The sequence below is a fragment of the Hippopotamus amphibius genome, chromosome 3, assembly GCF_030028045.1.
Source record: "Hippopotamus amphibius kiboko isolate mHipAmp2 chromosome 3, mHipAmp2.hap2, whole genome shotgun sequence".
Lineage (NCBI taxonomy): Eukaryota > Metazoa > Chordata > Mammalia > Artiodactyla > Hippopotamidae > Hippopotamus > Hippopotamus amphibius.
This window is the reverse complement of record NC_080188.1, coordinates 124,403,702-124,456,202: the sequence shown is the minus strand read 5'-3', so window position 1 is coordinate 124,456,202 and position 52,501 is coordinate 124,403,702. Positions and strand designations below refer to the sequence as shown.

At 41.8% G+C, this 52,501-nt stretch overlaps 1 protein-coding gene and 1 pseudogene across 1 annotated transcript; one reads left to right on the top strand and one right to left on the bottom strand.

The window, feature by feature from the left end:
- The first annotated feature begins 5,276 nt into the window (after positions 1–5,276).
- LOC130849515 (phospholipase A and acyltransferase 3-like) lies at positions 5,277–35,311 on the top strand. Its single transcript, XM_057728467.1, has 4 exons — positions 5,277–5,328; positions 9,451–9,553; positions 19,195–19,463; positions 35,018–35,311. Exons 1-4 carry the CDS (start codon positions 5,320–5,322, stop codon positions 35,153–35,155), a joined length of 519 nt encoding a protein of 172 aa, XP_057584450.1. The 5' UTR covers positions 5,277–5,319; the 3' UTR covers positions 35,156–35,311.
- LOC130849514 (rRNA-processing protein UTP23 homolog) lies at positions 16,883–17,629 on the bottom strand (annotated as a pseudogene).
- Positions 35,312–52,501: the final 17,190 nt, after the last annotated feature.

The window sequence follows — 52,501 nt, the reverse complement described above, 5'->3', positions numbered from 1 at the left end:
TTTAATCTTATACTTCTATAGAAGAACAATCATAAGCATAAGACATAAGAAATGATAAAATACCCATGCACCAACACCCAGATGAAGAAAAAGGAAAAAACCCATTTCTTAAATAAGCTCCATGACACAAAACGTCTGCACACAGATGTTCACAGCCACATTATTCATGATTGCCCAAAGGTGTCCCAAATGCCACCCACCGATGCGTGGATAAAAATCTTGGGTATAGCCATACAACGGAACATTACTTGGCCATAAAAAAGAAGGAAGTAATAATTCCCGCTACAATGGGGAGGAAACTTACAAGCATGCTGGTGAAAGAAACCAGTCAAGAAATGTAAGGTTCTGTTTATATGTAATGCCCAGAATGGACAAACGTATAGGGATGAAAATTGTACTCATGAATGTTTAAGACTAGGGCCCAGGCAGTGCTGGGAGATGACAGCTAAAGGGTATGGAGCTTCTTTTTGAAGCAGTGAAAGTGTTCGGAAACTGATGGTGGTGATTGTTTCACAACTCAGTGAATATACCAAAACCCACGGAGGTGTAGACTTTAAATGGGTGAACTCTGTGGTATGTGAATTCTATTTTAATAAAGCTGTTATTCAAAAACTTAATCCCATGTTCCTCTCCCTCCTCATACTCTTGTGGCCACTCTCCTGAATTTTGTGCCCATGAATGTCTTGCTTTTTCAAGTTTTTTACACACAAAATGGTATCCCTTGACAATATTTCTTTTAATTTGGTAAAATCAGAATCAAACAGCATACCTTCTGCAGCTTGATGATGTTTGCTCACAACTGGCTTCCGTGTTGATGGCTTGCAGCCGTCGTTCATTGGTGTTCATGGTCTTCCCTCTGTAGAAGGCAGCACAGTTCGCTCTCCTGTCTCGTGTCAGTGACATGGGGCGTGCTCCCAGGGTGTCACCGTTACCGACATAAGTGCCTTGAGCATCCTCACGCAAGCCTCCTGGAGCACCTGGAGGCCCTTCTCCAAGACAGGCTTTCCACCCTACTTGACCAAGACCCACAGAGAGAAATCCACTTTATAAGGCATCAGGATATATATACACACTTGAGGTGTATGTCAACCATAAATTGGCACTTGCTGTGGGCACTTGCCATCTACCTCTACTACAAGGACTAAATCACACGTGCTGCTGCAGCTGCTGACTTGCAACTTCCCCTGAAGGGAATGCAGGGTGGAGACTAGGAATGAGGCACTCTGTGCTTTGGAAAATGGGTGGGACAGGTCTTCAGATAGTTAGATGTTTTCAGGAGCTGATTTTATGAGCCCAACCCTTGCATCTCCTCATATCTAGAAAAGCACTAAATCCCCACATGGAGACCTCTGCTCCTCGTGACTAGCAGAAACCCCCTACAAAAATATGTGTTTGGTTGCAGGTACTTCTCCTTCACCAAGATTGCATATATGCTGATTTTGCCCCCACCTCTTTGGAACAGTGTCTCAGAGCTCTCTGGGATGGAGTCTCCCGGGCTGCAGTCCTCATTGTGCCCCAAATAAACTCAACTCGCAACTCTCCTGTTGTGCGTTTTTTTAAGTTGACGGTTTTGGTGACCATGAATAAGGGACCCCGAGTGGACTTCTCTCCTTCGCCTGAACTCTACCAGGAAGCGGAGCCTTGGTACCAGCGGAGGCCCCTCATGCCCATCCAGTTCCTCGGAGAGTCCAGGCGAATTTGGGCTAGTCTCTCTTGGTTCTCGCATCTTGCATGTTGGTTGATGATCCTGAGTTTTATTTGGTCATGTAGCAGATATCTGCCTCCTCCAGGCTGAAATATATGGGGTGGGGGGGGACTCGCTTGAGTGACATGGGGAATACCCACCCAGGTGAAAGACCTTGAGGGGGACTGAAAGATCCGAGGGTTTGCTGAGTTGTAGGAGACTGAGTGGTCTTGGCTGAGTGGTTAGGTGAGAGACATATGACGCTTTTCCTCAATTCAGCTGCCTTAACTGAATTTGTCAGGATAAAAGTGAAGCTATTACATGAGAGCTTTGTTCTGAGACAAGGAACAAGAATTCCTCCCGGCCAGTACAGCTCTCTCAGGTGGCAGAGATTTACGGGAGCGGCAGAAGCACAGTCCTCATACCACGCAGTGCTCCCATAGGGAAACCCACTCATTAATTAAAACACTTGCTCGCCGGGGGTCGCAATAAGAATTGGCCTTTCAGCTGTCCGAGCACCCGCGGTGGTCTTAGACTACCGAAGGGAGGACCGAGGCACGTAAGAGAGCTAAAGTGACTCTGGGGTGATGCCTACAGAAGTTAAGCTCACAAGCAGCACGCTGGCCCACCACACAATTTCGCTAGTGTTTTTTATCCCAGACAAATTCAACTTTAAAATGGGCAATAGAGCCTCTCACAGAAGCATGGGGTGTCAGAAGGCCAGCCTCTTTCTAACACCCCAGCCAGCTTTATGTACGTAGAAAACCTTATACTTGCAAGTACCTACTTAAGTAGGAAAGTTAGACTAAGGGAGCTCTCAACCTAAAATGACCAAATTGGGGTTCGTTTGATATTCCAAAAAAAATTTTTGCTTGCACAGTTATGAAAAAAAAAAGCCGGCTGTAAGATCAAACAGACGGAATGGAATGCTTACTTTGATTGCTATCTAGAAGCTTCTAAAAGTGGAAATCATAGAGTAACTTCTTTGCAGGACACCAACAATTAATTACTTGAAACTATATCAGACCAACTTTTCAAAACCATTAGAAACAAAACAAAGGAAAACGGGGTATCTGTGAAAATTACGAACCTTCAATTGCGTCAGTTGAGTACACAATGCCAGTCAAAGGTGTAATCCACCCTCGTTTAATTCCCAACCAGTAGAAAAAGCTAGCTTGAAAGAAAAAATTCTCTGCAGAATTCTGACCCTAAGGGAATAAGTCCTACTTGGGAGGACCTGATTTTCCCTCCCTCCACCTTGAGACCAGAGTTCTCAGGAACAAATATCTTATCTAAACCATCTCTAATTCCTGAGATTGAAAAGAAAAAACAAAACAAAACTGGAAGAAGCCCTTTAAAAATTTTTTTATTCCAACTGTTTATAAACTAGTGAGATTTTAATATCGTAATAGCTAATTCATGACTAAGTTTGGAACATGAAGCTTGGAGATCTCTCGTTGTGTCTGTCTGGATAGATGTATGTCTCAGTGTGTGTGTTTATCTTTGGATACTGTTGCTGAGGTTAATTTGTAAATGAGCTCTATTTGATTGGCTTCAGGAAAAATAGGCACTTACAAATCCAACAGTTGTAGGTACAAGAGCTAAATAAATTTCAGGTTCACGTGAACTGGGAAATATTTAGCATCAAATTCATACCTGGTATTAATGTTTGTTTGTTGATCCAAAAACAATCCAAAGCCCACCAATTCTTTTACCACTCCCAGAACCTTCCCTATTTATCTTAAGAGGCTTGTAAGTATTAAAGGGGAAACAAAGTCGTCCTAGGAGGAACTTGCTGGTACCTTGGCGATGCAAATGTCTTATCTGCTCATCTAGGGAACACTTATCACTGCCATCCTTTTAAATGCTAATTTGAAAAAAACAATAGGTAAAGTAATTTAGATCTTGACTTCTCAAGGATAAATAGAAATCCTAAGTGTCTGTTTTGCAAGCAGCAGTAAGAGGGTTTAGCCATCTAGATAGGTGACCTTGGTTTGTCCATCTGTTAGAAGCCCATTTGAATCCAGCCCCTTGTAAGGGATGGCTTTTATGTTGTACCTGACTCAGTGCTGAAATTTTGGAATGGGCACTGAAGCCTCTGTGTTTGTGTGTTCATGTGTATCTATATGTGTGTTGTAGGTGTATGGTATTGCCAAAACGAATTCGTAAAAGAGCTCTACCTAACTGGCTTTAAAAAAAAGTAAGTGCTTCTATAAATATTCAGAAATAGAAAATAATCTGACCAGAATGAATTTCAGGTTCATGTCATCTGGAAAATTCAGTACTAAACTGATATCTGGTATTGAAGGTGGCTTAATCTTGTTGGCTGATTAATATAGACATGTTTCAGAGTCATCAACATTAAGTATAAGTTTTTTTTGTTTTTTTTTTGGCACACGGGCTTAGTTGCTCCGAGGCATGTGGGATCTTCCTGGAGCAGGGATCGAACCCGTGTCCCCTGCATTGGCAGGCGGATTCTCAACCACTGCGCCACCTAGGAAGCCCCAAGTATAAGTTTTATATATATATTTTATTGTGCCTAGGTGTAATGTAAGCTGAATAAAATTGTCATGGCTCGAGTGTGGGCTGGAAAACAATTTCCAGACACAAAGCAGTGTAGGAAAAAGTAGGTTTATTGGAAACAAAGGACAGAGAGAGTGAGAAAGACGCTGGAAAATCAGCGGGATGACTTCCTGGAAGACCAAGGAGAGCTGACTCATTCCCCGGCTGGCAGCCAACTTTTATAAGCCCTAGGCAAAGAAAATTCCTGCTGGGAGAATGGCGTTAATCCATTGGTCCGTGTGCCAAAAGGCAAAGGGTGTCATGACGTGATAGGCCAGGATCCTATATGTTGAACGCCTTCCCTAATATGGGGTCGTGTCGTCAGCTCGCCTAAGTCAAGAAATAGAGCCTGAGTTAGGTTACCAACGTTGCTGGGGTGCAGGGGTTGAGCCAACTCTGGAATTGGGTTGCTAGGCCATAAATTAACTCTGACTTTGGTTTAGGGCTCCACAGACTGCCTATATTTAAAGTGTGCAATTTGATATATTTTTTTTTTAGTAATGTATATATGGCAATCCCAGTCTTCCAATTCTCAGAACCCCTTTTCCTTAAGATCTGCTTCCTGCAAGCAAATGTATCTCATAGGGGCAAGGAGTGCCTGAGCCCCACACGCTCCAAGGCACCCACCTCCTGAAGACTTGCCCTGTGGAGTGCAGCACCTCACCTGCCCTGCCCCATGGCTTCTGGCCCAATATTTCCTGGAGCTGTTACAGCGGCCTAGGAGGTGCACCGGGGGTTGGCACCTCTGTGCCTGTAATGCCCCCCTTCATGGAGCAGGAACAGTTGTCCAGGTTTTTGTTGAAAGAGACTCTGGGTCTCTCAAGCAGGAGCAGATCACAAGGACTCCCTCTTACTCTGACTGCTCCCTGGTGACTTTAAAGCCCCGGTGATTCCATGTTTTGAGGGTGTAGTCACTGACCTTTCCAGATAAAGCAAATCTTTAGTGTCCCTTTAAAAATTATTTAGTGTGTGATAGCTTTTAGTGCCGGAAGGAAAGGGAAAGTGAAACTCTTAACTTTGACATAAAAGCTCCTGGAAGAGCAGCAGAACCCAGACTCAGCCCTGGCCTCGCAATGGCTCCGGTAAGTCCCCTGAAACGTCCATCACTGACCCTGTGGTGGGAGGCAGCTCCCCTCCCAAGAAGGCCTTAGTCTGGCTGCCACCGCCTGTCCTGTGAAGGTTTCATGGAAAAGTGTATTTGTTGTTTAAAAGTCCCTTTTCCTGCAGGACCACCAGGTCTGTGGGCAGAGTGAGCCTCCTCCCTGCATCCGGGGCCGTGAGGGGCAGGGACCTCCGTGGGGAGGTGGTGGGTGCTTTGGGGGTCAAGGGGAAGAAGCTGAGGCGGGGGTTTGGGGGGGACCCTGGACATGAACCGTGAGTGCATCCCACCTCCTCTGCCTCAGCCACTGGGGTTTGGTGCCTTCTCCACCCCCAGGGCATTTGTCCGGCTAGATAAAGTGCACTTGCATTTCAGTATTCTGAGTCTGAAATCTCCCCTCCCAAGTAGCCCACTGTTTCTGAATGAGAGAAGGTTCAGTGGGGGGCAGGCTCCTTAGCTGGTGTGCAGCTGGAAGGGAACAAGCCAGACTCCTGCCATTCCTGGAAATCAACCAGTTTCGGGAAGAGGTGTGTCAGATTTCACAGGAAGTGTGGGGAAGAGTCATCTGGCCTTGCTGTGTCTGCTCTGTGTCTGCATCCAGCCCCATTTCCTTTCCAAGCAGAGACATAGCAGACGTTTAGTCTTTCTACGGCTGCTGTGGTCAGTGCCCTGGCCGTGGTCACAGACATCTGGGGACATTTAGGGATGGAGTGAATAGTCCCTACATGTTCTCCAGATAGAGACCATCTCTGGCCCTGCCCTGGCTGAGGGGGCGCCTTGGGATGAGAGAGCAGAGGAGCTGGGCAGGAGTCCTGGCCTCACGGAGCCTCCAGCCCTCCTGCTTGCACAATTCCTTTGCTCTTGTTCCAAGGCAGGCCCCTCACTGGACGCTGGAGATGCGGGGAGGGAGGGACGAGCACACAGGATCCTGCCTGAATGGAGCTCCAAGTGCAGAGGGGGTGCAGACAGGCACAGGGAATCCCAGCATGGCAGGACAGAGGGGGAGGTCCCTGGAGCCTGGGGACCCGGACAGGGCCGCTGACCAGGTGGGGCCTGCAGGCCAGCTTCTCAGAGGCAGGGTGTCTGATGAGGGAGAAGAGAAGGGAGTGTGGGGCAGGGGGTGGGGTCAGAGAAAAGCAGCTGTGCAGAGGAGCAGAGGCAAGAGCGAGCAATGGGTCAGGGAAAGGGCAAGTCATCCAGTCAGCCTGGGGGTGGGCGGGCAGGAGGGTGAAGAGGGGTGAGGCGGGCAGGTCAGGAAGGGCCCCAAGGGCTGCCCTGTGCTCTAAGGTCAGAGGAAGGTCATGGGCAGATGTGCCCTTGGGAGGCAAGTCACAGAGGGTCTTGGGGAGACTGGATGTGCAGTGACAGGGGCAGGAGGCAGGGGGCGGTCAGGAGGCAGAAGGGGTTATGGAGGCAGGGACAGGACTGCCCTGGACCAAGTCAGTGGATGAGAGATGGATGAGACAGTGAATTTCAGGAGAAACTTTCAGGGTCAGCCTTGTTTGTTGGACACTGACATGAGAAAGAGGGGAAGACAAGCTGCATCTCAGTTTCTCTGTAGATATTTTTGTTGCCGTCTGTGTGTGTGTGTGTGTGTGTGTGTGAATACATATATAGTTTGCAAGCGTGTTTCTCTGTGTAGGTCTCCTTTCATTGGTATCTGCCTGCGGCACAGGGAGCTCCGCGGGTCTGTGTACCTACTGCCTGCTTGTTACTTGACAGCATATTACTGGTGTCCCAACTGTCTCCTTTTGTAATTGGAGCCTCCCGGAGGGCTGGGTCTCTGCCTTGCCTTTATGTCCTGGCCTATTCATGGAAACACCCAGTTAAATTCTCCTTTGGGGATCCTTGGAGCTCCCCTAACTCTCAGCAAACAATTAATATATATTTTTTCTTTTATTCTGGAAAACAAATGGGATTCATAAATTGTCCCCATGGTCCGATGTTTTCAAATGGGTTCTCAGTAAGTTCTGGGTGCCTTCTTCTGGGAAGATAAATTATGATTACTGCAATAAAACAGCATGATTTATCTGTAAAATTCCTGTGAAAAGATTTTTTTTCCTGCCATAGGGGATGCTTGTTAGCAGTTTTAATGTTTGTATAAATAGAAATGAACTGCTATAGACCCTACTTCATACCACTGTAGAGTTGTGATTGGCTCTTCCCGTTGTCCATCATTTTTATCCCCGGGGAGGCCATACAAGGGGGAGTCCACACTCCCCTCTAATCTTTGACGGAATGTCTGTCAGGCCCACAGAGTTTGGTGGTGGGATGTGTGGAAACCCCTAGGGGTCTGTCCCCTAAGAGCAATCGGGTGAGCAGGAAAGGACAGAGGGGCTGGAACAACCTCGGGTGGGCTCTGTCTCTAGGTGTTTAAAGAGATTTAAGGTTAGTTTGGACCAGAGAAGCTCATCACCCGTGATTCTGGTCCAGGTTGGAGTGACCCCTACCCGCAGCACTTAGCACAATGTCTGATACTGGGAACTCAATCAGTTGAACCTCTCTGAGTTTTCTAAGGCTCTGGGCTGCTGTGCTCCCCTAACAGGGCGGGCTCTGAAGAGCCTTTCAGCAACCTTCCCACCTTCCCCTGTGCGCACAAGCACAGCCTCACTCCCACACACGCCCATTGTGATATAATGAGAAATGTATTTTTAGTGTTGGTCCCAGGTGCCTGCCACAGAGCTCTAAAACCCGAGGAATTTCCCGAGTGGTAGAGGCAAGAGGAATGTCTTTTGTCATTCAGCATAAGCCCCTTTCAACAGACCAGGTGATGGGAGGGCTGGGGTTTGCATTAATCACCAGTGGCCAATGGTTTAATCAATTGTGTCTACACTGAAGCCTCCATAAAACCCCTAACTAGGGTGTAGGTGAGAGCATGGAGGTGCTGGAGAGAGGTGGTCCCCGGAGGGGCACGGAAGCTCTGCCTCCCTCCCCCCACAGCTCGCCCTCTGCATTTCTGGCTGTTCCTGACTTGTGTGTTTTCTAGTAAACTGGTAATCTAGCAAGTACACTGTTTTCCTGAGTTCAATGAGCTTTTCCAGCACACTGCTAAACCCGAGGAGGGGCTGTGGGAACTCCCAATTTACAGTTCAGAGCACAGGTAAGAACCTGCAACTTGCAATTGCTGTCTGAGGTGTGTGGGGGTCTCAGTCTTCTAGGACTATGCCTGTGGGGTCTGCGCGAACTCTGGGCCGTTCGTGTCAGAATTGAGTTAAATTGTGGGACGCCCAGTCCGTGTGCACCGAGGACTGAATTGCTTATTGTGGGAAACCCACACATCCAGTGTCAGAAGTACTGGTGTGAGCACAGCGCAGAGGAGAGTTTTCCTTCGCTTGTCATACACACACACACACACACACACACACACACACCCCACTCCCCGCACACAGACACACACACCCTCTTATCCTTGGGATGAGCAGCCGGGGGACATTACTGCCAGAGGCTGACACCAATTCTCTGCCAGGCCCTGAGCCAGGTCAGTGAGTGTCTGTGTGACACCCCCCTATTTGACCTCCCCTGGCAGGATCCCCAGATGGAAACTGATCAACTAACCCGTAGCATTTGCCTGATGGTCAGTGTGGTGGTGAGGACACTGGGCCTGGTATCAGGCAGCCTAGCATTGAGTCCTGACCATGTCACTCAAGGGCTGTGTGGCTTTGCGAACATTCTTTTGCATCCCTGAGCCTTGATTTCTTCACTCATAACATGGGGTTTACAGCAGTGCCCACCTCATAAGAGAGTTGTGTGAGTTTATTGAGCTGTGCTTGTAAAACCCTGAGCAGAGTGCTTGGCTCAGAGTAAGAGGTCAAGAAATCATATTCCTAGAAAGAGGAACAATAAGGCAGAAACCCCAGCTAATGAAGAAACCCTTCAGGTGTGCACTTTGCAAGTTGTAATGACAGGTGGGCAGGCCCGTAGACCCTGCAGGTGTGGGACACAGCCTTGTGAAGTGGGACTGGCATTGGACTGGCCGGCAGGACTCAGGAGGATGCCCTGGAGCACTGTGAGCTGGAGGCCACTGAGCTGCCCCCTTCTAGCTGAGCCTGGCCCCTGGTTCCAAGTCCTGGTATCACCTCTAACAGCCCTCTTCTTGGTTTTGCAGCCAGAGCCCCAGCCTGGAGACCTGATCGAGATTTTCCGCCCTTTGTACTGTCACTGGGCCATCTACGTTGGCAATGGATATGTGATCCACCTGGCCCCTCCGAGTAAGGGCACCCAGGGCTCCACTGTGCTGGGTGGGAGCAGAGGGAGATGGGGGAGCTTTGGTTCACAGGGGACCCCTACATTCTTCTTGCACCCACCCCTGCATTTGGTTCCTGAATGCTTGCTGTGGGGCAATAGTTTTCAAACTGTGCACCTCAGAACCCCAGGGCCATGCAGAGAGACTGAGTTGGGCTTCCAAGAAGGCAGTTCTGCTTTTCATTTTTTTATATATTATGACTTTGTATAAAATACCTTTGATCCTTAAGTGCAAATCTCCTGGGAAGAGCACAGGTGTTTGGGCAGCAGACTTGGCTGTGAATCCAGCTTCACTTTCCACCCTTGGTTTCCTCATCTGTAACCTGAGGTTAAGAATCCTTGACTTGGAGAATTGTTGTGAGAATTCCCCACCCCTTTTCTCAAACTTTTTACTTCAACTGAAGTATAACCTAAATACAGTAAAGTGCACAATGTAGTCAAGTGTATAGTCAGTGAATTAAAAAGATGTATCCATCCATGTGACCATGACCCTATCAAGATCTAGAACATTTCCCCTCCCCAAAGAGGCCCCCTCGTGCCTCTTCGCTATCCTCTCTCCCTCCCTAGAGGCAGCCACTCTTCTAGGTTCTCCTGCTGTAGGTTAGTTGTGCCTGTTCTAGAAGGTCAGGGCAGAGGAATCACACAGCCTGTGCTCTTTTGTGTCCGGTTCTTTCACTGGCCCGTGAGGCCGTCCCTGTTCTGAGTTTTCCACTGCTGTGTGTCTTCGGTTATGTGAATACCCCTCAGTCTGTTACCCATTCTTCTGCTGATGGGCATCGATGCTTCCAGCTGTGGGGTGCTCTGTGAGCAGCTGCTCTGGACATTCTTGGGTGTGTCTCTTACTGACTAAGAATGGTAGCGAAACAAGAGAACTCATCTGTGTTTACAGAGAAAGCAGAAGTACCCCGAGTAAATGTCACCGTCCCTACGTGATCACCCAACCCACCACCATCTGTAACCACATAATCTGCCTTTTCTTCTGTTTCAATGCAAATGTGCCCCTGCCCTTATTTAAAAAGCCAGCCCCCTAGGAGTGTGCCCTGGACACCCTCCTCTTACTTTCACAAACACTTTGCTGTCAAATTCCCCTCTTCCTTCTATACTATTCTTATTGGCCTATAAACCACTGGACTATCTCCCACTGATCAAACAAACACCCCTTCTCCCTCACATCCTCCCTGCCTAACTTTGGATAGAGCAGATCTCCTGTTTTCCATGGCCTTTGCTGGTTCCTCATTTCCCATCCTCTCTCCTGTTCCCTCCACCAGGGAGTATTTCTCCCTCCTGGAGCAGCTCTTATCAAGGCTACGTCAATACGATCAATATGGTGGTCGCAGCTTATGGGGCTTCTCTGCAGCATTTAACAGGAGGACCTGTCTCTGCTCTTGCCCTGGCACTGCCTTTCTTCCTTTCCCACTGGGCCCTTCTTTCTTGGTGTCCTGTGGAGGGGGGCTCCTCCTCCTCTCCCATATGCCTAATTCTTACACTTCCCTCATCCGATCCCTTGGCTTCTAATGCTGGCTCTTTGTCATTGTCTCCCTAAGGACATAAAATTAACTTAGGACTAACCCTGCTCAGCTTCAGACATGTGTAACCTGTTGACTGCTTGGCATCTTCACTTGGGTGTCTAATTGGCATATAGAACTTGATACATCCCAGATGGAGGGCTTCAGTGGACAATACCATCCAGTTGCTTAGACTAAAAGTCTAGCATCATCCTTGATCCTTTTTACCCCATGTCTAATCCATTCGGAAATTGGCTTTATCTCCAAAACAGAGGCCCAATCTGATCACTTCCCAGCAACTCCACGGCTGTGTCCTGGGGTACGCTACCATCTTCTCTCACCTGATGCTACTGCAGCTTCTGGTTGTTCTCTCTGCCTCTTGTCCACTTAGACTCAGTCCTTCCTTCATTGGGCATCCAGCAAGATCATTCTAAAGTGTAAATCTGACTGTGTCACTCCTCTGCTTAAAATTTCGACTGGCATTTCCATCACACGAAGAATAAATTTGAAATCTGTGCTGTGGCCTGTGAGCCTGGTGTGGTCTGGCCTCTGCCTGCCTCACTGACCTTCCTGAAGCTTCCTCTTCTCTCCTCCTGGGTCTGTAGACTTCAAACACATTGCCCTCCTTGCAGCCTCAGGCATGCCACGCTCCTTTCTTCCCGAGGTCCTTGCCTTCACTCTACATGCTGCTTGTGGTGCTCTTTCCTGGCTCTCAGCACAGCTGCCTCTTCTTCATCATTCAAGTCTCAACTCATGCCCATTTCTGGGCATGGCCTTCCCAATCCCAAGCTAGATCAGCTTCCCCTGGTCATGCTGTCCTCTGGACTTCACTTAATTTTCTCCATAGCATTGTCAGTACCTGAAAGTGTCTTATTTTTTCTATTTGTTCCTTGTCAATGTGCTTTCAACTAGAGTGTAAACTAGTTGAGGACAGGTGCATTGTGTAGTTCATGTCTGTCTTCAGCACCTTGGACAAGGCTGGGCACCTATTAAGGCCTCAGTATTGTTTGGCTGCACAGAGTGGGTGTAACGGCTGCCCAGGAGGCAGGGAAAGGCATGACAGGGATCTGGGTGGACAAGTGTGACACCCTTCATGGGGTGAGTGATACTCCTGAAAGGGAAAAATGCTTCTATCTGCATCTTCTCCCTTGCAGGTCCCAGGAATCTCCTGAAATATGTGGGGCAAGGGGGACTGACCTCCTGTTGCTGAGAAAAGGGTGGAAAGTAGAGTTGGAAGGAAGCTTAGAGCACCACCCAATAACAATGAGAGTGGACAGTTGCTGGGCACTCAGCCTGTGCCAGGCACTGGTGGAGGTTCCTTATGTAGTCAGTTTCTTTAATTCTGGCAGCTCCCAGTTCAGTACTGTAGGCACAGGTAGAACTTACTGGTCCTATTCTACAAGGAATTGGGGACTCAGAGAAGTTACACAACTTGTCCAAGGTCACATAGCAGGAACGTTGTGGAGGTGGGACTCAAACCCTTACTCTCTCTCTATTTCTTGCCTTGAAACATGATTTTATAATGTCAAGTCTGAGGTTTCCCCAAATTTAGTCATAGACTGTTTGCCGTATCCATGTGCCATTTCTCCACTTGTTTGATATTTTCTTTTTTCTTTCTTTTTTTTAAGAAAAGTTATTTATTTTAGTCATAAATAGGAACTTATTCATGAAGCACTTCATACATGATCATGATATTCTAAAGATATAGATGAAGAAACACTATTTGAAGGTATCACAGGCAGCTCAAAGTCAGGAGCAATTTGACAAATTTTGCTTCAAACGTAAAGTGCAAAAACATTTGGGGAGGGTGCCAAAAAAGAAAAGCTTGATTTTTCAATTCCTAATTGAATTGACCCATTAGACATTTTAAATGTAACTTTTAAAGCCAACCTGAAAGAGTATTATTTTGGAATTTTGCCATTTAAGTTAACATTTACATCTAAAAGAAAATCATCCTCCATACTGGACAAATGGAACTCAAAAAAAGTAAAGGGATTTTTTTTCCCCAGGACCTTGTAAACAATTCAGTTCTCAAGAAAAACTGAGTGAAATGGATTTTTCAAGTAATTCTTTTTTTTTTAAGCTTTTTATTGGAATATAATTGCTTTACACTTTTGTACCACCTTTTGAGGTACACCAAAGAGAATCAGCTGTATTTATACATATATCCCCATATCCCCACCCTCTGGCGACTCCCTTCCACCCTCCCTGTTCTGGCCTTCTAAGGCATCACCCATCATCGAGTTGATCTCCCTTTGTTTTACAGCAACTTCACACTAGCTATCTATTTTACAGTTGGTAGTATAAATATGTCTATGCTACTCTCTCACTTCATCCCAGCTTCCCCTTCACCCCCACCAACCCCGTGTCCTCCAGCACATTCTCTGCATCTGCATCCTTATTCTTGCCCTGTCACTGGATTCATCAGCACCATTTTTTTTTTTTTAAGATTCCATATATATGGGTTAGCATACGGTATTTATTTTTCTCTTTCTGACTTACTTCACTCTGTATGACAGACTCTAGGTGCACTTGAGAAGAAAATGTATTCTGTAGTTTTTGGATGGAATGTCCTATAAATATCAATTAAGTCGAGATGGTCTAATGTGTCATTTCAAGCTTGTGTGTCCTTATTTATTTTCTGTTTGGATGATCTGTCCTTTGATGTAAGAGGGGTGTTAAAGTCTTCTACTATTATTGTGTTACTGTTGATTTCTCCTTTTATGGCTGTTAGCATTTGCCTTATGTATTGAGGTGCTCCTATGGTGGGTGCATAGGTATTTACCATTGTGATATGTTCTTATTGGATGGATCCCTTGATCATTATGTAGTGTCCTTCCTTGTCTCTTGCAATAGTCTTTACTTTAAAGTGTAATTTGTCTGATATGAGTACTGCTACTCCAGCTTTCTTTTGATTTCCATTTGCATGGAATATCTTTTTCCATACCTTTACTTTCAGTCTATATGTGTCCCTTGGTCTGAAGTGGGTTTCTTGTAGGCAGCATATAGAAGGGTCTTTTTTTTGGATCCATGCAGCCAGTCTGTGTCTGTTGGTTGGAGCATTTAATCCACTTACATTTAAGGTGATTTTTGACATGTATGTTCCTATTGCTATTTTCTTAATTGTTTTGGGTTTGTTTTTGTAGGTCTTTTCCTTCTCTTGAAAAGTTCCTTAAGCAATTGTTGTAAGGCTGGCTTGGTGGTGCTGAATTCTCTTAACTTTTGCTTGTCTGTAAAGCTTTTGATTTCTCCGTTAAATCTGAATGAGATTCTTGCTGGGTATTCTTGGCTGTAGGTTTTTCTCTTTCAGGACTTTCAGTATATCCTGCCATTCTGTTCTCGCCTGCAGAGTTTCTGCAGAAAGATCGGCTGTTACCCTTATGGGTTTTCCCTTATATGTTATTTGTTGCTTTTCTCTTGTTGTTTTTAATATTTTTTTTTTGTGTTTAATTTTTGTTAGTTCGATTAATATATGCCTTGGTGTATTTCTCCTTGGGTTTATTCTGTATGGGACTCTCTGCCCTTCTTGGACTTGATTAATTATTTCCTTTCCCATGTTGGGGAAGTTGTCCACTATAACCTCTTCAAATATTTTCTCAGACCCTTTCTTTTGTTTCTTCTTCTGGAATACCTATGATTAGAATGTTGGTGCACTTAATGTTGTCACCAAGGTCTCTGAGACTGTCTTCCATTGTTTTTCTTCTTTTTTCTTTTTCCTGCTCTGTGGCAGTTATTTCCCCCATTCTATCTTCCAACTCATTCGTTTTTCTGCCTCAGTTATTCTGTTGTTTATACCATCTAGAGTATTTTTAACTTTGGTTATTCTGTTGTCCATTACTGTTTGTTTGCTCTTTAGTTCTTCTGAGTCCTTATTAACTGTTTCTTGTATTTTCTGTATTTTGTTATTGAGATTTTGAATCATCTTTACTATCATTACTCTGAATTCTTTTTCAGGCAGTTTTCCTATTTCCTCTTCATTTATTTGGTCTTGTGGGTTTTTTTTCCTGCTCCTTTGCCTGCATGGTGTTTCTTTGTTTTCTCTTTTTGTCTCATTTATAGGATTTGCTGTCTCCTTTCCCTATGCTGCCTTGTAGTAATTCCTCTTGTTTCTGCCCTCTGCCCCCTGTGGTGGGGTTTGTCCAGTGTCTTGAGTACGCTTCCTGGTGGGGGGGATCTGGTGTCTGCTTTCCAGTGTGGCTCTGTGTCTTTTTTTCTCTGATGAGCAGGGCTGTGTCAGGTGGTGTGTTTTAGAGTATCTGTGTGGTTAATATGGCTTCAGGTAGTCTATGTGCTGATGGGTGGGTTTGTGTTCCTGTCTTGTTTGTAGTTTGGTGTGAGGTGTCCAGCCCTGGCAGTTGCAGACAGTTGGACGAAGCTGGGTTTTAGACTGTGATACAGGGCTCTGTGAGAGTTCTCTGCAGTTAATCTTCCCTGTGTCTGAGGGCTCCCTAGTAGTCTAGCATCCTGGATTCAGTGCTCCCTCCCCAGAGCCTCCTACTTGACTTCTGATGGAGTAGTCCGGACTTTAGTGGTTGCTTGTCCTGGCAATAAAGGGATTTAAAGAAGACTATCCAAGTCCCAGACTAATGGCAGCGTGTTGAGTCAAACAAATACTTGGGCATTTTGTATTACTCTGTGACCAGCAGAGCTTCCTTTATTGTTCTTCTGTAAGTTCCAGTGCATGGGGAGAGAGAGGGTACAATAGTGGCTCCTTCCCCTGGAGGTGAGTAAGCAGTGGCTCAACAAGTAATTCTTTATTTTACTAGATTATCAGTGCAACAAATATAAGTTCAGACACACTGGTGAAGCCTCAAAAAATGTACCTCCTACACACTCTATGCTCCACCACAGCAGAAGAGGAAATCAAGAAAGACTAGAATGAAGAATCTAGGCTACAAAAGTGACAAAGTAGATTCTCTGGATAAGGACAGGAAGTACCTGAGTGATAGCTCAGCAACATGCTTGGCAGAAAACCTTTTCACACTGGAGGACAGAGGGCTGGCTCCAGAAATATCGCCATGGGTAAGAACTGACCTGATACTATATCGAAAATTATGAGATCCTTTCCAGAGTTACTGGAGAATATAGCAAGTTCAAGTCAGATGCTAGAAGAACATGAGGCCATTATTAACTTCTGGACTAATAAAAAAATAACATAAGAAATAATTTCAACCATAGCATGCTACTTGGTTCAGTAGTAAGCAAAGTTTATAGTCATCAAAATGAAAATACTGAATTTGGGATGTATGAAGTCTGAAATATTAATATATTGGAAAAATGGTGGAGTAAAATAAGTAAGCAAAATTTCTACTCTTTCTAGTAGGAAACCAATAAATAATGGGCAGATAAAAAGGTAGCAGCATATTCATATTATTTGGAAATATAAAGATAAATTCTACAACCACTACATGAGATGAAAGAGGAAATTTCCTCTGTGAATGCGAAAGAGGGATTACCTTTTTGTCACAGGCGTTTTGGTACTATATGATTTTTTTAAAATTATCTGCATATAATGTTGGAGGGTGGGGGGGGTGGCAGTAAAACAGAACGAGACAACAGTTTTACATTAAAAAACAATTTCCAAATTCTCTGAGAAAACTAAGCATGATCACACCTAAATCCATCCATTCTGTTTTTTTTTCTTTTTTTTTTTTACAAATAATTTTGTATGGCTTGTGGGTCAATATTCATTTACAAAAATAAGTTTAGTCTTTTACCATTAGGACTTCTGGTTTCAAAAAGAAATTTATGTTCTTATTTGAATGTCTTTAAAAGTATCCAAAGGACTCATTATCCTTCTGCATTCTGCTTTTCAGAAAGTACTTTTGAGGTAGATCTGTTTCAGGTTCTTTTCCTTTTTCTTTTCTTTTCAGAGGCAGATGAGTTTGTATCCTGTGTTTTTTTCTTTTTCTTCAAACAGCTAAGAGGATTGGGGCCACTTATTTTCTTGGGCTTTTTTCTTCTTCTCTGTTCAGGGTCTTTTGCTAAACCTTGTTCCTCTTTGAGTTGCTTGATACTTTGTTTCTCATGCACTGAGACAAGCTGACCTGACTCTATGGCTTTCACAAATGCAATTGTTTTTGGAGAAGGTTTATCCAAGACTATAGTGTTCTGAATAATAAACAGGAGAGGAATTCTGGGCTTTTTCTTTACTTTCATAGACAAATTCTGATCCTGTGTTGCTACAAAATAATGGTGAGGATTTCCGTCTTCAACCATAGAAAGCAGACATTCTCATCCACTCACTGCACTCTTGAAATGGGGACAATTTTGAACCTGGCATTTTTGTGTAGTCAGCTTTGCCCCATATAAGTCCTTCCCCAATGTTTCCAAATCTTTTAGCACATGCCTGGTGGTGCACAGCTGAGCCTCCCCCATGAGCTGGCGGGGCAGCTGCTCCCGCAGCTTGATGTGGCCCTCCAGCGCCGCCTGACAGAAGGTGCCATCCAGCAGGATCTTGTACGGTTTGCGGACCCCAAAATTGTTGCGGAAGAAGCCAAGATGCTTCTTGGCGTGTTTCTGCCTTGTGATCTTCATGCCTGGCTTTCCCGGAGCGAGGCCACCGGACCAGGAAGCAGCAGTGAACGCACCCACTACACTACCCGCTACCAGCAAAGTGGGTGATCTTTTCTTCAATAGACTAATTTTAAAAAGTAAAGTAATTCTTTTTAAAGGAACTTTATATTCCTATATTGATGTGTGTTCATGAATCCATCTTAGTTGGTATTTGTGGATTCCCAGTGTTGGTTCAGCAAAGTTAAGAGACATATGAAAGCCATCCAGTGATGGAGCCAGAATCAGAACCCACAGCTTCTGTCAGCCTATGCCCTCACTCACCAGGGTGGCAGCCATGGTGCGACATGTAAGGAAGTCCTCACTCTTAGGTCTTGACAATGAACTTGCTCCAGGCACCTTGCGTGCCTCGCCCCAGTCCCAGCCCTGCTACCCACCTGCCTAGGGGCTGAAGGTGGATGGGTCTCAGGAGCTCCTCTGATCCAGTCCCCATGCCGATCCTTTTCACAAACTCGGGGTTCAAACACAGAAACCATCTTTTATTTACTTTGCTGAATCCATCAAGCATTCCTGCCCTATTAGTAACAAGTCTGAATTCTTCTGATTTCCTAAAATCTCAGGATTCTACTTAGGGCAGAGGGGGTTAGTCCTCTTTGGAAAGCCTAGCAGACAAGGACCTAGGCTATGATCGGGCCAACCTGCCCTGCTTGTTGCTTTCACATGGTGCTACAGTGGAGGATGGGTCCTGCCCAGGGTAACAAGACACTTCACCAACTGGGAAGAGCCCTGGGGGTTCCTGATTGCAGCAGGGCCACAGACGCTCTTTGAGGGAGAGTTAGCCTCCTCTGTGATGTTCCCTGGGGTCTGCCTCTTTAGTCCAAGCCCGCTTTTCAGCCATCATATCCAAAGCTTGCCCATCCCCACATGGTGTAGCCTGGCTGCCTCAGGAGGGATGCTCAAACTCTGTGCGGGCATCAGCTTTCCCTCCCCACCATCTTGATCTTTGTGTTGACCCCAAATCCCTTTCTTCAAGGCAATTTCTTTTCGGGAAATCTGTCCCCTCTTCCAGCCCCTCAGCCTTGGCCAGAGGTGTGCTGGTGTACCCCGTGGACCTCCCTGGTGTCACACCTTTGGGAGGAGCTGTGTGGTTTTGGTCCCTTTCCTCCAAGAAGGATGGGATCCGATTCTGCAAATCCATCTACCTTTTCTGCAGTCATCAGCTTTCAATGTGCCAGGAAAGTGTCGTCTTGGTAGGATCGAAAATTTCACACTCTGTTTCCCCAGGGAGGTGGGTGTGGTCAGGGCCCATATTTGCACAATCAAGAAGGCCACCGAAGTGTCACAGGGTGTACAAGGCCAGCTTCTCCAGGTTAAAAAAAATCACAAAGAATCATGGAACTTTACTCCTCCTCCTTTCAGATAAGGAAACCAGGGCCCAGAGACCACACCTTACTGAAAACCACACACCGCTGACCTTTTCACATCTGTTCATCCCCTTGTGGATGTGGTGGATGCCAGGCTGGGGGCTGCTCTAAGCCCCTGTGGGCTGGCCCAGGCCAATCCCTCTGTTCTTCATCCTGAATCCACAGGTGAATTCGCGGGGGCTGGTTTTGGATGTGTCTGCTCAGTGCTGAGCAACAGGGCCGTCGTGAAGAAGGAGCGGCTGTGCTTCGTGGCCGGGAGAGACCGCTACCGGGTCAACAACAAGCACGATGACAAATACAGGCCGTTGCCTCCCAGCCAAATCGTCCAGTGGGCGGAGGAGCTGGTGGGCCGGGAGGTTCCCTACAGGCTGACCAGCAAGAACTGCGAGCACTTTGTCAGTATGCTGCGCTATGGGATCCCCTGCAGCGACCAGGTGGGTCCTCAGGGTGTCCCCATCCCTGGGAACCACACCATTTCCTCACCTGAGCAGGGCATCAGTGTGGGCTGGGCTGGGGTGGAGACAGGGGCACAAACAAGACAGAATAGCAGGGACAGAACCCTGCCCTCCGGGACGGCACAGTCGGGGTGGGGATGGGGGTGGGGAGACGGGCACCGCAGGCCAGTGCGGTCAGGGGACAATAGCCGAGGGCGTGAGCACAGCCATCACTGTCAGCCTGGTTGTCTGGCCCTCCCTGACCCTGACATGGACCCTTCCCACAGCCCCAGAGGCAGGTTTTATTATCCCACTCTACAGGTAGGGAAACTGAGGCTCAGAGCACTTGAGGATGGCCATTCATTTCATCAAACAAATCTGTGTTGTCTCTTTTCCCGAGAGTGGTCTCCATCTGTGCTGATAGGTGGCAGAGGTGCGATTTGAAGCCCAGGTCTCCCTGACACGGCTTTTCCTGCTTGTAGAAAGCACTGTGCTCAGCCGCACTGTAACCCAAGGGACAGTCCCGGGGGCCCCAGGGGAGGCAGTTTTGCTCATTTACTTACTTGATTTTGGCCATGGGCCTTGTCTTTGTTGAATCTCTTTTTCTCCTGGGAAACTAACTTCCTTCCCATGTTCTCTCACTCCTCCCCTCCCTTTCTGGCCCTTCCCCCACATGCCCTCCTTTTTGGGGGGAACATTGTTCCAAAATGTTCTTAGATGCCTGTGGATGCTAAAGAGTATGCTTTTTTTTTTTTTCCTTTCGGTGAAGGGTGAGCTTAAGACGGGTCAGGTAGTTGGTTTTCATTGCTTTTTTATTTTATGAAATGTGGTCTCTTCTTCCTTGGTCAGTGTGGTGGTCAAGAGCGTGGGCTCTTGGAGTCAGGCAGCACTGGCCTACATCTGGGCTCTATCTTTTTCCAGCTTTATGACCTTGGGGGATGAATTCAAGTTCTCTAAAACTTGGTAAAGTTCAAGTGATACTATTGATCTCGGAGGGTTACTGAGCAAATTAAATAAGACACCATTATGCTTAGTAGAGTGGCATCTCGGAAAATGCACTTAATAAATTGTAACAGTTGAAGGAGTCCTAGTGGTCCTCATCTTCATTCTTTTTCTTGGATCACCCAGCGTCTTGTCCCCTGGCCTGTGTGGGCCACAGTGACTGGCTGGGGAGGCATTCACCAGCACCCCTACAAGGATCATGCCCAGCTTCCTCAATCTGCTCTTAACCAGCCGCATTTACTGCACTGACCTGCTTGTTGGTTAGTTCATCCTGTGCTCTGTGATGCTACAGTAGATGTCTTCCAGTGGGCATTCTCTTATTTTTTTCTTCCATCATGTTATTATTAATCAATTAATATATATGTAAATATACACATGTATATAAATACATGTATATTTGATACATATATATGTACATATATACAACGAATATATATGTACATATATATGAATGTGAAAGGTGATTAATATACAAACTGAGGGGTAGCAAGGACACAGCTAGCTAGGTAAGGACTGGGCAATGCTGCCAATGTTTGGTGAAGAGTCCCAGAATCTCTGGGTCACAGTCTAGTTTCAACTTCCCTGACACTTTGTAACAGCTTCTTCCTGGGAATGCTAGTGGGCAGGTCCATGAGAGGAACATTATGAGTCAGATTACAAATGTGATGTAACCAGAAGGCACCTGGGGGAAGATGGCACTCAGCACATCTATCTAGTGGGGACAATAGCTTTCAGAACCTTTGTCTTGAGTCACATTTAATGCATACTGTCATCCTGGTATCTCTCTTTCCTAGCATCCCTTAGCGATGCCCTTCAGTTCTTTCCTGTATTAATGCTTTTATCCTCTGTAACTCATATCTTTCTCTTTCTTGGAGTACTCTCTTGTTTTGGTGGAATACCACCTCTAATAGATTCTGAGAAAGTGTTGCAGAAATCGGTCCATCGAGAAACCAAGCACCATGCTCGGAGGGTTGGAGAACTCAGGTTTATTAAGTCGGCTGCCCCAGACAAGCTAACGCTCCAAAGTTCTGGGCCCTGAGCTCAGGGTGAGCTTTACTTTTCTAGCGCACATGTTTACAGAGCATGAAAGTTTCCAAACAAAAACTTACAAGAGCAGATGCAGAACATTCCATTTTTTAGCAAAACATCTTAAAGTTACATTGGATTGTTAGGTCATCCTGTTTTTCTGTCTTTCTCAGTGCAGCAAGCATATTTCACAAAAGCAAAACAAGCATGGAATTATTTTTAGCTGAGTGTAAGTTTCTAACTTTCCTCTTCAAAAGGATGCAATTTTTTTTAAGCTCTTTACTGGAATATATTTGCTTTACACTCCTGTACCACCTTTTGAGGTACACCAAAGTGAATCAGCTGTATTTATATGTATGTATCCCCATATACCCACCCTCCTGAGACTGCCTCCCACCCTCCCTGTCCTGGCCCTCTAAGGCATCACCCATCATTGAGTTGATCTCCCTTTGTTATACAGCAACTTCCCACTAGCTATCTATCTTACATTTGGTAGCGTATCTATGTCTATGTTACTCTCTCAGTTCATCCCAGCTTCCCCTTTGCCTCCCCTACCCTAGCCTCGTGTCCTCCAGTCCATTCTCTCCATCTGCATCTCCACTCATGCCCTGTCACTGGGTTCATCAGTAACATTTTTTTTTTTTTAGATTCCATATATATGAGTTAGCATACAGTATTTGTTTTTCTCTTTCTGGCTTACTTCACTCTGTATGACAGACTCTAGGTCTATCCACTTCATTACATATAGCTCCATTTCATTCCTTTTTATAGCTGAGTAATATTCCATTGTATATATATGCCACATCTTCTTTATCCATTCATCTGTTGATGGGCATTTAGGTTGCTTCCATGTCCTGGCTATTGTAAATAGTGCTGCAATGAACACTGTGGTACATGCTTCTTTTTGGAGGATACATTTTAAAAAGACCATTCATGCCTGAAAACATCTTCATTTGATCCTTGTAGTTGATTGATAGTTTGTCTGGGTATGGAATTCTAGGCTGAAAAGAATTTTTTTCAAAAATGTGAAACCATTGCTCCATTGTCATTTAGTTTATGCTATTGTTGTCAGGAAATCTCAACTGGTTCTGATTTTTGATCCTTTGTATGTGACCAATTTTATCATTCTGGAAGCATAGAGAATCTTCTCTTTATCTTCAGTGTTCTGAAATTTCACAGTGATAAACCTTGTGTGGATCTGTTTTCATGAATTGTGCAGGTACTTCATGACTCTTTTCAACCTGGAAATTCTATTCCTTCAGTTCTGGGGAATTTTCCATTTTCTCTTCTGTCATTCTGGAACTCTGATTATTCAGAGGTGTGCCCCTAGACTGTGCCTCTGATTTTCTTATCTTCCTTCCCTTGTTTTCCAATTCTTTATCTTTTTCAATTAAAAAATGAAAAATAAAAAAATAAAAAAATAAAAAAATTAGAAAACAAAGGTAAAGGGGAACGTTGCAAACAACGGAAAGATGAATCTGAGCTCTGTGTGTGTGTGTGTTTGTGTCCTCTCAAGCAATCACCCATCACTGGACAAAGCCAAGCTCTGTTACATCCGTGCAGGCCTGGTTACCTGCATAATAGACTAGCAGCATTTTCTGGTGGTTCTTTACTAAAATGCTTAATTGTCTGTCTTCCTGAAAGTGCCTGCAGTCCTTGCCTCCACGCTGGGATGGTTGCATTATCATCTTCATGGCTTCCCAGTTTTGTAGACAGGGTCCTGATGTTTGAAGTTAGTGGGTACAGTAAGGTTTTGTATCAGGTTCCTGGGCTTACTTGGCATGCCTCTATTCCTTTGTCTTTTGTTCTTTCTGGATAGGGTTTCAAAATTTAATTTTCCGTTTTTCAAGGTAATACATGCACACAATTTGAAAATGCAACTTAGAACAGAAGACAGGATTCCTCGCCACACCCCTCTCTACTCCTCCCAGCCCCCATCCCAAGAGGCAACCACTCTTCTCCCTTTTAGTCATTTATTTTGGCATTGACTTATTTCTGAATTTCTAAACAATATGGGGTTACTACTTATGTTCTAATGCAAAAATTCTGGGTGTGCTCTTTTGATCTCTTATCATGGTAAGTGAAAATTAAACTAATTAATATCCCTCATCTCCCATCGCTCTCACATTATCTGTGTAATTTCAGAGTATACATTTTTATGAAATTAATATTCATCATTTGCTTTATTTCTTTGCAAATTTTACTCACAGCTGAGGGCTGTAGTCTATTATGATAGGTTCTTTCCTTTTTTGAAGGGGTGTATAGCGTTCTTTTTTTCTTGAAGATAATGATTACCTCTTTTCTTTGTTTAGTTTTCCGTATACATAATGAAAATTCTTCTTATACCATCCAGTTAGCTCTCAGTACAGTTTTCCACAGTTGAAATCACATCAAGTAATTTATCAATTCTAGTATATTTTCCTTGGACACATCCATCCTGGAGATGGCGTTCTGCTGTCTACGCTGGTTGGTCCTTGAGTGACTGCATGCTTCACCCTAGGACTTCCCTTTACTGTCATCCTTGGGATTTGCTTTGCCTTTCTCTGGGATTGGATTTCCTGGCTTCATGGTCTCTTGCTTTCTCACTTCTCTGCTCTTTCTCTTATTTAGGTAGACCGCATTCCCCAGAAGTTGCCTTAGGATATACAGCAAAATGGTGACAACAGTCACCTCGATATGCCAGGCTCCAATCTGATTGGTTACTGTGTGAGTTTCCTGTGGCTGCTGTAACAAACCACCACAAATTTAGTGCCTTAAAACAACACTCATTTATTGTCTCATAGTTGTGGAGGTCAGAGGTCAGAAATGGGTCTCCCTGGGCTAAAATCAAGGTGTCAGCAGGGCTGTGTTCTTTTCTGGAGGCTCTCAGGGAGAATCTGTTTTCTAGTCTCTTCCAGCTTCCAGAGGCTGCCTGCATTCCTTGGCTTGTGGCCCCCTTTCATCTTTCAAGTTAGAAGTGGCTGGTTGCATCTTTCTCACATTGTGCTACTCTGACACTGACGTTTCTGCTTCCCTCTTCCATCAGAAACTTTGTGATCACATGGGGCCCACCAGGAAATCCAGGATAATCTTCCTATTCTAAGGTAAACTGATTAGGAACCTTAGTTCCATCTGCAACTGAATTCCCTCTCTCCATGTAGCATAATATACATACAAGTATTAGGAGTTAGGACATATTCTGGAATTAAGACATGGACATCTCTGGGGGCTATTTTTCTGCCTACCAGTTACTGTCTACACCAGGTACAAACTTATGGAGCTGGGATCTCCTCTTGCTGTTATTCTAGAAAATTTCCATCTATTCTCTCCTGCACCAGGGCACTGTCTTCTATATCTCATGTCCTCTTTTTTGGTTTCCTCCCTCCTTTTGTGGAATCTCCTTCAACAGCTTCCTGACAGAGGATGCATGGAAGGTGAATCTTTTGAGACCCTGTATGTCTGAATTATGTTTCAATTTACCCTCCTGCTTGATTTGATAGTCTGTCTGGGTATAGGATTCAGGTTAGAAATTGCTTTCCTCTAGGATGTTGGAGGCATGGGTCTGTGGTTTCCTTGCTTCCAGCATTGCTCATGTGAAATCTGAAGTAATTCTGATTCCTGATCTTTTCTCTGGTCCCTGTTTTTCTCCCCTGCTCTAGAAGGTGTAGCATCTTGTCTTTAGCTGGTGTTCAAAAATCTCACAGCAATGTGCCTGGGCATAGGTCTGCTTTTCTCCCTGAAGATGGGCCTCAGAGCACCATTTCCATCTGAAAATGTACATCTTTTGGTCCTAGTAAATTGTCATGAATTATTTCACTCTTGCTTCCCCTCCTCTGTGTTTCCTCTGTTATCTCTTCTTGGAATGTTTATTGTTCAGATGTTGGACTGCCTGGATGATTCCTTCATTTTTACCTTTGGCATCTTCTTCATCCTCTTTGCTGTTCCTTCTGAGAGATTTCCTCAACTTTATCTACAAGTTTCTATTGAGTTTGTCATTTCCATCATATTTTTATTTTTGAAGAACCTATTTTTTTAAAGCTCTTTATTGGAATATAATTGCTTTACACTGTTGTGCCAATTTTTGAGGTACACCAAAGTGAATCAGCTGTATTTATGCATATAACCCCATATCCCCATGCTCCTGCGACTCCCTCCCACCCTCCCTCTCCTGGCCCTCTAAGCCATCACCCATCATCTAGTTTATCTCCTTATGTTATGCAGAAACTTCCCACTAGCTATCTATTTTACATTTGGTAGTGTATATATGTCAATGCTACTCTCTCACTTCGTCCCAGCTTCCCCTTCCCCCTCCCCCAGCCTCGTGTACTTAAGTCTGTTCTCTACATCTGCATTTCCACTCTTGCCTGTCACTGGGTTCATCAGTATCATTTTGTTTCCTTAGATTCCATATATATGAGTTAGCATATGGTATTTGTTTTTCTCTTTCTGGCTTACTTCACTCTGTATGACAGACTCTAGGTCTATCCACTTCATTACAAATAACTCAATTTCATTCTTTTTTATGGCTGAGTAATATCCATTGTATATATGTGCCACATCTTCTTTATCCATTCATCTGTTGATGGGCATTTAGGTTGCTTCCACGACCTGGCTATTGTAAACAGTGCTGCAGTGAACATTATGGTACATGTTACGTTTTGGTTTATGGTTTTCTCAGGGTATAAGCCCAGTAGTGGGATTACTGGGTCATATAGTAATTTTTAGTTTTTTAAGGAAGCTCCAAACTGTTTCCCATAGTGGCTGTACCAACTTACTTCCCCACCAGCAGTGTAGGAGACTTCCCTTTTCTCCACACCCTCTCCAGCATTTATTGTCTCTAGTTTTTTTGATGATGGTATTCTGACTGGTGTGAGGTGATACCTCATTGTGGCTTTGACTTGCATTCCTCTAATGATTAGTGATGTTGAGCATCTTTTCATGTGTTTGTTACCCATCTGCATGTCTTCTTAGGGCAAATGTCAATTTAGGTCTTCCCCCCTTTTGTGGATTGGGTTATTTGCTTTTTTGGCATTAAGCTGCCTGAGCTGCTTGTACATTTTAGAGATGAATCCTTTGTCCGTTGCTTTGTTGGCAAATATTTTCTCCCATTCTGAGGGTAAGAAGGGGAAAAAGATGGTGGAGGAGCAGGACATGGCAATCACCTTCCTCCACACAAATACATCAAAAACACATCCACTTGGGGAGTGGCTCCTGGAGAACACTTCCGAAATGCTCAGACCTCCAAAAAGGCAAGAGAAATTCCACTTAATCGGGTAGTGCAAAAAAAAAAAAGAAGGGGATAAAAGAGACAAAGAATTCTGAGGAAACTGGCCCCTCTGGGAGGGAGCTGTGAGGGGGGAAGGTTCCCACACACTGAGAAGCCCCCTCTACCGGTCGGGAAGGACAGGGGGAGCCTCGGAGCCCCCAGAAGAGAGAGCAACTGCACGTCTGCAGAGGGCAGAGCAGAGAGATCCCCACACGGAGGAGTCAGGCAGCACTCCCCAGCCTAAGAACCGATTTTTATTCTGCCAACGTTCCATTACTTTAGTAGCACTGTGTTCTTGTTAATTGGATGGACTCTATTTTCTAATGACACTCTTCAAAGAGATGTTTTCAGGAAACTATGATCCCCCATGCCACACGGGCAGACAAGAAATTAAAAAATAAATAATTAAAATTAAAAAATTGAAAACAGACACGAAAAGATGTTTTCTTTTCTACATGTGGTTTCTTTTGTCCAGATTGCTTTTTCCTGTGTGTTTTGCTCTCGGTCTTCTGTTTTAGGGGTCCTGCTCAGTTGTCTGGTGCATCTTGGTTGTGTGCTCATGATTAATGGTAGGGGGCTGGCTGAGTGAGCTGGGAGGGGGCAGTGGCTTGTTGACTTCAAGTATTGCTTCAGGGTGTTCTGGGTAGACTGGGAAACCCCAGTATTGGTATCTTTTCTTGTTTCCACTTGGGCCAGTCAGATTCCCCAGAAAAGTGTTTCTGACTCTTGTGTGGAGGGTAAAGTACTGGAAGCAGAGAGGGATGGGAGGGCCAAGAGTCTCCATCTAGCATTTTTATGGCCTCTCAATCCCTTGCTGCGGGTATGATCCTCACATCCTCACATGCACTTCTGTTTTCAGACCCCCAAATCTTCTGACTTTTGTTGTGGTTAGGGATGGGTCCAGAGACCTAGCGCGTGCTCTCTCTCTCTCTCACCCACTTCCAGAGGTACCTGGTGATGCCAATACGTGATCTTTTTCAGAGATTCGGTTGTATATGGGAAGTCCTTTACATACAAACTTTCAAGTTGTCCACTTTCTAATAAACGAACCTGCGTTCCATAGACTACTTCAGTTTTCCTCTGTGTCCTAATGCGGATGACCCTTCAACTCTACTGTCTCCCACCTCCTCTCCCTCCTCCAGTCATTAACTTTTCTTTTCTTTCTTTTTTTTTTTTTAAGAACTTTTATTGAGATACAGTTAACATACAATAAACTGCTTATGTGTAGAGTGTACTATTTGGTATCCCAATCTCCCAATTCATTCTCCCCCAACCCTCCCCCCTTCCCCACTTGTTGTCCATATGTTTGTTCTCCACATCTGTGTCTCTATTTCTGCCTAGCAAACTGGTTAATTTGTACCATTTTTCTATATTCCGCATATATGTGTTAATATATGATATTTGTTTTTCTCATTCTGACTCACTTCACTCTGTATGACAGTCTCTAGGTCCATCCATGTCTCTACAAATGTCCCAGTTTCATTGCTTTTTACAGCTGAGTAATATTCCATTGTATATATGTACCACAACAGTTTTATCCATTCATCTGTTGATGGACATTTAGGTTGCTTCCATGTCCTGGCTGTTGTAAATAGTGCTGCAATGAACATTGGAGTTCATGTGTCTTTTTGAATTATGGTGTTCTCTGGGTATATGCCCAGCAGTGGGATTGCTGGGTCATATGGTAGTTCTATTTTTAGTTTTTCAAGAAACCTCCATACTCTTCTCCATAGTGACTGTATCAATTTACATTCCCACCAGCAGTGCAAGAGCATTCCCTTTCTCCACACCCTCTCCAGCATTTACTGTTTGTAGATTTTCTGATGATGCCCATTCTAACCAGTGTGAGGTGATACCTCATTGTAGTTTTGATTTGCATTTCTCTAATAATTAGTGATGTTGAGCAGCTTTTCATGTGCCTCTTGGCCATCCATATGTCTTCTTTGGAGAAATGCCTATTTAGGTCTTCTGCCCATTTTTTGATGGGGTTGTTTGTTTCTTTGATATTGAGCTGGATGAACTGTTTATATATTTTGGAGATTAATCCTTTGTCTGTTGATTTGTTTGCAAATATTTTCTCCCATTCTGAGGGTTGACTTTTCGTTTTGCTTATAGTTTCCTTTGCTGTGCAGAAGCTTTGAAGTTTCATGAGGTCCCACTTATTTATTTTTGTTTTTATTTCCATTACTCTAGGGGTGGATCAAAAAAGATCTTGCTATTACTTATGTTGGAGAGTGTTCTTCCTTTGCTTTCCTCTAGGAGTTTTATAGTGTCTGGCCTTACATGTATTTAGTTCTTTAATCCATTTTGAGTTTATTTTTGTATATGGTGTGAAAGAGTGTTCTAATTTCATTCTTTTCCATGTAGCTGTCCAGTTTTCCCAGCCCCGCTTGTTGAAGAGGCTGCCTTTTCTCCATTGTATATCCTTGCCTCCTTTGTCATAGATTAGTTGACCATAGTTTATCTCTGGGCTTTCTATCCTGTTTCATTGATCTATATTTCTGTTTTTGTGCCAGTACCATACTGTCTTGATCACTGTAGCCTTGTAGTATATCCTGAAGTCAGGAATCCTGATTCCCCCAACTCCATCTTTCCTTCTCAAGATTGTTTTGGTCATTCAGGGTCTTTTGCATTTCCAAACAAATCATAACATTTCTAGTTCTAGTTCTGTGAAAAATGCCATTGGTAATTTGATCAGAATTGCATTGAATCTGTAAATTGCTTTCGGTAGTATAATCATTTTCACAATGTTGATTCTTCCAATCCAAGAACATGGCATGTCCCTCCATCTGTTTGTGTCATCTTTGATTTCTTTCATTAGTGTCTTATAATTTTCTGAGTACAGGGCTTTTACCTCTTTAGGTAGGTTTATTCCTAGGTATTTTATTCTTTTTGTTGCAATGGTGAATGGGATTATTTCTTTAATTTCTCTTTCTGAACCTTCATTGTTAGTGTATAGAAATGCAAGAGATTTCTGTGTGTTAATTTTGTATCCTGCAACTTTATCAAATTCATTGATTAGCTCAAGTAGTTTTGTGGTGGCATCTTTAGGATTTTCTATGTATAGTGTCATGTCATCTGCGAACAGTGACAATTTTACTTCTTCTTTTCCAATTTGGATTCGTTTTATTTCCTTTTCTTCTCTGATTGCTGTGGCAAGGACTTCCAAAACTATGTTGAATAGTAGTGGCAAGAGTGGACATCCTTGTCTTGTTCCTTATCTTAGAGGGAATGCTTGCAGTTTTTCACCATTGAGAATGATGTTTGCTGTGGGTTTGTCATATATGGCCTTTATTATGTTGAGGTAGGTTCCCTTGATGCCCACCTTCTGGAGAGTTTTTATCATAAATGGGTGTTGAATTTTGTCAAAAGCTTTTTCTGCATCTATTGAGATGATCATGTGGTTTTTATCCTTCAATTTGTTAATATGGTGTATCACATTGATTGATTTGCATATATTGAAGAATCCTTGCATTCCAAGGATAAACCCCACTTGACCATGGTGTATGATCCTTTTAATGTGTCATTGGATTCCATTGGCTAGTATTTTGTTGAGGATTTTTTCATCTAAATTCATCTGTGATATTGGTCTGTAATTTTGTATTTTTGTGGTATCTTTCTCTGGTTTTGGTATCAGGGTGATGGTGGTCTCATAAAATGAGTTTGGGAGGGTTCCTTCCTCTGCAATGTTTTGGAAGAGTTTGAGAAGGTTGGATGTTAGCTCTTCTCTAAATATTTGATAAAATTCACCTGTGAATCCATCTGGTCCTGGACTTTTGTTTGTTGGGAGATTTTTAATCACAGTTTCAATTTGATTCCTTGCGATTGGTCTGTTCATATTTTCTATTTTTTCCTGATTCAATCTTGAAAGGTTATAACTTTCTAAGAATCTGTCCATTTCATCCAGCTTGTCCATTTTATTGGCATATAGTTGCTTGTAGTAGTCTCTTATGGTGCTTTTTATTTCTGTGGTGTCTGTTGTAACTTCTCCTGTTTCATTTCTAATTTTATTGATTTGAGTCCTCTCCCTTTTTTTCTTGATGAGTCTTGCTAGAGGTTTATCGATTTTATTTATCTTCTCAAAGAACCAGCTTTTAGCTTTATTGATTTTTGCTATTGTTTTCTTTGTTTCTATTTCATTTATTTCTGCTCTGATCTTTATGATTTCTCTCCGTCTACTCACTTTGGGTTTTGTTTGCTCTTCTTTCTCTCATTTCTTTAGGTGTAAGGTTAGATTGTTTATTTGGGATTTTCCTTGTTTCTTGAGGTAGGATTGTATCACTATAAACTTCCCTCTCAGAACTGCCTTTGCTGCATCCCATAGGTTTTGGATCGTTGTGTTTTCATTGTCATTTGTCTCTAAGTATTTTGTGATTTCCTCTTTGATTTCTTCAGTGATCTGTTGGTTATTTAGTAGCGTATTGTTTAGCCTCCATGTGTTTGTGTTTTTTACAGTTTTTTCCCTGTAGTTGATTTCTAATCTCATAGTGTTGTGGTCAGTAAAGATGCTTGATACAATTTCAGTTTCTTGAATTCACCAAGTGTTGATTTATGACCCAAAAAGTGATCTATCCTGGAGAATGTTCCATGTGCACTTGAGAAGAATGTGTAATCTGCTGCTTTTGGATGTAATGTCCTATAGATACCTATTAAATCAAGGTGATTTATTGTGTCATTTAAAGCTTGTGTTTCCTTATTAATATTTTGTGTGGATGATCTGTCCATTGGTGTAAGTGGGGTGTTAAAGTCCCCCACTATGATTGTGTTACCGTCGATTTCCTCTTTCATAGTTGTTAGCATTTGCCTTATGCATTGAGGTGCTCCTATATTGGGTGCATATATATTTACAATTGTTATCTCTTCTTCTTGGATTGATCCCTTGATCGTTATGTAGTGTCCTTTCTTGTCTCTTGTAACATTTTTTATTTAAAGTCTATTTTATCTGATATGAGTATCGCTACTCCAGCTTTCTTTCAATTTCCATTTGCATGGAATATCTTTTTCCATCCCCTCACTTCCAGTCTATATGTGTCCCTAGGTCTGAAGTGAGTCTCTTGTAGACAGCATATATATGGGTCTTGTTTTTGTATCCATTCAGCCAGTCTGTGTCTTTTGGTTGGTGCATTTAGTCCATTTACATTCAAGGTAATTATTGATATGTATGTTCCTATTACCATTTTCTTAATTGTTTTATTTTTGTTTTTGTAGGTCCTTTTCTTCTCTTACGTTTCCCACTTAGAGAAGTTCCTTTAGCATTTGTCATATGGCTGGTTTGGTGGTGCTGAATTCTCTTAGCTGTTGTTTGTCTGTAAAGCTTTTGATTTCTCTGTCGAATCTGAATGAGATCCTTGCTGGGTAGAGTATCCTTCATTGTAGGTTCTTCCCTTTCATCACATTAAATATATCATGCCACTCCCTTCTGGCTTGCAGAATTTCTGTTGAGAAATCAGCTCTTAACCTGATGGGAGTTCCCTTGTATGTTATTTGTCATTTTTTCCCTTGTTGCTTTTAATATCTTTTCTCTGTCTTTAATTTTGTCAGTTTGACTACTCTATGTCTTGGCATGTTTCTCCTTGGGTTTATCCTGCCTGGGACTCTCTGCTTCCTGGACTTAGGTAGCTATTTCCTTTCCCATGTTAGGGAAGTTTTCCACTATAATCTCTTCCAATATTTTCTCAGGTCCTTTCTCTCTCTATTCTCCTTCTGGGACCCCTATAATGCGAATGTTGGTGCATTTAATGTTGTCCCCGAGGTCTCTTAGGCTGTCTTCAGTTCTTTTCATTCTTTTTTCTTTATTCTTTTCCACATCAGTGATTATCACCATTCTGTCTTCCAGCTCACTTATTCACCCTTCTGCCTCAGTTAATCTGCTATTGGTTCCTTCTAGTATATTTTTCATTTCAGTTATTGTGTTGCATATCTCTGTTTGTTTGTTCTTTAATTCTTCTAGGTCTTTGGTAAACTTTTCTTACAACTTTTCGATCTTTGCATCCAATCTTTTTTTAAAGTCCTGGATCATCTTCACCATGATTATTCTGAATTCTTTTTCTGGAAGGATGCCTATCTCCTCTTCATTTAGTTGTTTTTCTGGCGTTTTATCTTGTCCCTTTATCTGGTTCATAGTCTTTTGCCTTTTCATTTTCTTTGTCTTTCTGTGGCTGTGGTTTTCAATTCCACAAAACGAAATACTGCTGATACTGCTTGATACTGCTGTCTGCCCTTTCGTGGAGGAAGCAGCTATCTAGGAGCCTCATGGGTGCTTCCTGATGGGAGGGACTGATGGTGGGTTGGGCTGGATGGGTGGAGCTCAGTAACACTTTAATCCAACTTGGTGGGTGGAGCTCAGTGACACTTTAATCTGCTTGTCTGCCAATGGGTGGGGCTGTGTTCCCACCCTGGTGGTCATTTGGCCTGAGGCGACTCAGCACTGGAACTTACAGGCTCTTTGGTGGAGCTAATGGCAGACTCTGGGAGGGCTTATGCCAATGAGCACTTCCCAGAACCCCTGCCACCAGTGTCCCTGTCTCCTCATGAGCCACAGCTGCCCCCCACCTCTGCAGGCAACCCTCCAACACCAGCAGGTAGGTCTGGTTCAGTCTCCTATGGGGTCACTGCTCCTTCCCCCTGGGTCCTGGTGAGTATACTTTTTTGTGTGCTCTCCAAGAGTGGAGTCTCCATTTCCCCCAGTCCTGTGGAGGTCCTGCAATCACATCCCGCTGGCTTTCAAAGTCTGATTCTCTGGGGATTCCTCCTCCCGTTGCTGGATCCCCAGGTTAGGAATCCTGATGTGGGGCTCAGAACCCTCACTTTAGTGGGTGGACTTCTGCAGTATAACTGTTTTCCAGCTTCTGAGTCACCCACCCAGCATTTATGGGATTTGATTTTAATGCAATTGCACCCCTCCTACCATCTCATTGTGACTTCTCCTTTGTCTCTAGATGTGGGGTGTTTTTTTTTTTTTTTTTTTTGGTGAGTTCCAGTGTCTGTCTGTGGATGATTTTTCAGCAGTTAGTTGTAATTCTGTTGCTCTTGCAAGAGGGAGTGAGTGCACATCCTCCTACTCCACCATCATGATTCAGCATCTCTCAGTAACTTTTCTTGCTTTTTCACTCAATGCCAGCCCCTGTCTGCCAGCTGTAGCAGTGTAGTACTGTAGTTTTCAAAGTACTGTACTGTAAGAGTAAAAATGTTTATTTTTGGTGTTTGTTTTTATATTTTTCTTGTGTGAAAAGTATTATAAACCTATGATAGTACAGTTCTCATCATGCTGTATTTTTTTTTTTTTTTTTGGCACATGGGCTTAGTTGCTCCGTGGCATGTGGGATCTTCCTGGAGCAGGGATCGAACCCATGTCCTCTGCATTGGCAGGCAGATTCTTAACCACTGCGCCACCTAGGAAGCCCCGATAGTACAGTTCTCTATAGCCAATTGTATTAGTTGAGTACCTAGGCTCACTTTGTTGGCATACAATCAAGTTGGACTTACGAATGTGCTCTCTCAAGGAAACTCATTTTGTATGTGGGGGACTTACTGTAATTAGGATCAATCCTCAGCTTTTCCCATTGCCTTAGCCTTTAGTGTTCTCTGTGTCGTAGTGGAATTATACCTAAAACAAATGCCTTACTTTACTTTTAGTTGGAGTTTCAGAAGGAGTGAAATTTGACACATGTTCAATTTTTACTCAGAAACTTACTCTTTCATAATTTTTTTCCTAGTGGAAGCAGTACAAGTCAGGTGTCTCAATAATTTAAAGTATAACATCACTATTCTTCATAGTTGAGCCATTTATTTAAGAACATGCAAAGAGCACCTCTGTGCCTGGCAGGACTGGGTGCTGAGGACACAGTGAAAATGAGGGCAAGTGAGGGCTTTGCTGGGACAGAGGTCAAAGTTTATTGAGGATTCAATAGCGATCCCTCTTCAACTTCTCATTTACTTTCAGAGCTCCCTGTCGGCCAGCCAGGATTTCAACCATCTGGCTTCATCTCCCTGTCCTTCCCACAGCCACCCTCTGGGGATTTGTGTGTTTTAAATACTCACAAGGTGAAGTGAGTTTCCCTCTTGAGGCCGGTGTATGCCGTCGGCCAGCTGGCCCATCTACCAGTTCCTTCCCCAACCAGTACTCCTCTCCCCATTTCCCTGCCAGTATTTGTTGACTCCTGAGTTTGTCAGGGAGGCCAAAGGGACATGTGAGGCACCCAGAGCTGGATGTTCTTCTTGAATGTACAGTTTGTACTCAGATTCCTGACATAGAGTCTGATCCACCTTGTCTCTCTTGCAGGGCAGAGATGCCATCTTGGCATGTCTCTTAGGAGCAACGATGGGCATCGGACTTGGCATTGGAGGACCAGTGAGCCTGTTAATCGGCTTAGGAGGAGCGTTCGGCCTGGCAACCATGGCTTTTCGATCCATGAACTGAAAATAAAGGAAACAAAAGCAAAGACCAGACGAGAGTGAGGTCTCAGCAGTGATTTTACACTTTCAGGGGGTCTTGTTTTGCTAGAGGGTTTGACGTTTGGTTTGTGGATTTCATTCTGTTTTAAAATAATGCTTACTTTCACAAAATAAAATAAAGCCCAATGAGCAAGGATTTTATTGAGGGAAATACAGCAAGAACTGCCTGCGGTGGAGTCTGTTGAGGGTGCAGCTGGGCTGTATTCTTGCTGATACCAGGTCGTGTTCTGTGCTTTTGGTGATTTTCTCTCATTCTCTCTTTGTGGGCTGCACTCTTTCTGTGCAGGGCACAGAGTCCAGCTCTGGTCATCTCAAGTAACGGGTGTTTCTAGTGGTGAGGATACAAGTGGGCAGCAAGGGAGACACACAGACCTGACTATTGTGTGAGAACCAGAACCACTGGACACCCAGGACCCTTGGCCTGGAACTAGACCCACCCTGGCCCCCAGGACTCAGCTGCGGTAGTCTGTAGACCTCTAGTGGTGTTCAAACCGAACCAAACCTCAACCACAAGGAAGCAGTATATACTCTTGCGAATCTTGTAAACCTCCCCTGCTCCTCACAGCTTTCCTCTGCCTTATCACTGCCACCCCACAGCACTCTCCTGTCCTCTCCACTTGTGCTTGTCACAACCCACCAAGTTGCTGATCCAACATCCTCTCCTGGGGCTTCTCTTCCCACATCTGCTCAGCTTCATCCCTCCCCCGAGGCCTCCGAGGTGCTCCCAGCGCCAGCATCCCAGAGAGAATCTGATTGGCTCAGCTCACCACACGTAGCTCATCCCACCAATTGATTGGCTGCCACTGGGTCAGGTGGCCCCAAAAGCCAATCAGCTCTGCCCAGTGGGGCCAGGTCACATGGTATAAGATTGCATCAGACGTCAGAGGGTAGGAGGATGGCTGGTCCCATGCCTGACTTCCCTGCTACTGAATGAACCCCCTGGGGAGGAATTAGGGGAGAAGACACAACAATTCATGGTTGGTCCCTTTAACTCTCAGGTGGTTACTCCCTGGGCTTGGTAGATGTGGAAACTGACCATTTTCCTGAAAGGGGCTTTTGTGTTTTCCTCAGAAATACCCTGCTGGGGCCAATGTCCTTGCCTGCAAGGGCAAGTCTTCTCCTCCATCTGGTTGCGAATGTTTCCTTTGCCAGTCCTGGTTGTTTGGGGACCATCTGTCTGTTGGAATTCTAAACAGGACTTACAAATGGCTCCTGGCCAGTTCCCTTTTGCCTGGCTCACATCTAGTGCAGAATAAGCTAGTGTCCATTCATATCCCCGTGTTGCTATAAGAGAAGTTTTCTCCCAGTGTAGTTTTCTTTCTTTCTTTCTTTCTTTCTTTCTTTCTTTCTTTCTTTCTTTCTTTCTTTCTTTCTTTCTTTCTTTCTTTTGTTTCAGTTCTATTGATACAACATCTCATGCCAGTTCTCAAGCTCCCCAAACCCAAGGGACATGGGGTAACTTTAAAAGGTGGGTTACTTGAAGCCCTGACTCTCACACAGCATAAGGTGATGTGGACACATGGTAAATAAACTTCCAAACTAATTATGTAGGAAAAAGATGAATGAGGAAAAATAAACACAAGAAAGCAAAGCAAAAACACCCAGTTCCATTAAAAATTAAAGAAACATAAATACAAAAACTGGGGAGTGTAGAAATAGCCAGATAGGATGGAAGAACTAGTTCCAAATATATTACTAATGACCGTAATTATGAATGGACTAGGCTTGCTAAGTCAAAGAGAAACATCACACCAAATTAGACAACTAATCCAGGGAATACTGTTTATAGCAGATACAACTGAAATATAAAGACACAAAGATTGAAGTTAAAAAGAAAGACATTTTAGATGATAACTTGTCTGGTGTCTTTGAGAATTTAATGTTATTGGGAATTCCCTGGCACAGTGGTTAAGAATCCACCTGTCAATGCAGGGAACACAGGTTCCATCCCTGGTCCTGGGAGATCCCACATGCCACGGAGCAACTAAGCTGGTGCTCCACAACTATTGAGCCTGTGCTCTAGAGCCTGTGAACCACAACTATTGAGCCTGTGGGCCACAATTACTGAAGTGCATGTGCCTAGAGCCCGTGCTCTGCCACAAGAGAAGCTCCTGATCTCTGCAACTGAAGAAAGGCCATACACAGCATCAAAGACCCAACGCAGCTAATAAATACATAAAAAATAAAATAAATTAAAAAAAGTTAATGTTAGCAAGGAGAAAAATTCAGGGTGTGTATAAATTATCCTAGACTGAAAGACATGTTGGAGACAAAACAACTAAATGTGAAAAACAATTATAAAAGCAATTTGGGATAATTGGGGAAATTTGACTATGCACTGGGTATAGAAGAGTATTAAGGAATTATTCATTTTATTAATGTGTAAATGATATGAGGTGTATGTAAAACACATGACCTAATTTAAACACAGATGCAGATAAAGGAAACATGACAAAACTACATTTTTAATATATGCAATGACTATATTGTTGGCCAGTGTCCTAGTCTTTCTACTCTTTCTGTACAATAAAAAAATGCACATAGTAAACATTTAAAAAATATCTGAAATTTGAACTTGAAAATTAAAAAAAAATAGGACTTTGAAACTAATTCAACAAATTACATAATAAATTTTTAAAATTAAAAGAAGAGAGATATGTTAGGAAAATACTAATTAAAAACTGGTAAATTTGTTAATACTAATGAAATAAAGCTGGTAGAACTCTACTGATGTTAGAAAATACAGGCTTTAAGCCAAAATGATTACTAGACAGAAAGAAGATTAAAAATGTGGCATAAGAAATGTATTCAGTCTTTGTCCTTGATCCTTGGCCAGAGGTCCTAAAACCCTTGGAAATTCCAGAGTGGTAGGCATCTTTTTTGCTATTCCTAAGGAGGCCCTATTGGGCAACCTGAGTTTGTCCTAATGAGGTGACTTAGGGTGAGGACCCTAAGATAGCCTTAGGATGGGGCTGGTCATCAGAAAGGGGAAGGAATTAGAGGGTTGGAACTTTCAGGCTCCCGATCTCTAAGAAGGGGAGGTGAGGGGTGGGGGCACTGAAAGCTAAGTTCTACAAAAACTCTTGAACAAGGAGACTTGATGAGCTTCCTGGGTAGTGAACATGTTGAGGTATCGGGAGAGTAGGTGCCTGATGAGGGTGTGGAAGCTTCTTGCATTCCTCTGCCCCCACACCTTGCCCTATGCATGTCTTCCATTTGCTTGTTCCTGAGTTGTATCTGTTATCATAAACTGGGAAACATAAAGTGCCTTCCTGAGTTCTGTAAGCTGTTGTAGCAAATTCATGAACCTTAGGAGAGGTTGTGGGAACCCCTGATTTTTAAGACACTGACATAAAGGCTATTACAAGAGACAAGGAAGGTCACTACATAATGATCAAGGGATCAATCCATGAAGAACATATAACAATTGTAAATATCTATGCACTCAACATAGGAGCATCTCAATACATAAGGAAAATGCTAACAGCCATAAAACGGGACATCAACAGTAACACAATAATAGTAGGAGACTTTAACACCCCACTTACATCAATGGACAGATCATCCATACAGAAAATAAATTAGAACACACAAGCTTGAAATGACACATTAGACCATCTTGACTTAATTGATATTTATAGGACATTCCATCCAAAAGTGACAGAATACACTTTCTTCTCAAGTGCACATGGAATATTCTCCAGGATAGATCACATCTTGGGTCACAAATCAAGCCTTGGTAAATTAAAAAAAATTGAAATAGTATCAAGCATTTTCTCTGACCACAATGCCATGAGACTAGATATCAATTACAGGAAAAAAAAAACTGTAAAAAATACAACCACATGGAGACTAAACATTATGCTATTAAACAATCAAGAAACCAGTAAAGACATCAAAGAGGAAATAAAAGAAACCTAGAAACAAATGACAATGAAAACACAATGACCCAAAACTTATGGGATGCAGCAAAAGCAGTCTTAAGAGGGAAGTTTATAGCAATACAGTCCTACCTCAAGAAACAAGAAAAATATCGAACAAACAACCTAAACTTCCACCTAAAACAACCAGAGAAAGAAGAACAAAAAAATCCCAAAGTGAGCTGAAAGAAAAAAATCATAAAGATCAGATCAGAAATAAAAGAAAAAGAAATGAAGGAAACAATAGCAAAGATCAATGAAACTAAAAGCTGGTTCTTTGAGAAGATAAACAAAATTGATACATCATTAGCCAAACTCATCAAGAAAAAAAGGGAGAAGATGCAAATCAACAGAATTAGAAATGAAAAAGAAGTAACAACAGACACTGCAGAAATGCAAAGGATCATAAGAGACTACTACAAACAACTATATGGCAATAAAATGGATAACCTGGAAGAAATGGACAAATTCTTAGAAAAGTACAATCTTCCAAAACTAAACCAGGAATAAATAGAACATATGAACAGACCAATCACAAGTACAGAAATTGAGGCTGTGATTAAAAATCTCCCAACAAACAAAAGCCCAGGGCCAGATGGCTTCACAGGTGAATTCTATCAAACATTTAGAGAAGAGCTAACACCTATTCTTCTCAAACTCTTCCAAATTATAGCAGAAGGAGGAACACTCCCAAACTCATTCTGCAAGGCCACCATCACCCTGATACCAAAACCAGGCAAAGATGTCACAAAAAAAGGAAATTACAGGGCAATATACCTGATGAATATAGATACAAAAATCCTCAACAAAATACTACCTAACAGAATCCAACAGCATATTAAAAAGATCATACACCATGATCAAGTGGGGTTTATCCCTGGAATGCAAGGATTCTTCCGTATGCCCAAATCAATCAATGTGATACACCATATTAACAAATTGAAAGATAAAAACCATATGATAATCTCAATAGACACAGAAAAAGCTTTTGACAAAATTCAACATCCATTTATGATAAAAACTGTCCAGAAAATGGGCATAGAAGGAAATTACTTCAACATAATAAAAGCCATATATGACAAACCAACAGCCAACGTTGTTCTAAATGGTGAAAAACTGAAAGCACTCCCTCTAAGGACAGGAACAAGACAGGGGTGTCCTCTCTCACCATTATTATTCAACATAGTTTTGGAAGTGTTAGCCACAGCAATCAGAGAAGAAAATGAAATAAAAGGAATCCAAATTGGAAAAGAAGAGGTAAAATTGTCCCTCTTCACAGATGACATGATATTATACATAGAAAACCTTAAAGCCTATACCAGAAAACTGCTAGCACTAATCAATGAATTTATTAAAGTAGTAGGATACAAAATTAATGCACAGAAATCTCTTGCATTCCTATACACTAACAATGAAAGAACAGAAAGAGAAATTAAAGAAACTCTTCCATTTACCATTGCAACAAAAATAATAACATACCTAGGAAAAAATCTCCCTAAGGTGGGAAAAGACCTGTATGCAGAAAACCATAAGACACTGATGAAAGAAATCAAAGATGACACAAACAGATGAAGGAACATAACCATGTTCTTGGATTGGAAGAATCTACATTGTGAAAATGACTGTACTACCCAAAGCAATTTACAGATTCAACACAATCCCTATCAAATTACCAATGGCATTTTTCACAGAACTAGAGCAAGAAATCTTATGATTTGTATGGAAATGCAAAAGACCCTGAATGGCCAAAGCAATCTTGAGAAGGAAAGACGGAGTTGGTGGAATTAGGCTTCCTGACTTCAAACTATACTATAAGGCCACAGTGATCAAGACAGTATGGTACTGGTGCAAGAATATAAAGGTAGATCAATGGAACAGGATAGAGAACTCAGAGATAAACCCAAACACATATGGACAGCTTATCTTTGACAAAGGAGGTAAGAAAATACAATGGAAAAAAGACAGCCTCTTCAATAAGTGGTGCTGGGAAAATTGGACAGCTACATGTAAAAGAATGAAATTAGAACACTTCCTAACACCATACACAAAAATAAACTCAAAATGGATTAAAGAGCTAAATGTAAGGCGAGACACTATGAAACTCCTTGAGGGAAACATAGGCAGAACACTGTGTGACATACATCAAAGCAAGATCCTTTCTGACCCACCTTCTAGAATAATGGAAATATAATCAAGAATAAACAAATGGGACCTAATGAAACTTAAAAGCTTTGCACAGTGAAAGAAACCATAAACAAGACAAGAAGACAACCCTCAGAATGGGAGAAAATACTTGCCAAAGAAGAAATGAACAAAGGATTAATCTCCAAAATATACAAGCAGCTCATGTAGCTTAATACCAAAAAAGCAAATAACCCAATCCACAAATGGGCAGAAGACCCAAATAGACATTTCTCCAAAGAAGACATACAGATGGCCAACAAACACATGAAAAGATGCTCAACATCACTGATTATTAGAGAAATGCAAGTCAAAGCCACAAAGAGCTATCACCTCTCACCAGTGAGAATGGCCATCATCCAAAAATCTAGAAACAATAAATGTTGGAGATGGTGCAGAAAAAAGGGAACTCTCCTGCACTGTTGGTGGGAATGTAAGCTGGTACAGCCACTATGGAAAACAGTTTGGAGGTTCCTTAAAAAACTAAAAATAGAACTACCATATGACCCAGTAATCCCACTCCTGGGCATATACCCAGAGAAAACCATAATCCCCAAAGAAACATGTAGCATAATGTTCATTGCAGCACTATTTACAACAGCTAGGACATGGAAACAACCTAAATGCCCATCAACAGATTAATGGAAAAAGAAGATGTGGCACATATATACAATGGAATATTACTAAGCCATAAAAAGGAATGAAACTGAACTATATGTCATGAGGTGAATAGACCTAGAGTCTGTCATACAGAGTGAAGTAAGCCAGAAAGAGAAAAACAAATACTGTATGCTAACACATATATATGGAATCTGAAGAAATGGTACTGATGAACCCAGTGACAGGCAAGAGTGGAGATACAGATGTAGAGAATGGACTTGAGGATATGGGGCTGAGTGCGGGGTGAAGGGGAAGCTGGGACGAAGTGAGAGAATAACATAGACATATTTACACTACCAACTGTAAAATAGATAGCCAGTGCGAAGTTGCTGTATAATAAAAGGAGTTCAACTTGATGATGGGAGATGCCTTAGAGGGTCAGGACAGGGTGGGGGGTGGAGTTCCAGGAGGGAGGGGATATGGGGATATGTGTATAAATACAGCTGATTCACTTTGGTGTACTTCAAAAACTGGTATAAGATTGTAAAGCAAGTACATTCCATTAAAGAGTTTAAAAAAAAAGAAAAGACATTAACAGAAGTACAGGTGGCCTGGGACTTGCAAATGGTGAAAGGCATATGACGGCCAAGGAGGGCAGTCGTAGGGGACTGAGCTCTGAGGGGACTTAAGCTCTGAGGTCTGTACCAACTCATGAAAGTTGGTGTAAAAATTGAACTGATTTGTTGAACACCTAGTTGGTGTCTGGAAACTCAGAAAATTAGTTGCTAGTGTTGAGAAATGCTCCAATAAATTTCTGATGAAAGTTTCAACTCACTAGGAAGGTGTAAAAATTCTAACTTGTTTGCACCTAATAAAAATCCTAGAATAGATAGTGAGACTTTTGGCTTATTGTAAACAGGAAAGGAAAAATTCACCATGATAGTGGGAAATCTAAATACACCTCTCTCAGGAACTGATAAATCAAGGAGGCACAAAAGTCAGTAAAGATACAGAAAATGTGAAAAATTTACCAAGAAGCTGATTTAATGAACAGACATAGTATAATTGTGAATACAGATTCTTTTTGACCTCACACAAAGGAATGCTCATGAAAACTGACCATGTTCTCGGCCTTGAAGCAAGTCTCAACCAAATTCAGTGGACTGGTGACATAGAGACCATCTCTTCTAACCATAATGCAATTAAGTTAGAAATCAATAATAAAGAGATAGCTAGAAAAACTCTATCCCTTTAGAAATTTTAGAACATATTGTTAGGTAAATTATGAGTCAAAAAAGAAAACACGATGAAAACTAGAAAATATTTAGAACTGGATGATAAATTCCATTATTTGTAGCATGAATTCTTACTTGAAGAAAGAAAAAGGTACAAATTAATGTTAATCATCCAATTGAAGAAGATAGAAGAAAGTTATACAGATGGCCAACAGGTACGTGAAAAGAGGCTCAACAGCAGTCACCATCAGGGCAATGCAAATCAAACCTACCATGGGGTATCACCTCATGGCTATTTTCAAAAAGGCAGGAAATAACAAGTGTTGGTGAGGATGTGGAGCAAAGACAACCCGCCTCCACTGTGGGTGGGAATGTAAATTGGCGCAGCCTGTATGGAAACCATCATGAAGGTTCCTCAAAAAATTAAAACTAAAACTACCATGTGATCCAGCAAATCCCCTTCTGGGTATTTATCCAAGGAAAGAGAAAATGGTTTGAAATTAGACGCCTTCTTCCAGGTCTCTGTTGAGATGCCGTGGAGGCAAGATTTGGAACCGAGCTCACAAGGTCTGAAGGCCCAGCTCTCTCTGCTGACAGGTTGACACAGTGTGGATCATTTACAAACAGGTTCTGTTTCAGACATTTCTACTACACCCTGTCACTTGGCACATTTTCAAAACAAGAGTGGATTTATAAGATATTGCAACTCAAATGATATAGGAAAAGCCCCATTCTACAGTAATTAAAGGTGTATGCTATTCTATTTCCACAAAGGGACAAATTAATCAGCTCATCAGAACATGATCGTGAGCTTAGTTTACCAAAGAATATAATTCTAAACCGAAGGCTGATTGATTGATTGATTGATTTTCTTTTAAAAAGTGTTTTATTGAGGTACAATTGACATATAATAAACTGCATATAAAGTGTACAATTTGATTTGTTTCTTATTAGTGGTCTATTTTATACTATTATTGTATATATGCCAATCCGAATCTCCCAATTTATCCTGATGAGGAAGATTTGAAATCTATAGTTTGAGGTCTGCTATGTGAACCCTGCCTGTTAATAATTGCATGGGAATGATTGATATAAGTATAAAATGTACTTTTCCTGCCTCTGTTTGCCTTTGTCTGAACTCCCGCATCCTGTAACTCCTAGCAACTCCAGTGTCCTGTAACCCTTAGCAACCCCCGTGTTCTGTAACCACCTGTAATTTATGGAAATGGTGTAACCAATCAGTTAGTACCAACTGTAGCTATATGTCTTAATCTATAAAAGGAGAAAATTGGCCCAAAATGGTGCCCAGAATTTTTGGAGCTTTAGCTCCTCTGGTGCCTCCAGCTCAATAAACCTGAGTTCTCCAACTCTCTGAGTGTGGTGCTTTGTTTCTCGTGGGATCAAGTTCTGCAACAATCCCACTCCAAACTCCCCACACCACACCTCTCTCCTCATGCTTTCCTCCCTTGCTGTTCATATGTTTGTTCTCTACATCTGTGTCTTTATTTCTGCCTTGCAATCCAGTTGATCTGTACCATTTTTTCTAGATTCCACATACATGCGTTAATATATGATATTTGTTTTTCTCTTTCTGACATCACTCTCTATGACGGTCTCTAGGTCCATCCACATCTCTACAAATGATCAACTTTCATTCCCTTTTATGGCTGAGTAATATTGCATTGGATATATGTACCACATCTTCCTTTTCCATTCATCTGTCAATGTACATTTAGGTTGCTTCTGTGACCTGGCCATAGTAAATAGTGCTGCAATGAACATTGGGGTGCATATGTCTTTTTGAATTATGATTTCTCTGGGTATATGCCCAGCAGTGGGATTGCTGGGTCATATGGTAATTCTATTTTTAGTTGTGTAAGGAAACTCCCTACTGTCCTCCATAGTGGCTGTATCAATTCACATTCCCACCAACAGTGCAAGAGCGTTCCCTTTTCTCCACACCCTCTCCAGTATTGTTTGTAGCTTTTCTGATGAGGCCCATTCTAACCAGGGTGAGTTGATACCTCATTGGAATTTTGATTTGTATTTCTCTAATAATTAGGGATGTTTAGCATCTTTCATGTGTTTGTTTGCTATTTGTATGTCTTCTTTGGAGAAATGTCTATTTAGGTCTTCTGACCATTTTTGGGTTTGGTTGTTTGCTTTTTTTTTTTGATATTGAGCTGCATTAGCTGTTTATATATTTTGGAGATTAATCCTTTGTCTGTTGGTTTGTTTGCAAATATTTTCTCCCATTCTGAGGATTGTCTTTTTGTCTTGTTTATAGTTTCCTTTGCTGTGGAAAAGCTTTTGAGTGTCATTAGGTCCCATTTGTTAATTTTTGTTTTTATTCTCATGACTTTAGGAGGTGGATCAAAAAAGATCTTGCTGTGATATATGTCAAAGAGTGTTCTTCCTATGTTTCCCTTTAAGAGTTTTAGAGTGTCTGGCCTTCCATTTAGATCTTTAATCCATTTTGAGTTTATTTTTGTGTATGGTGTTAGCGAGTATTCTATTTTCATTCTTTTACATGTAGCTGTCCTGTTTTCCTAGAACCACTTATTGAAGAGAATATCTTTTCTCCATTGTATATCCTTGCCTCCTTTATCATAGATTAGTTGAACATAGGTGCATGAGTTTATGTCTGCCCTTTCTATCCTGTTCCATTGATCTATATTTCTATTGTTATGCCACTACTATATTGTCTTGATTACTGAAGCTTTGTAGTATAGTCTGAAGTCAGGGAGTCTGATTCCTCCAGCTCTGTTTTTTGTTTTTTTTCCCCCTCAAGATTGTCTTTTCTATTCAACGTCTTTAGTGTCTCCATACAGATTTTAGGATTTTTTGTTCTAGTTCTGTAAAAAATGCATTGGTAATATGATAGGAATTGCATTGAATCTGTAGATTGCTTTGGGTAGTATAGTCATTTTCACAATATTGATTCTTCCAATCCAAGAACATGGTGTATCTCTCCATCTGTTTGTGTCATCTCTGATTTCTCTCATCAGTTTTCTGAGTACAGGTCTTTTATCTCTGTAGGTAGGTTTATTCCTAGGTATTTTATTCTTTTTGTTGCAATGGTGAATGGGATTGTTTGCTTAATTTCTCTTTCTGATCTTTTGTTGTTAGCGTATAGAAATGCAAGACATTTCTGTGTGTTAATTTCATAACCTGCAAATTTACCAAACTCATTGATTAGCTCTAATAGTTTTCTGGTGGCATCTTTAGGATTTTCTATGTGTACTATCATGTCATCTGCAAACAGTGACAGTTTTTCTTCTTTTCCAGTTTGGATTCCTTTTATTTCCTTTTCTTCTCTGATTGCTAAGGCTAGGACTTCAAAACTATGATGAAAAGTAGTGGTGAGAGTGGACATTCTTGTCCTCTTCCTGATCTTAGATGGAATGCTTCTAGTTTTTCACCCTTGAGAATGACCTTTGCAGTGAGTTTGTCATATATGGCCTTTATTATGTTGAGGTAGGTTCCCTCTATACTCACTTTCTGGAGAATTTTTATCATAAATGGGTGTTGAAGTTTTCAAAATCTTCTTCTGCATCTATTGAGATGATCATATGGTTTTGCTTCTTCAATTTGTTAATATGGTGTATCACATTGCTTGATTTGTGTATATTGAGGAATCCTTGCATTCCTGGGGTAAATCCCACTGAATCATGGTTTCTGATCCTTTTAATGTGTTGCTGGATTCTGTTTGCTAGTATTTGTTGAGGAATTTTGCATCTAAATTCATCAGTGATATTGGTTTGTCATTTTCTTTTTCTGTAGTATCTTTCTCTGGTTTTGGTATCAGGGTGATGGTGGCCTTGTAGAATGAGTTTGGGAGTGCTGCTTCTTTTGAAATTTTTTGGAAGAGTTTGAGAAGGATGGGTGTTCGCTCTCCTCTAAATGTTTGATAGAATTCACCTGTGAAGCCATCTGGCCCTGGACTTTTGTTTGTTGGAAGATTTTTGGTTACAGTTTCATTTCATTACTTGTGATTGGTCTGTTCATATTTTCTATTTCTTCCTGCTTCAGTCTTGGAAGTTTATACCATTCTAAGAATTTGTCCATTTCTTCCAGGTTGTTCATTTTATTGGCATACAGTTGTTTGTAGTAGTGATTTATGATGCTTTGTATTTCTGTGGTGTCCATTGTAAGTTGTCTTGTTTCATTTCTAATATTATTGATTTGAGTCCTCTGCTTCTTTTTCTTGAAGAGTCTGGCTAAGGGTTTATCAATTTTGTTTATCTTCTCATAAAACAGCTTTTAGTTTTATTGACCTTTGATACTGTTTTCTTTGTTTCTATTTCCTTTATTTCTGCTCTGATGTTTATGATTTATTTCCTTCTACTAACTTTGGGTGTTGTTTCTTCTTCTTTCTTTTGTTTCTTTAAGTGTAAGATTAGTCATTTATTTAGGATTTTTCTTGTTTCTTGAGGCAGGATTGTATTACTATAAACTTCCCTGTTAGAAGTGTTTTGCTGCATCCCACAGGTTTTGGATCATCGTGTTTTTGTTGTCATTTGTCTCCAGGTTTTTTTCCTGACTTCCTCTTTGAGTTCTTAAGTGATCTCTTGGTTATTTAGTATAGTTTAGCCTCCATATTTTTGTGTTTTTTTGTTTTTTTTAATGGTGTTTTCCCTGTATTTGATTTCTAATCTCATAGCATTTTGGTCACAAAAGAGGCTTTTTACAATTTCAATTCTCTTACATTTACCAAGGCTTGATTTGTGACCCAGGATGTGATCTATGCTGGAGAATATTCCCTGTGCACTTGAGAGGAAAGTGTAATCTGCTGTTTTGGGATGAAATGTGCTATAAATATCAATTAAATCTGTCCGATCTATTGTGTCATGTAAAGCTTGTGCTTCCTTATTAATTTTCTCTCTGAATGATCTGTTCATTGGTGTAAGTGGAGTGTTAAAGTCACCCACTAGCATTGTGTTACTGTCAATTTCCTCTTTTATAGTTGTTAGCATTTGCCTTCTGTATTGAGGAGGTCCTATATTGGGTGCATATATATTTATAATTGTTATATCTTCTTCTTGGATTGATCCCTTGATCATATGTAGTGTCCTTCCTTGTCTTTTGCAACATTCTTTATTTTAAAGTCTTATCTGAAAAGAGTATTGTTATTCCAGCTTTTTTTGATTTCCCTTTCCATATAATATCTTTTTCCATCCCCTCACTTCCAGTCTCTATGTGTCCCTAGGTCTCAAGTGGGCCTCTTTTAGACAGCATATATACAGGTCTTGTTTTTGTATCCATTCAGCCAGTTTGTGTGTCTTGTTTGGAGCATTTAATCCATTCACATTTAAGGTAATTGTCAATATGTATGTTCCTGGTACCATTTTCTTAATTGTTTTGGGTTTGTTTCTGTAGGTCTTTTTCTTCTCTTGTGTTTCCCATTTAGAATAGTTCACATTTGTTGTAGGGCTGGCTTGGTGGTGCTGAATTCTCTTAGTTTTTCCTTGTCGGTAAGCTTTTGATTTCTCCATCAAACCTGAATAAGCTCCTTGCTGGGTAGAGTATTCTTGGTTGTAGGTTCTTCCCTTTCATCACTTTAAAAATATTGAGCCACTCCCTTCTGGCTTGCAGCGTTTCTGCTGAGAAAACAGCTGTTAACCTTTTGGCAGTTCCCTGTATTTTATTTGTCATTTTCCCCTTGTTTTAATAATTTTTGTGTGTGTTTAGCTTTTGTCAGTTTGATTAGTATGTACCTTGGTGTGTTACTCCTTGGATTTATCCTGCCTGGGACTCTCTCCGCTTCCTGGACTTAGGTGGCTATTTCCATTCCCATGCTAAAGAAGTTTTTTTCCTTTTTCTTTTTTCTTTCTTTTTTTTTTATTACCTGCGTTGGGTCTTTGTTGCTGTGCGTGGGCTTTCTCTGCTTGCGACAAGCAGGCTACTTTTTGTTGCAGTGTGTGGGCTTCTCACTGTGGTGGCTTCTCATGGCTGAGCATGGAGTCTAGGCACACAGGCCTCAGTAATTGCAGCACACAGGCTCAATAGCTGTGGCTCATGGGCTTAATTGCTTCTCAGCATGGTGGATCTTCCTGGCACAGGGACTGAACCCATGTTCCCTGCATTGTCAGGCACATTCTTAACCACTGCACCACCAGGGATGTCTGCAAAGTTTTCTCTTATAATCTCTTCCAATATTTTCTCTGATCCTTTCTCTCTCTCTTCTCCTCCTGGGACCCCTAAATATTGAACGTTGGTGTGTTTAATATTGTCTCAGAGGTCTCTTAGGTTGTCTTCATTTCTTTTTATTTATTTGTTTATGTATTTATATATTTGTGTATTTATTTATCTATTTATTTTACTTCTTTTAAAACTTTTTATTTAAGTATAGTTGATTTACAAAGTTGTATCAGTTTCAGGTGTACAGCAAGGTAATTGGTTTATACTCATATATAAACATACACGTTTATTCATTTTCAGATCCTCTACCCCAGTAGATTATTACAGAATATTGAGTAGAGTTCCCTGTGCTATACAGTAGGTTCTTGTTGGTAATATATTTTAAATATAGTAATCTGTGTGTGTTAATCCCAAACTCTTAATTTATCCATTCCCCCAAAGTTTCCCTTGATAACTGTAAGTTTGTTTTTGAAATCTGTGAGTCTGTTTCTGTTTCATCAATAAGTTCATTTGTATCATTTTTAAAAAATGGATTTCACGTATGAATGATATCATAAGATATTTGTCTTTCTTTGTCTGATTTACTTCACTTAGCATGAGAATCTCTAGGTCCATCCATGTAGCTGTAAATGGCATTATTTCATTCTTTTTTGTGGCTGAGGAATATTCCATTATGTATATGTACCACATCTTTTTATCCATTTCTCTCTTGATGTACATTTAGTTTGCTTTCATGTCTTGGCTACTGTAAATGGTGCTGCAATGAACATTGTGGTGTGTGTATCTTTTTGAAGTATGGTTTTCTCTAGATATATACCCAGGATTGGGACTGCTGGATCATATTGCAGTTCTATGTTTAGTTTTTTAAAGTACTTCCATACTGTTTTCCATAATGACTGTACAAATTTACATTCCCACCAACAGTGCAGGAGGGTTCTTGTTTCTCCACACCCTCTCCAGTATTTATTGTTTCTAGATTTTTTTGATGATGATGGCTATTCTCACCAGTGTGAGGGGATACCTCATTGTGACTTTGATTTGCATTTCTCTAATGGTTAGTGATGTTGTGCATCTTTTCATGTGTTTGTTAGCCATGTCTATGCCTTCTTTGGAGTAATATCTATTTAGGTCTTCCACCCATTTTTGAATTAGGTTGTTTTTGTGCTATTGAGCCTCATGGGTTCATTGTATACTTTGGAGATTAATCCTTTGTCCGTCGATTCGTTTGCAAATATTTTCTCCCAACCTGAGGGTTGTCTTTTTGTCTTGTTTATGGTTCCTTTTGCTATGCAAAAGCTTTTAGGATTCATTAGGTCCCATTCTTTTATTTATTTATTTTTATTTCCATTATTCTAGGAGGTGGGTCAAAAAGAATTTTGCTTTGATGTATGTCATAGAGTGTCCTACCTATGTTTTTGTCCAAGAGTTTTATAGTGTCTGGCCTTACATTTAGATCTTTAATCCATGTTGAGGTTATTTTTGTGTGTGATGTTAGGAAGAGTTCTAATTTCATTGTTTTACATGTAGCTGTCCATTTTTCCCAGCACCATTTATTGAAGAGGCTGTCTTTTCTACATTGTATATACTTGCCTCCTTTGTAAAAATAAGGTGCCCATATGTGTGTGGGTTTATACCTAGGCTCTCTATCTTGTTCCATTGATCTAGATTTCTGTTTCTGTGCCACTACAATACTGTCTTGATCACTGTAGCCTTGTAGTATAGTCTGAAGTCAGAGAGCCTGTTTCCCCTAGCTCCATTTTTCCTTCACAATGTTGCTTTGACTAGTCAGGGTCTTTTGCATGTCCATGCAAACTGTAAAATTTCTTCTTCTAGCTCTGTGAAAAATGCTGTTGGTAGTTTCCTAGGGATTGCATTGAATCTGTAGATTGCCTTGGGTAGTATAATCATTTTGACACTATTGATTCCTGCAATGCAACAATATGGTGTATCTTTCCATCTCTTTGTATCATCTTTGATTTCTTTCATCAGTGTTGTATAGTTTTTGGAGTACAGGTCTTTGGCCTCCTTTGGTAGGTTTATCCCTAGATATTTTATTCTTTATGATGTGATAGTAAATGGGATTGTTTCTTTAATTTCTCTTTGTGATCTTTCATTGTTAGTGTATAGGAATGCAAGAGATTTCTGTGCATCAATTTTGTATCCTGCTACTTTACTAAATTCATCGATTAGCTCTAGTAGTTTTCTGGTAGCATCTTTAGGATTTTCTCTGTATAATAAGTCATCTGCAAAGAATGACAATTTCACTTCTTTTTTTTCCAATTTGAATTCCTTTTATTTCATTTTCTTCTCTGATTTCTGTGGCTGAAACTTCCAAAGCTATGTTGAATAATAGTGGTGTGTGGGGGCACCCTTGTCTTGTTCCTGTTCTTAGAGGGAATGCTTGCAGTTTTTCACCTTGAGAATGATATTCACTGCGGATTTGTCATATATGGCTTTTATTATGCTCAGGCAGTTTCCGTCTATGCCCATTTTCTGGAGAGTTTTTGTCATGAATGGGTGTTGAATTGTGTCAAAAGATTTTTCTGCATGTATTGAGATGATCATTTGATTTTTATCCACATGATCCATGTGATTTGTTGATATGATGTATCACATTGATTGATTTGTGTGTATGGAAGAATCTTTTCATTTCTGGGATAAAGCCCACTTGATCATGGTGTATGATCTTCTTAATGTGTTGTTGGATTCTGTTTGCTAGTATTTTGTTGAGTATTTTTGCATCTATATTCATCAGTAATATTGGCCTGTAATTGTCTTTTTTTGTAACATCTTTGTCTGGTTCTGGTATCATGGTGATGGTGGCCTCATAGAATGAATTTGGAAGTGTTCCTCCTTCTGCTATATTTTGGAAGAGTTTGAGAAGGATAGGTGTTAGCTCTTCTCTAAATGTTGGAGAGAAATCGCATGTGAAGCCATCGTTTCTGGGCTTTTGTTTGTTGGAAGATTTTTAATCTCAGTTTTAATTTCAGTGCTTGTGATTGGTCTGTTCATATTTTCTATGTCTTCCTGATTCAGTCTTGGAAAGTTGTACTTTTCTAAGAATTTGTCCATTTCTTCCAGGTTGTCCATTTTATTGGTATATAATAGCTGGTTTTAGTCTCTCGTGATCCTTTATGTGGTGCTGCCACTGGGGCTCCTGCAAGCCAAGCAAGGAGCTACTGCTGAGGCACGCACAGGAAGAGGAGCCACTGTTGTAGCCTATCTCCACATGCC

Coding starts and splice junctions, on each gene's coding strand:
- LOC130849515 (XM_057728467.1), top strand. Junction 9,554..19,194: donor GATCCACCTGGCCCCTCCGA/GTAAGGGCACCC, acceptor CTGAATCCACAG/GTGAATTCGCGGGGGCTGGT. Junction 19,464..35,017: donor GGATCCCCTGCAGCGACCAG/GTGGGTCCTCAG, acceptor TCTCTCTTGCAG/GGCAGAGATGCCATCTTGGC.